The following is a 72,089-nucleotide window of genomic DNA, read 5'->3' on the forward strand; positions in this document are numbered from 1 at the left end:
GCATCTGAAATGGGGCAAGGTGGGGGCTGGAAAGGCACTCTTTTGTAGGACTGATCCTATAACCTGTGGAACCTGATATTATCTCCAGGTAGCATCAGAATTAGTTGAATTGTAGAACACCAAGCTAGCATCAGAGAATTTATTGTTATGGGGAAAAACCCACACATTGGAATTGGTATGAGAATATTATGCACTCTTGTCACCAAAAATCTATGAGATATCACTTACGGTTATAGTTCAATGATCTCTCCATTGATTGACAGGACACAAACTGATCTCAAGCATCTGGGCAACCAGGGCTCTGAAGTCTCAAACTCCCAAACTCTTCTATTCCAACACATGACAGTAGGATATTTTGGGTCAGGCAGAGGTGGCCTGGAATCCTTGGTAGCTAGGTAGTAACTTAAGCACAATGCTTAACTCTTGGGACCTCCGTATAATGGTTCTGGAGTCAGACAACCTGGCTTCAAATCTGAGGTCTGCCACCTACTGTGTAACCACTGATAAATTACGTGAAAGCTCTTTGAGGCTGTTTCCTCACCTGTAAAATGGAGAAGATGATAATTTGATCTGCTTGTTAGAGTGGTAAAGATGAAATTATGTGAGTCACACATTCAACAAATAGTTGCTGAGAACCTTCTATGTGCCAGTCAGATTCAGGTGGTGATAAAACAGACAAGATCCCTGTTGTCATGGAGCTCACAGTGAGATGGTAGGGGAGAGATGATACACATAATGAAAATAACAACATCAAGCAGTGATCAAACTAGAGCTGCTCTGGACACAGAAGGGGAGGTTTGAGCAGAGAGATGAACAACAGTAGAGCAGGGGCAACAGCAAGTCCAAAGACCCTGAGGCAAAATGGAGTTCAGCATGATCATGGAGGAAAATAAAAAGCCAGTGTGTCTGGACATATGATCCAGAGGAAGGGCAGTGCAAGAAGTAGTTGAGAGATGGAACCTGTCATCTACCACCCTTGTTGGTGTTTTGGATTTTACTGTACTTGAGAAGGGAAGGCACTGGCAGAGGTTTTTAAAAAGAAGAGTTCTTACCAGAGTGCTTTCCATTCTAAAATTCATACTCAGGATTTGTTTTAATCAGGTATGCTAAGACACACACACATGGAAATGATAGCCATGAAAGAAGTTATACTCACAGATCTGTAGAAATAGGAGACGTGTCATGCGGGGCCACACAGGGAAGCACAAGGATTGGTCAGGAGGCAGGTGTGGGAGAAAGCAGGAGGCGCCCCAGAGGCTTTGCTGGAGTTCTCAAGGGAAGGAATGGGTGAGGCAGGGTAGGCACACTGAATAACTTTAGGATTGGGTGGTTTGAATAACTGCGACAGGCCCTGGGCTGCAGACGCAGTCTCTAGTTGGCTAGTACCTGGCCCTGGGGTGATTTAGGGCAGGGAGGAACACTGACTTGATTAATGTATGAGATGTGTGCTCAACGAGGGTGATCTGCTCTCTCCAGGAATTAATTAGCCCTGGGATCAAGGCCCCAAATGCCAGAACAAAAGAAAATATAGCCAATAGGCTATCACATAACAAGCTCCCCACAACTGATATCTTTAGTATTACCTCTAAGATGATGGCAATGTTTTCCATCTTAAAAAATTATGAAATAACTATACATGTATGCAAAGAACCAAAAACATAGGAAATCCTCAAAATTTTTATCTTTCCCCTTTGAGCTATAACATATTTTGACATCTTATACTACATTTAGACCAGAAAGTACCCTATAACAGATGGGTTCTGACCTGCATTTTAAACTGAGACCAAATTTCCCATCCATCCTCCACCAACCAAAGCAGCCCTGGCAGCTGATATAAAAAAGTATATTCACCACTGGGGATGTTGCTTCCATGTTTAAACCTTGTGACAGTCACTTAAAAAGCTGTAATGACAAAAGGACAGGGGAAAGTGACCAAGCATGTGTTGCATGTATCCTTTGGGCCAAATACTGTGTAAGGTGCACGCCACTACAATGTTTTGCCAAACACAGTCACAAGAGATGCCACTGTCTCAATGTCGTATCCCCCCAAATTCATATGTTGAAATCCTAGACCCAGGAATTCCACTTGTAGGAATTTACCCTAAGAATGCAGAGCCCAGTTTGAAAAAGACATATGCACCCCTATGTTTATCGTAGCACTATTTACAATAGCCAAGAAATAGAAGCAACCTAAGTGTCCATCAGTAGATGAATGGATAAAGAAGATGTGGCATATATTCACAATGGAATCTTATTCAGCCATAAGAAGAAAACAAATCCTACCATTTGCAACAACATGGATGGAGCTAGAGGGTATTATGCTCAGTGAAATAAGCCAGGTGGAGAAAGATAAGTACCAAATGATTTCACTCATCTGTGGATATACGAACAAAGCAAAAACTGAAGGAACAAAACAGCAGCAGACTCACAGAACCCAAGAATGGACTAACAGTTACCAAAGGGAAAGGGACTGGTGATGGTGGGTGGGAAGGGAGGGATAAGTGGAAAAGGGGGCATGATGATCAGCATACATGATGTAGGGGGTGGGGCACAGGGAAGGCAGTATAGAACACAGAGAAAACAAGTAGTGACTCTACAGCATCTTACTATGTGAATGGACAGTGACTGCAATGGGGTATGTGGTGGGGACTTGATAATGGGGGGAATCTAGTAACAACAATGTTGCTCATGTAGGTGTATATTAATGATACCAAAATGAAAAAAACAGAAATACTAACCCCCAAAGATCATGATCTTAGAAGGTGGGGCCTTTGGGTGGTGATTAGGTCATGAAGGTGGGGCTCTCATGAATGGGATTAACAGATGTATAAAAAGAATCCACACAGAGCTCCCTAGCCCCCTCCACCACGTGACAACACAGTGAGAAGGTGCTAGGTATGAACCAGGAAGCAAGACCTTAGCAGCCACTACACTGAATCTGCTGGCACCATGACCTTGGACTTCTAGCTTCCAGACCTGTGAAGAAACAAATTTTTGTGGTGTATAAGGTACCCACTGTGTGGGATTCTGTTACAGCATTCTGAAAAGACAGACAAGAGACCATAGAGAGTATAATTTTAGGGGTTCCCCAGATCCAATATTAAATAGTACTGAATCACATGGTGAGAGAATTCATCCCTTTCCCCTCATTCCAGTTCCATCAAAGCAAACTCTCAAGTGGGTGCTAGCATGTCTCTAACGCCTCTCTGACACTTGCTAGTCTCCCCTTTCAACAAAGAATAAATAGGCCTTAGACACAGAGCTTTAGCAGGCTACAAAGCTAGCCAGCATTTCAATAACATTGGTTTTACTTCCCGATGATTCTTTAAATGGTTTTCTTCTTAATAGAGCAAGAGAGACTAGTTTGCCTATACATGGCAAAAATTAACTTTAAAATAAATTTCAAACATCTAACTTTAAAAATAGAGGTATTTCTAAGTGAGTCCACTGGAAGACAAATATCATGTTAATAATAGTACACATGGCAAAAATAATGCACATGGTACTCAAATGGTAATTTTCAGGAAACACTGAGTTATTTCTTTTTTCCTATTAGCAACCCAGGGGGGTAAGATGCTGCTTTTCTCTCTTGTTCACATTCAGGAAACTGTGACACAGAGAGACCCAGTCAACGTCACATAGGCCCCTTAAATCCAGTTCCTCCTGGCTCCAGAATTTGAAATCTCACCACAATGACAGACCATGGCATTTGTTTCCAGAGTTAGAAGGTGTCAATTTGGGAAAGCCTCATATGCATTCCTAAGAAGGCTCCAGGGGCCTGAAGGTTTTAGAAATTAGCTGCCAGGTGTATGGCTAGCCTTCACCTGCAGAAGCCTGGATGAAGCACTAAATTCTCTTCAAAACTCCTGCAGCTTCTCTTCCCACAGCATCAGATACAGAGAAGGGCAGAGTGCTACCGGAGGCTGGCATTGCATTGTAAATTGGTCTTTTAGATCAGTAATGCAGAGTCGCCAGTATGACAGTGCTGTTCCTGAGAAGATAGCCTTTGGTGCTCAGGTATCCAGGACATTCTGAAACTTTCCCAAGCAGGACAGCTCATTCCTCTGCCCCCACCCAGCCTGACCCAGCCACTAGATTGCCTGCCTGCTGGTCTCTCTAGCTGCTCTGCTAGTGTCATCATTGCTGCTTGGTGGAACTGGCCTTATCCATACACTGATGAGTCATGCTTTCTGTACATTTCAATGTTTTATCCCTGCAGGGAAGATTCTGGTAAGTACCTTCACTCACTGCTCTTAATACCCTACGCCTCCCTGTTAGGACTATTTCTGAGGCTCTTAAAGAAAATTGAACTTTTTGGCAATTGGAGTGTAGTGGTTGGGGAAAAAACAGGCTCGAGGATAGGGGGATGTTCTTGTAATGAGCTGGCTAGAAAGAATATTCAAATTTTCTCTCATCTTCTAGTTTGACAACTTGAGCACCTCAAATGTTCTAGGTGTGAAACAATGTGTGAGAATTCTTGGCCTCTGAAACTATGTAAATCAAAGAAAACTTTTTATTCACACAACACACACACATGATGTCAACTGTAAGTTACTGTTACTGTCTTTTTTGGAGCCAATGAATGGCACTGGACTTGGGTACTAGAAGTTGCATCTGTGTTCCAGCTCTGACACTAATGCAGTGTGTGACTGTGAACATGTCACTTGACTTCTCTGGACCTCAATCTCTCACCTGTAAACTGAGGAAGTTGGATAGTATCATCTCTCTGGGTCTCAGACACTAGTTAATCCTGGGCACATTGCTTGCTTTTTCTGGGCCATGGATCCCATGTGCCAAATGAGCTAATTAGGCTCTGCCCACTTCACACTGATAATAATGAGGATTAAAATGATAAGATGCACATGGCTATTCTTTGTTAAAAGTAAAGTTTTATCAATTGTGAAATGTTACTGTAATGAAAACAAAGATCACCAGCTGATCAATGCATGTCCTTGAGTTGCTAACAACAGAATCCTTCTGTAACTTAAAAGAAAGGAATTTTTTTTTTCTCTGAGAAGTACACCTCACATCTCTACAGAGCCTTATCTTGACAATCTCTATGGGTTTGGGATTGTTTTCTTTTAATTGTAGTAAAAACATTTAAGATACAATCTACCCTTTCAACAAATTTTTAAGTGTATAATACAGTATTGTTAACTACAGGCACCATGCTGAAGATTTCTAGAACCTATTCATCTTGCCTAATAGAAACTTTATGCCCCTTGAGTAGCAACTCTCCATTTCCTCCTCCCCTCTAGCCCCTAGCAACCACCATTCTCCTCTCTGCTTCTATCAGTTTGGCTATTTCAGGGACTTCCCGTAAGTGGAATCATGAAGTGTCTGTCCTTCTATGACTGGCTTATTTCACTCTGCATCACATCCTCCAGGTTCTTGCATGCTGTCACATATGGCAGGGTTTCCTCCTTTTTTGAGGCTGAGTAATACTTCCTCGTGTATGTACACTACATTTTCTGTATCCATTTATCTATCAATGGATGTTTAGGTTGTGGTCACATCTTGGTGATTGTGAATAATGCTGCTGTACTGGGAGTGAGGAAATTCTGGAAGGCTCACAGGAAAATAGGGAGCCTAGATCTGGGAATGGGCTGAAAATGAGAACCACAGCAATGGCCCCAAGCTGACAAGCCTATATGGTGGTCCCATGGACATGAATGAAACCCAAACTCTTCTGCCCATTTCACTCATTCAAGACACTAAGCGCCAGAAGACTGAATCTAACAGCCAAGTTTAGGACACCTGCCCAACCACCTTTGACTATCCTGAATCAAAGGATGTGGCCCCTTCTGCTTCTGTAAAGAGGTGGCAGGTGCCTGGATTCACTCTCCTGTCGGAACTACATCCAGTGGGAAGGAGCACTCTTCCAAAAGGAAATCAGGATCTGTTAGGAAGTGGAACAAGATTCTGTGTAGCTCCTGGATGCAAAAGTAACTACTGTCCAAACATTGCTTAAATGTGTAAATAATCACAATGTAGCTACCTCAGATATGATTTCTTTTTTTTACTTTCTGCCATTATGTTTTCTTACCTGATAGTACACAGGTACTCTGGTAAGACTGACTGCTTTCCTTCTTTCCTTCCCTCCCTCCCTTCCTTCTGTCCTTCCTTCCATCCATCCGTCTCCTCTCTCCTCTTCTCCCCTCCTCTCTCTTATTTTCCCTTCTTCTCTTCTCCTCTCCCCTCTCCACATCTTTCCTCCTGTCCCTCCCCTCCTCTTCTCTCTGCCCCCGCAACTCACTCCGGTCAGATATCACAACAGGAGCAAAGTGAGTCTGAAAGGATATTGCAGAGTCTCCAGGTCTCTCTGAACTGGAGGAAAGATGGTTTCCTTCATGCCTCAACATCTTGGTCAGTTACACCTCCCTCAGTCTACCAACATGTGTGCTCATGTGCACACACAGGCACAGATCCACATGCACACACACATGTGCATACACACATGTACATGTGTGCATGTGTGCACACAGAGACACACACGAACATATATAAACATGTGCGTGCACATCTGTGTGAACCCACGTGTACATATACATGTGCATAGGCACACATGCATTCACACCTCACCTCACCACCCTCTTCTCAGGCAAAGGCCTCTCCTCACCTACAGTCATTCTTCACCTCCTGGTGAAAACTACCAGGTGCAACTTGGACTCTTGTCTTTCTCCCCCCACCGGACTGCAGGGTAGAGAGAGGCATGCAATTGTGGAAATATTCTCTTCCTGCTCTGTGGCCCCTGACCACCTTAACGGGTCAGTACCAAGCAAAAAAAAGGCTTTCTCCAAGTTCTATGAGTATTGCCATGTGCCTAAAGAACTACAGTGAACCGTCATCATGGGAGTACTGACACGGATGGAGCTTGAGCAGCTCTCCAAGTCATCCTCAACCACAAGCCAAGTTTGTGGAGTAAAACAAACACAGCAGAGAAAAGCAATGCTTCAGTTCTTACTGGAGAGCAAACAACAGCCTGCAGTCAAAGACAAAGTGGTAAAAGCTCTGAGCAGAGCTGGTCAAGGTCAGTGGCAAACTGGGAGCTTCAGGGGAACATCAGATACCATTCTGACAACTTAATAGCAGGGAAGGAATTGTCTCCTGCAATAACTCCAAAGGCTGAATTTGTAAAGAAATGCACCACCACCAGGATATGTTAGTTTCAACAATAGCTTGTAATAACCTATGAAGCTAAGATACATGGCACAAGATATTTTTTCCTCTATTTTACTGTGAGAATATTCAAGGATGAAAGTTGAAAGAATGTTAGTGAAAATTCACATACCCATGACCTAGACTCTACTATTCATATCTCCTTGGCCTAACACATATCTATCCATTCTTCTACCTCCCCAGCAACCCATTTAATTTTTTAATGCTCTTCACAGTTAATGGAATGTAATAGTTTCCTTGACCTCAGAACTTCAGCATGCATGTCACTAACTAGAGTTTATTAATGGTTTTTTAATTTGTTCATGTTCATGGTTCATACACAGATGTTTCTGACAAAAAAAGAAAACACAAGGTTAGGGGGAAGGGAGATGAATGGGTAGAGAATTTTTAGGACAATGAAAATACTCTCTGTGAAGCTACAATGGTGGATATATGTTCTTATATATTTGTCCAAATCCATAGAATGTGCCATACCAAGAGTGAACCCCAATGTAAACTATGGACGGTGGGGTGATAACAACGTGTCAGTGTAGGTTTATCAATTATAATAAATGTACCACTGTGGTGGGGGGTGTTGGTAATAGTGAAGGGTGTGTGTGTGTGTAGAGACAAAGTGTACAGGAAATCTCTGCACCTTCTGATCAATTTTGTTGTGAACCTAAAACTGCTCTAAAAAATAAAGTCTTTTTAAAAAAATAATTTAAGATGAAATTAAACATATGACTTAGCTCTAAGAGAAGACTAGCAAACTGGCATCCAATAGGCTGAACTCAACTTATAGACATGTGTTAGTTTTGCCTGCCTGGCATCTATTTCCATTCCTCCTGTTACATAATTCCAAATTTCCTTTAGATGAATGGTCCACCTCCTCTGACAGCTCACGTGGTTTGGGAACTGACCCCTTTTCTTGGTTCCCTCACTGGACCCATGAGATGAGCTGGGCAATCCGTGTACTTTTGGTTGGTACAGAAATCCAGCTCTGACTAGTCAGTCTGCTTGAGATGGGCAACCGTGAGTCAAGTTGATCCATTGAGAGACTTTCCCAGGATTGTTACTGAAATTCTCTTTCAGCTCAGGTTACTAAACCAATAGGATAAATCCAGGGATGTTGGTGTCCATAGTTTATGATGTAAGAACCTGTTTAAGAATGCAGCTAATCCAAAGTGAAACAGAACCACTGATGAGAAGGGACAGGTACTTCTTGCTCCTGGATCCAACCAGGCCTAACAGCCAGAAACTGCTGTGTTTGTCAGTTACAAAAATCAGTATGTTTCTTTTGAACAATTAAGCTAGTTTGAGCTTTTTTCTATCCATTTCAAAAAAAAAAAGTGTCTGACTAATACCCAGTTAGTAGGAGCTGGGCTGGGATTCACACCCAAGTCTGGGGGCTGGGCCTTGACTGTGAACAGTCGTGCTACACACCCTACAGTTAAGTCCTGCACTGAAGATTCAAAGAGGACGGAAACTGCCCTGCCTGCACGGCATCCTGAATCCAGGAAGTGCAGGAGGCAGGTAACCCCTGAGTGAGGCTCCATGTGGTCAGTGACATAGAGGAGAGAGTGCGTCAGGGGTGCAGTGGGAGGTGCCAGGTAGGAAAGGTTTAGGTGAGGTGAGCCTTAAGAAGAGTCTTGAAAATATGTGGAGAAACTAGAGGACAACTTACCCTCTCATGGAAGGTGGGAGACAGAGTGGGTAAGTAGAGTCATCCTAGGGTGCTCCAAGCCCCCATTTCATCCACCCTCCCATCCAGAACAATCTCAGTCAAAGTCAGTATGTGTGTCTCTCTCCCTATTAATCTGTCTGCTCATCTGTTTCTCTGTGTCCCCCCATGTTTGTCTCTCTTTTTCTTTTCCTCTCATCCTCCGTGTGTTTCTCTCCTTGCTTCTGTGTCTATCATTCTCTCTGTGTCTTTCTGCCACTCTCTCTGACTCTCTCTCTGTACCTCCCTCTCCCCTTCCCCTTCGTTCCCCGCCTCATCCCTTCATGCACTGAGTCTCCATCTTCTGGGATGCAGTCCACCCATCATCAATACAGCCCTGGTCCAAGCCACCATCATTTCTCACCTGTCCAACCTGACAGCCTCATAACTTGTCTTCCTACATCCATTCTTGCCTCCCTTCCATCAATCCTCCACCTCCTCCCCAAGAAAGCAAATGTTTTAAAATGCAAATCTAATCATGACACTACCCTGCTTAAAAACAGGGACAAAAACAAAGCTCCTCTCCACAGCCTACAAGGCTGTTCCCAATCCCCAACCATTCATGCACCGACCCCAAATCCTTGCAGCCCAGCCTCCTTGGTCTTCCAGTTTCTCAAAGAGTCCTCCTCGTTCCCACTCCAGGATCTTTGCTCCTGCTCTTTCCTCCCTCTGAGATGTTGTCCTCACTCCCTGTTATCCTCACTCCCTGCATATCCTTCATTTAATTAACCCTCCTCATTCATGTCTAGGTTCAAGTTCAACCATCGCTCCCTCAGAGAAGACTTCCCTGATTGCCAGACCACACTGGATCTTGTTGGGAACTGCTTTTGCATTCCCTTGACTTTTTCTTTATAGCATTTATACAAATTTATACTTGTGTGTATGTGTGTGATTGATTGATTTGTGCATATCCCTTGCACATAAGACTCAGGAAATCAGAGACCAGGTCAACTTGAAAACAACTGTATACCCAGAACAGTGACTAGCACACTCTTCCAGTTTGTTACAGTCCCCACCACTTTCTATTACCTTCCCAACTCTGAGTTAAGTGTTAGTCATAATTATGTACATTTGTGCTGCTATATTCCTTAAAGAATTATTCCTTCAGAGAAATTCCACTGCATCTATCAAAGAGTAGAGAAATGGACAGTACGCCAAGTCTAAGTGTTTCCAGGAAAAAGGGGGGACAGCACATTTCTTTACATAAGTGAAGAATATACAATAGTCCTGCCTCACTCATTTATTACCTACCTGCCTAGGCTTATAGGCATTTCAGTTTGCAACTCTCTCCCCTAACATTCTCCCTCTATTTCTATTATATTTATTTACTTATTCATTTAAGATTTATTTCTGGATATTACCTGGCATTGTTCTTGGAGCTGGGGATGCAGCAGAAGACAAGGTAGATGAAGTCTCCACCCTTGTGTCACATGGAACCTGCATTACATTGTGTGACAGTTTTCTGTTGTCATCTACCTGTCCTTTCAATAAACTAAGCTTCCCCAGGGCTTATGACACAGCCTCTGGAGCCTGATTGCCTTGGACCTAATCCCAGCAAGTGACCTAGAGCAAATTACAAAACACCTCTGTGCCTTGGTTTCCCCACCTGTGAAATAGGGCTAATAATGGCACCTTTGCTCCAGTGTTATCATGAGGATAAAATGAGTTAAGACATAGCTGTCTCATAATAAGCTGCCAATAAATGTGAACTCTTATTACCCACCTCTGTACCCCTAAGTGGGACCTGCTTTATGGGTGTATGACCTGTGCAATCACACAGGGTTGCACACTTAGAAGGGCTCCATGTTTGGTTTAATGCTCTGCTGCTGTGATCTTGAAATTCTTAATTTTTTAATAAAAGGCTCAGTGTTTTCATTTTTGCATCAGGCCTTGAAATTATGTGACCAATCCTGATCAACACCATTAAAGGTCCATTAAAATCTGTTTAAAGTATGAATAAGTGAATGAATATAGCCAACCACAGTTGTAGGCTCTAGCATGCTCTTGTCTTATAGAGTCAGGCAACTGAGTCAGCGCTTGAGCAAAATTAAACAGACTGTGCTGTTACTCATCCTACCCCTTCCCAGGAACCAAAAGCCTAACCTGGGCCCTTCCAAGTTCTTCTCATCCAACCACCCATTTCCCAGGAAGCATGAACCTTGACAGGCTGCCAAAGTTCCCAGTAGGGCCAACAGAAGACCCCATCCAATTCCTGATTCTCCAGATTGTAGTCTGTACCCACCTGTAGTCTCTCTTTCCCTGTTCAGCATCCCTGGAACAGGGCATACCTTGGTCCTTAATCCCCATTTTACAGATGAGAAAAATGGAGTCTCAGAAACATTAAGGTCTGTCAAGATTTCCCAGGCTGTTCCTCTGCCCACCCAAATTTTATCAAGAATCTCTAACTAGAGCTCCAGAGTGCAAACCACACAAATCATTTTAGAGTGGCTAGGCAGAGATGATACTTACATGCTAAATCTGAAGCTGTGCCCGACTCCAACCCTAACAGCTGAGATCGAACAGCAGAGACAAGCAAACATAAACTCACCTCCCAGTGCCCTGCATACCCTAGGTCACTGGTGCCGGAGTCTTTCATTCTCTCCATATCTACCAAGAGTGTGCAACATGCAAGCACTATGTAGGAGCTGGTGATGGAACTGTGAACAAAACAGATGGAAGGTCCTCCTTCTGTAAGAAGGGAAAGAGACAGGAAACAAACTAAATAAGCTGTGTATGGGGGCAGATGAAGTGAGCATTTTAAAGGGAAGGGGCGGAGATTTCAATTTTATGTAGGATTGTCAGGAAAGCATTAGTGGGAAAGAGACATATAAGCAAAGACCTGAAGAAGGTGAAGAAGCAGATTAATGCAGCTTTCTGGAGAAACAGCACTCTAGGCCAAGGGAATAGCCAGTGTAATAGCCCTGAGGTTTTTATCCCTGACTCACCATGTAGGGAGACCTGAATAGACTGGGAAGCTCAAATTGCATACACCCCTTCCCCAGCTCCAGTTTCACATTTCAGTCTAGTTTTCCTGCAGACAAATCTAATCTATCGGTTTTGAACAATTATTTATTGAGTTCTACAACAGCACTGCTTTATTTATCAATGCAGTGGGGCTTGGGGATGTTTTTTGTTTGGAGTGGTCACATTTAAGCAAGGGAATTCACAACAAAATTTCAGTATCTAACTTGGCTTGAGATTTTCAGACCTGCACTTACTGCACCCACATGACTCTTTGGAATGACCTGTCTCTTTGGGGGGCCACATGTCCCCCTGTTCACCACAGACCCAGCCAGGCCCAGCAGATCCCTCCCTCAGGCAGGCTGCCTAGCCCTAAAGGCCATGGCGTTTGCCCCCAGTCCCACTACCTGCCTGGGGGAGCCCCTAACAGTGATGGAGACTGGACACATCCTCACTGGGCATGAGGCCCAGGGTCCCCTCCATCTCGGAAGACCTGGAAGAGGCTGGGGAAAGCCAGCCAGTTCCTCCTCCCTAGGAATGGATGTTAGAGGAGGGTGGGGGCCGTCAGGGAGCACAGAAGGGTCTTAGGCTTCTCTGAACCCGTCACCTGTTTCTGCATTGGCAGCTGCTAAAGCCCGCCCCTGGAAATGCCTCTCCTTAGTGTTTCTACAGGGTCTTTAGCTCTTTCACACACTGTCCTGAGCCCCAGACACACTTCTTTCCCTTCCCAACTCTTTTGTGGTCCCCAGAAGAGCTGCCTGCAAACTCTCCATCCACCTACCCTGAGGAGGAGGTGGAGTGCCCATTCACCCAGCTCTCCAAGACCGCCCAGATCCCACCTACCTTGCCTCTTCTACACCCATCGTCCAACGCTAGACCCTGCCACCCCTCCCCCAGGTGACTCCCACACGGCCCTGTGGGCATCTGTTTAGAACTGTCATGTGAGTATGGGCTTTGTGCATGCTGAGCAAGCCCCTGCGTTCACGTGTCCAGATGTGAGATGAGAGGGCCGCGTGCCGGCGCGGTGAGTGTGTGCACCCGCAAGCCGGGGTATTGTGTGTCTTTGTGTGAGCGTGGGTGAGTGTGTGTCTGAGTGGCTGCAACAACCGTATTCCTGACTGAGGGCTCCGGGTGGCGGGCTTCTCTTAGCCAGCGTGCATTCCCTTCAAAGGCACTCCAGCCCAGGGGCAGTCACCTCTGGTCCCCGCCCCCCCACCCAGAGAACACAAGCAAGCACTCAGACGCACGCACACTTCCTCTCAAGCCCAGCTCTTCTGGTGGGGGAGAACCCACAACCTTCGAGCATCTTCTCCCCCACAGCCTCCCCTCCCCCAACGCCCTGGGTGGAGAATCCTCCATGTGGAGATGGACTCGAGGCACTGGCGAGGGGGTAGAGAGGTGGCTGGGAGGAGAGGCGAGAAAGGCCACCTGAGGTCACGCTGGAGGAGTAGGAGCCGCTGCGGGGCAGGAGGTCCCATCCACACCACGCCCCTCCAGCGGCGGCTGGTGTGGGGTAACCTGAGCCCACCGCTGTCTTCCTCCGGGGTTCCGGGTCTCGCTCCCTCTCATCTCTGGAAACTGGCACGGAGAGAGGCGGCGGGGACCCCCTCCTCCCTGCCTCCCACCCCCTGCGTCCAGGCAGTTGCTGATTGGCCGCAGGAGCGGTGTCCCAGCCCCCGGCTCCAAGGCGGGAGCCGAGCGGCCCGAGGTGGGAGGCGCGCAAACGGGCTCCGGGAGCCCCTCCCGACTCCCTGCTCCCTGCGCCCTGCGCTGAGCTGCGACTCCGGCCGGGCAGGTGCGGAAGGAGCAGAGGGGACTTCGGCCAAGGGCAGAAGCCAGCCCTGAGGGGAGAGAGGCGCTGCTGCTCCAGCGGCCGCTGCCACCGCCGCCGCCACCAAGCCGGCAGCCAGAGCGGGGCTGGCAGGCCGGGCGCCGAGACGAGGGGAGCGAGGGGCGCGCTCATGGAGCACACGCACGCCCACCTCGTAGCTAACAGCTCCCTGTCCTGGTCCCCCGGCTCGGCCTGCGGCTTGGGCTTCGTGCCCGTGGTCTACTACAGTCTATTGCTGTGCCTCGGTTTACCAGGTGAGGGGCTTGCGGAGAGGGAGGGAAGCCAGGACCCCAAGTGCGGAATGACCCTGACCAGAACCCCCAAGCCTATTCACCGTCTCCGTGCCAACCCCGCCACCGCTTCTGAAAAAGTTTAAGCCTTAAGGGCAACTGCGGGCATTTCCAGACTGGGCGGAAAGGAAGTTGCAGTGGCCTGGCCGGGACTGTGCATGCGTGTGTTTCACGAGTGTGAGCAGCAGCCGATAAGCAATGTGAGTGTGGATTGGTGTGAGTGTGCCCGTGGATTCGAGCGCGTTGCTGTGTATTTGTATGCGCATCTGAAGGGATCCACTCCCATAAGGGGTCCAGTGGGGGTCGTGTGTGTGACCCGACTGCTCCCCCTGAGCAGGGGGCTTCACGGGGTCTTTACTTCTCCTGTGGCCCCCATGTCCACCACAGCCCAAGGGCACCCCTACCCCTCAGAATGTCTCCACCTGATCAGAAATGCAGCTGGAGACCATGACGCTAGGCATTCTTTTGCTGGGGCCGGGGGCGCTGGGATGGAGCAAGTGACGAGGACCTGCTGATCCCGAGCGAGGAACGGCTCTCCTGGGCGAGCTAAAAGGGGCCAGAGGAGACCTGGGACCATGCCCTGGCCAGATCAGGCGTACAGCGACACACAGGGGCTGCTGAGGCCGCCACTTGAGGGGGTCATAGTCTCCTTGAGGACACACCTCGCCCCCTGGCTTTGCCTCCCAGTCCACCCATCCTGGGGAGCTTATACTGCCGCAGATATCTGGCTAGTCCCACATTTTAACATCCTCTAAGTGTGGTTGATACTTGCACTGAATTCCTGAAGAGAGCTGAGCGGCTACCTGCTGGTTGTGGGAGAGGAAAAGGGGGTTTCTTCAGGCTCCAGTTTGAGTTGGCTCCTTCTTCCAGACAGTCTCTCAGACAGTGTCTGTGGCAGAAAGATTCCTAGAGTGATGCAGGTAAACAGGGGAGAGGGACAGAGAAAGAGAAAGAAAAAAATCCAATGTACAGCCTACAATGGTAGCATCGTTTACCCTGGCATTCAGCATCCTGAGATCCTGGGAACTTGGGATCAGAAATTATGGATTTCTGAGAGCCTTACTGAGATTTCCTTTCCAAAACATTCCACTTAGTAGCCAGGGCCACTGGCAAAGTAGTTTAAATACCCACTCCTCCCAAATTTGACAAGTGTGAGAAAGGGTAAGTTTACAAATGCAGTGCCTCTCTCCCAGTGAGTGATGGGGCTTTTATAACTAACTAATCGCTCCAGCTGCCCTGGGAGAGATGCTCAGTGTCTGAGGCGCCTGCTGGGGCAGCAGCACGTGTCCTGTATCACCTAGCTGGAACTGGTTTCAGTCTGGTGCCTACTGCCCCCCGTGCACCTGCCTGACCCTCTCCCAGAGCTCCCTTGCGGGGAGTGAGTTTTTAAGAAGGGGTTATTGGTGACACTTACTGAACCAAAGAAGTGACAGGCCCCCGTGTCCTATCAGCCCTCACATCAAAATGTACTTGACCTCCTCCATCTCCTCTGCTGACTGAAGGAGCCACTCTCTCTGACTTTTCTTCTGAAAACCCTTTAAGGGACAGAGACATAAAGAAAGGGGCAGGCTCCAAAGGTCCAGAGCAGGGACATGAGGATGGAGAGAAGCTCAGACCTTCAAATACCTCAAGGTGGAAGTCAAGGTACCTTACACCTTCATGGCCTCACTCCTGTGCCAGCTGGGGCTTCCCTTACCCATAGCATTGGTTCCTATTGTATGCTAGGCATGGTGCTGGACACAGGCTTTTCAAGGCTGAGCCCAGGACGTGGAGACTTGAAAGACAGAGAGATTGAGATTAGAACTAGGAGGGTGTTAAGGTGTTCATAGGCTCACTAAGAGTCATGGGTACCTACTGTGTGCCAGGTGCTAAGGAGGTACCAGGGGGACCCCAAGACTGTTAGGGTGCAGTGCCTGAGTTCAAGGCGCTCATAGGTGGAGCTTGCAATGGATGCAGAAGAACCAAGCATTGGACAGGACAGGCTTGTAGGAAGATCATGGGCTGCTAATGGTTTTGTTAATGGCTTGCAAGGTGGTTCAAAGGTGAAATCCTTAGGTCATTCTCTTACCACCATGAGGACAGTCATGGCCTAGTGGCTAAGAGTGTGGACTGTAGAATGAAGCAGAGCTGAGTGTTCACATGTGGATCTTTTAAGTCTGTGCCTCAGTTTCCACCTCTGTAAAATGGGCATTTTGAAAGTAGCTACCCCTGGCACTGGGGCGAGAGGTAAAGATGTTGACAAGGTGATGGTCTGCGTTAAGCGCCCAGCTCAGTGCCTGACACACCGCACACTGATTGCTGCTATACTGCCAAAGCTGTGGTCGCCAGGAAGCTGACTGGGTTCTAAGGAGGAGGGGGGCTGCTCAACCCCGCCAGGGAGCCAGAGAAGGGACTGGGAGGCACACGGAGAGAAGCACTTAGCTTAGCACTTACTCTCTTGCTGAGCTCACTACAGTGTCCCCCTCCCCACCCCATCCCCCTTCAGCAGCCAGTATCAGCAAACCCTCATTGCCCTGCCACTGACTGAGCTACCTGGGTGTGAAGTGACAGACCACAGGGCTTGGTAATACTGTTGAAAACTGAGATTTTAATTGAAAAACTTTTCCTGGCAGTGGACTTACCCCCAATTCCAAATTCTTGCCATGGTGGATGGAGACATGGGTGACAACTGAGGGATGGATGGGCAGCAGCTGAGTGTTTGGCAACAGGGGAGCCAGTAGCAAGGGGGAAGCATGCATGTTTCTTCCCACCTTCAGTTTCTAGAGGGAAAGGAAGACCTTGGGAAAAGTCCTGTGCTCCAATCTCCTGCCTCTAGGAATTGCCTCAGACAGCCTAGTTTAACTGATGTGGTGTGGGACCAAGGGGTTCTAATGTGAAGTATGGGCAGAGCTCTGCCACCTATCAATTCTTAACCTTTCTGTACTACACTTTCCCCACCTATAAAATGGGAGTAACAGTAGTACCTACTGTCCGCACAGGTAGTAAACAGTAAAAAAGATGATTATGTAAAAAATGGCTGAGCATAGTGCCTGGACTGTGGAAAGCACTTATCACTCAGTGCCTTCCCCAAGCTTTTCCTGGATCTTCTCCTATATTAAGTGCTTATATCATCCCACTGAATCACCACCATGTCCCCATGACCTGGACATGTCTGTAAGCCGATTTCACTGATGAGCAAACAGATCCAGAGAAGTGGAGCGTCTTGCCCACAGTTACACAGAAACCAGCATGCAAACACCTGCTCTTCCCACTGCATCACAGTGCCTTCATCACAGCCAGGAAATTCTTTTAACTAACCTCAATCCTTCATGCTGTGTGCTCAGTGGAGAAAATTGGTGTCCCAGCTGTTCCTGAAACTCCATCTCTTTCTTCCTACTTTTGAAGTTAGCAAGCTGTTTCTAACTTTTCAAAATGCATACAATAAGCTAGCAGCTAACAAGGTAGCATAGGGGACACTGATTGGGCCAGCTGGGACAAGATAGTACAAAGCAGAAGGCAGTGCAGTAGGACAAGATGAACCTGAATGCCCTGGGGAAAAGTGAGGGGGAGGAGGATGGCTGAACCCGCCTGCTAAGGAAGGAGCAGCCGAAATTAAACTGAGATTTGAAAGGTACTTTTAAAATTTTACCTTCTAAAGATGCAGCAGATTTAGTTAGGGGAAGTGAGGTGAGGAAGATGATAGCCTGAAAGCACATGCCACCCAGCAGCGAGGAGCATGTCTGCAACCAGCAAGGGAGGGTGATGCCCGCCTCAGAGGGCTGGCGCAAGATGAAAGGAGGTGAGGAGTCTAAAGCCTGGCAGGTGGCTTCCACACATGGTAGCTACTGTTCTTTATGACTAGAGGTGGAATAATGGTAACCAGTGAGCTGGACTGAGCCCTCCAGATGTGTTCTCTTTTACCTATAAACACCTTTGGGGAAAATGTAACAATCAGGTAAGAGTACAAAGTCTGGAGTTGGACCTCTGGGTTTTGAGTCCTGCCTTTGATACTTATAAGCTGTGTGACCTTAGGCAATCAACTTTAACTACTCTTTGCCTCAGTTTCCCCATCTGCAAAGTGGGGAAATATATGATAATAATGGTACCTACTTCACTGGGTTGCTGTGAGAATTCAATGGGTTAAGCACTTAACATAATGCCTGGCACACAGTAGGCACTCTGTAGGTCATTTCTTCATCATTTAAAAAATTAGGAAAAATTCCCAACTTGTTTTATGACACCAGCTTTACCCTAATATCAAAACAAAACAAAGACACTGAAAGACAACTACTGACCAACACAAAAATTCTCAATAAAATATCAGTAAATCTCATCCAGGAATATGTAAGAAAGGTAAGACAGCCAAGACTAATTGGATTTTTCCCAGGAATGCAAGGGTGGTTCAATGTTTGAAAATCATTCAGTGTGACTCACCACTGAAAAGGAAATCCATATGATCATCTCAATAGATCCAGAAAAGGTATTTGACAAAATGCAACATCCATTCATGATAAAAATTTATCAGACTAGGAACAGAGAAAGAACTTCTTTAACCTGATGTAAGGCATCTATAAGTAACCTATAATTAACATCACATTTAATGATAAAAGACAGAATGCTTTTCCCCTAAGATCTGGAATAAGGGAAGAATATGTGCTCTCACTACTCCTATTCAACATCATATTGGAAGTTCTAGCCAGTGCAATAAGGCAAGAAAAAGAAAGAAAAATATACAGAAGGAAAGAAATTAAATTGTTTCTATTCACAGATGATATCACTACCTTCATAGAAAATGAGAAATATTCCATAGAAGACCTCCTAAGAACTAGTAAGTGAGTTCAATATGTTTGCAGGACACACTGTTAATATGCAAAAATGTATCTCTATATATTAGCAATGAACAATTTGAAATTAAAAATTGGGATTAAAAAAAATACATTCCCAAGTTCCCTTGAAAACTCAGGAGAACTGACATTAGGCTCATATTCCCAGAAGGTGGCAAGTGGCTAGAGCTGAGGAATAGGCTGTTTTTCCTATGTAGCTGATTGTGTATGTGTGTGCATTAAATAGCTAATGACATTCATATTACTTAAAAACCTAAAAATATAAAAAGGCACATATTACAAAAATCTCCTTTTCACCCCTTTCCCCTGGTGTCCATTTCCCAAATCCACCTCATCATCACCACCACCATATGGGTAACCAGTTCATTACTGTCTTATTTATTCTTTCAGAGTTTTTTTGTGTATACACAAGCAAATATGAATAGAGGATTTCAACTCTTCCCAAAATGAGCACATTATACACACTGTTCTACATTTTGCTCTTTTTCACTTAATATGTTAATCATCCATAACAGTATATATGAAGCTTTTTATTCTTTTATGAAGCTGTATAAGTATTCCAATGTATATTTATACCATAATTTATTTCCTGTCTGCCCTTTCAAAAGCAGCTACATGCTACAATTTGAAACAGTCTCTACATGTTATACCTAATTTTCCTCTGCAACCTGACCAGCCCCTCTTTGTGCACATTTGGCCTTAGGATCCCCATTATAACAGTGGGAGAAGAGCACCATATGAGGAGTCCTGGATTCTCAGTGTGGCTTTGGCAATAGCTCACTGTAGGGGTCTGCCAAAGGCCCAGGAAAGCCTGGCTCTGCTCAGGTAGCCCAGCTGGAGACATGGCCCATAGATGGGACACAAGCACAGACCAGTGAAGTAGCTATGTTGGAGGGTAAGCTCTGGAACAAGGGGTCCAAACAGTAATTTTGTAATCCTCACTCATGGACAGTTTCTGTAGTGATCCCTGATGTCATTTCTGCTTTGTGAGACTGTGTAAAATGCATCGGATTGGAACTGAACAGACATGGATTTGAATCCCGTGCCTTACCTATGTTTGCTGTGTGATCTCAAAGCAAACTCTGAGCCACAGTTTTTATTTGCAAGAAAGTAGCCAAATTCAGCAGTTAAGCAACTGGTCTCTGATGTCAAATTGCTTGGGTTTAAATCCTGGCTTCCCTATACTTACTAGTCTGACCTTGGGCAAATTTCTCACACTCTCTGAGCCTCAGCCTTCCCATCGACGAGATGGAATAATACCAATCTCATAGGGTTGTTCTGAAAATTAAATAAAATTGTAAAAATACTCAGCACCATTCTTAACACTTATTTGCTTTCACATAGAATAAGAGTTTAGTAACTGTTACTAACCTTCTGTGCCCTGCATTATCGTTGTGGCAGTTTGAAATAAAACATGCAAAGGGTTCTCAGAGTCCATCGAACACTGTAAGAGCTCAATAAACCGTAACTGGAATTATCTGTATTGTCTTAACTTGTCAACATGTTCAAGCCTTTTAAATCCCTTGGAGCCACACACTGCTTTACACATTTTTCCATAAATGCATAATTCCACTCAAAGTGCACCCCCCAGAAGTGAAAGTCCATGCCCAGGCAAATGAGGGAAGAATGATCCAATGTACTAGCAATCCAGGCCATCACAAGCCTAAGGAATCTGTACCTCAAAGAGAATTGCCTGGGGTTCAGTGTAACCTCCAGAAACAATATCAGTCCAGACCATGAAATGTTCTTCAGCTAAAGTTGATAAAAAGACTGGCAAGTACCACCAGTAAGATTGCCCTGCATGCCACAGCCAGGATCATGAAGAGAAGCCAAGCAGAGAGGCAAACACAAATCCTGCCACTGAATATCCATGTATATCCTAAATATGTGGGCAATGCCAATACAGATGCCAGCCCTGCAAGGCCACCATGAAATGCTGGGAAAAAGGGAAGGCAGGTGTCTTGAATTTAAAAACCTGCAAGAGGCAGTCAGATAGTGTAAGTTAACAAAGTGGACTAGTTTATATAAAGAAATGCTTCTTACCCAAAGAATCATGCTTCCCTGCAGTTTTTCTGAAAACATGTGGCTCTTTTGGTCTCTCTCATTTTCCCTCAGTGATAGACATATGTACCGAAACCCTTTCACTATCCCTCAATAACTGCTAGCATTTATGTAGTACCTCCTATGTGCTAGGGATTCTTCAAAGAATTTTATGTGCATTAATCATTTAATTCTCACGACACCCCTTTGAAGCACATATTATCATGAGGCCTGTTTTTCGGATGAGAACACTGAGACCCTTACCCAAGGTTACACAGCTAGAGCAATATTCAGTACTACTGCTCAGACTTATTGTAAGGAAATGGCAGCACATACTCAATGACAGCTGACAATCGACACTCAGACTGGGTGGAGAGGTGGGGAGACAGACAGCAGGGAGGACTGGAGACAGGGAAAGTCAGATAGGGCCTCCACCACTCAGCTTTCCAGCCAATCCAGTGTTGCCAAATTCTTCCCAAAAATCTAGGAATCCAGACGTTTATGTGAAATGTCCCGATGTTTCAGTGTTGACAAGAAATTCAAAACTTTAAAGAACACTACGCGAGCTGGCATTGTGTGAGCCAAATCAAACATGTCTGGGGAGGGTGGCACAGCAAGGAAGACATGATTCTGTAACATCTTCCTATGGTGACAGATAGTAACTACACTAGTCGGGGTGAGGATTTAAGAACATGGGTAACTGCTGAACCACTGTGTTGTATACTTGAAACCCATATAAGATTGCATATCAACTATACTTCAATTTTAAAAAATCAGATATGTTCAACTTAAAAGATTGTGTGTTAACAGATAGAACATCATTGAAAATAAACTTATAGGAAAAAATTTAAACTATTAAAAATAATAGATACTTGAATATAGTAGTTTACTGGCATTATTTGTGGCAAAAATAAAACACTTGGCTAAGATCATCTGTTTAGTGTTGTTAAATCCTAAAAAACATGAATAGCCAATATATATTAAGTTTTGTTCAATAAGTAAATATTGTAAGTTCAACTGGAGATGTATTTTAGGGAAATCAATACTTTAAAAGATGTTGTGACAAGATAAGTGACTAAAAAAGTTTCTTCTCTAGTAAAAATTTTGCAGTAAATTAAACATCAACTCAAAACAAACAAACAAACAAACATATCTGTAGCTTGATACAGCCCACCAAGCTGCCAAGTCATAAACTGCAAGGACCAAGAAATGCCAAGGGGGTCATAGTGGGTGGAGAATAATAACAAGACACTAGGAGGAGGAGTGAGGAATAATATAGATGGAGACCCAAAGAAATGTGTGGCTGAATAGGAAAAGCATGTCAACTCTGGACACCAGGGATTCAGCATAAACGGGAAGAAAAAACTCCAAGAAATACCACAAATTTCATGTTGACAAATATCTTGGAACACACATCCACCATTTTTCGGAATGGGAAACACCCTTAGAACCTGAAAGCCTGGTGAATTAGGATGCAGGCTCAGTGGTCCCCGGACCTGGGTTCAAATGCCAGCCTCACAGCTTCCTATTGTGGGGCTCTAACAGGTTGCATGAACTTTTCTGAACCTCAGTGCTCCTCTCTGTAGAGTAACAGTGCCCTTTCTCACAGGGCTTATGCTGTGGACAAAATGAAACAACTCATGGCTAGCACGGGGCCCAGTACCTGCCATTTCACAGCTGCTGTTTTTTGATGAGTCTGAGCACCATCATTTTATAACATGAGATGTCTTATATCTTCTCTCATGAACTGAGACCTTACCCTAAATCAAAGAGCTAGGAATTGCAGAGTCTAAACCAGAACTTAATTTTCCCAACTCTTATTTAGTTCACTTTCTACAGAACTATACCACTAGTAGTCTCTAAAGAGGAAGCAAAGGGGGTGGGGACACGGGGAAGGCAGTATAACACAGAGAAGACAAGTAGTAACTCTATAGCATCTTACTTACTACGCTGATGGACAGTGACTGCAATGGGGTATGTGGTGGGGACTTGATAATGAGGGGACTCTAGTAACCACAATGTTGCTCATGTGAGTGTGTATTAATGATACCAAAATAAACAAAGAAAATATATTTATATAAATAAAAAAAGAGGAATCAAAGGGGTAGATGTAAAGGAGAGGGAGGCTGTGGAATTTAAGAGCTCAGAGTGAGCATATGGGTTTGATGGGGTGGGGGGGTCGTTCTTGTTTTATGTAGGATTTTAGATGGTGCAAGACTGCAGCATTAAATCCCTTTTCAGTTTTCTTAATCCTTCTGATTCCATCAAAGAGAAAGTCTCCTCTTGGTGCTAGTGTGTCTTTAACACCTTTTCAGAGGTGCTACATTTCCCTTTTTAACAGACACAGAGCAAGCCTAGGGCTCAGCACCTTGGCAGGTGGCAGTTCTCACTAGAATTTAATGTAGCCCTTGTATTGCCCTTGCGTTTATCTTTGAGGCAACCTTCTGTGTATCGTAGGGAAGTGGGTTTGTTATCCAGCATTGTTTTATATCCATGCTGTCCAATATAGTAACCACCAGCCATATGTGGCTATTGAGCACTTGACATTTGACTAGAGCAGCTGCAATCTTTTATCTTGTTTCATTCCAATTAATGTACAATTAAAATATGATACTCAATTCAGTTAGTGAAAAGTAACTGTATACTTGGAACAACTTGGGTCTGTGAATCTACTCCTGCACATTTGATGACATCTAAACAGAGAGCAAAGATTTCCAGTGCAAATTTAGCATCCATAGATATGCTCAAAGGATAAAACACACCACCAGATTGTGGACAGTTATATGAAAAACAGTTAAATAGCTCATTAATAACTGATATTGTTTGATTATACTTTAAATAAACATGGCTAAATAAAGTACACTGTTAAAATTAATTTCAACTGTTTCTTACTTTTGTAATGTGGCTGCAAGGAAAAAAATGAGATTCCATATGTGGCTCACATTACATTTATATTGGACAGCAGTATTATATAAAGCACAAATTTAAGAAAAAAAAGACAAATTACCTTAAGACAAAATGTTTAGTAACAGGACAGAGGACTACAGAACATGTCAAGTCATAAAGTTAATTGGCTGATCACTAAAATCTGGGGAACACTGAGCTAATACAATACTCTTGATAAAGAGCTGAGGCCCAGAGAGGACAAGGAAGTTCCCCAAGGTTACACAGCCAATTATGGGGTGGCCTTGGTGCCAAATCCTTCAGATTCCAAATTGAGAGTGTTCTGGCTATTGCAGCAAATAACCCTGCCGTCTCCACCCTGACCAGGGGAATTGTAAAGGAGGTAGGGTCTGGGCATGGGGAGGATCCCAGTAGGATTCAAAGGGAGGGAACTTCTCTGTATGGACATCGCAGGATCTTGACTTTCTATGAAGTGGAAGCAGGATGACTTGGGCATCTCTCAAGTTAAAGTCATGACCAGCTGAACTAAGAGGATGGTAGGGCTTTTAAACCCAGCATACGTTTTGTTTTGCTCCCAGTGGAGAAGGATGAGATGAGAAACCAGAGAGCACAATTAGACCATTGTTTCTGCACTCAGTGATATGTGTATCCATCCATCCATCCATGTGCCAAGATTTGCAAAGCAGCAGGCACCATGCTAAGAGCCAGCCATGCCCCACCTTTGTGCTCATACGTGCACACACTGGCAAGACCAGCATGGTCAGAATCCCGAATAAATGCCATCAGTCACCTGGGATGCAATCAGGAGGGAGAGGCACATGGCAATAGGAGGGCTTCTCAAGGGGGTCTCACCAGGATGTGGAGGCCAAGGATAGCGCCCTCAGGAGGAACAACTGAAACCTGAAGGCTGAGGAAGGGCAGCTGGAAGGAAGAGAGTGAGGGGAGCGAGCAGCACCCGGACCCTGAGGCAGGAGGGTCCTGGGCCTGCAGAGCAGGACAGAAAGAGGGTCATACTCTGGATGCCAGAAGGCAGGGTGGGGGTCAGGGAAAACGTGGTATGAGATGCAAGTAGAGAGACATAAGACATTCCACAGTGTGAGGACTGATGGATACACCGACGACTTCTTTTCCACCCACCTCATTTGCCAGAATGTTCAGCTGTAGGCAGAGCTGCGGCTGATGCTTTTCTGCCACAGACATTTCTTATCATTGTCAGCTAAGTGCCAAGAAAACCATCAGCCATGTCACTTTAACTGAGGTCCTCTACACAGACACGTACACGCACACACAAGCACCCGGCCCACAGTCAAGGATATAGAATAGCCTGGCAATTCTGCTGTGGCTGCAGCCCTTTGCTTTTAGCATTCCTGGCCTCACCATGGTTCCGCTCCAGAGCTGCTGACAAGAACCATCATCTGCCTCTTGAAGGAGAAGCAGCTTCCCTGGCAGGTGGTAGAGTGGAGCACTCCCCAGAGAGAGAACTCGAGAGATGGTGCCATGGGCATGCCTTGAAGGAATCCCAGGGCCCACATTCTTGACCCTCACAGAGCATGGTTCCCTCATCATGTCCAGGACCTTCCAGAGCCCCACTTCTCTGGGCCAGACGGCCTCAGGGAAGTAGGCATACCTGGGTTTGAGTCCCGGCACTGCAGCTTGGCCAGCTGTAAGGCCTTGAGCAGGTGATTACCCTTTCTTTGAGCCCGCTTCCTCATCTGGGAATGGGGTGATAATGACAACTTTATTAACTTAGCACATATATATGGAGCCACCCCTTTCATATGCCAGGCACCCTTGCAGGCACTGGGTGAAAGGCAAAGCTGCATGCAAGGGGGACCCTGCACAGGCATACGAAGGGGATGAGCAGTAAACAAGTCAACAATGCATAAACACCACCAGTTTACATACTGATACACTCTCTCAGGCTAACAAAAGATGGTATAAAGTGATAGGGAGCTACATTAGATGGAGTGGCCAGGAAAGGGCCCTCCAAGAGCTGATGCCTGAGCTGATTCTGGAATGATGAGCAGAAGCCGGTCCCGGAAAGCTCAGGGGAAGGGCATGGCAGGTGGAGGGGCCAGGAGGGCAAAAGCTCAGAGGTGGGAATGAGCTGGCACCAAGGCAGAGCAGTGGCTGGAATATGAGCAAGGGTCGGGTGCTGGTGGCAGGAGACAGAAGTGCACTGGGTGGGCCTTTTGGTCCTCAGTGAGGAATCTGGATTTCACTGAGTGCTGCAAGACACAGGAGCCTTTTAAGCAGGTGACATGACCTAATTTGAGTCAAAGGTCCCTCTGCTTCTGTGAAAAGAACTGTTGGAAGGTGGTCAAAGGAAAAAGAGGAGGTCACTGCCTGTGAGGGATCTCTGGGCTGCGAGGATGGAGTGAGTGGCCTGCGGAGCAATGGATTCAGTGCCTGGCACACGGAAGGAGTGTGGATCAAGGGTCCCATTCTCAGCCTCTCCGCTATGCTCTGTCCCATGCATCATCACTTCCATGTCCAGGTAAAGCAGCCAGAAGAAGGGAGTAAGCCAGTGACGCCCTCAGACATCAGGGACGTCTGGGCCTGGCCCTCTGGGGGACGCGGGAAAGCACCCATGGCCAACCGAGAGCTGTTGTCTCAGCTGTGGCAGTGGGCAAGCCCTGCTGTCGGTCGTGTATCAATTGCAGGAGTCCTGAATTGAAAGCAAGTGCCTGGCAAGGAGAAAGGGGCCACCTTCAGCACTGTCATTTAACACGTGAACACGGTTGAGTTCTGGCCAGCACGGTGGAGGGACACTGTCACCACGGCGGCACTCAGTTCTGAGGACCCAGGGCTCAGCAGGAGGAAGGGAGCAGAGCCCCCAGGGTTGAGGTGGAGACTGCAAGAACACCGTGGACACGGGCAGAGAGCTCATGGAAGAGGGAGGGAAGTGGTTGCCTTTTGGATCTTCTCAAAACACATCTTCTGGGCCAGAAGTGGAAGGCTCTGGGAAAGGAGAGGACTTTTTTTTTCTTACTCACTGTCAGCACCAAAGGCTTCCTTCACACAGCTGGTCAGATGCGAGCTGTCTATCATCCTTCTCAGCTGCCCTCATTTCACTTCCTGAAGAGGCCTGGACATGGGGTCCTCGCCAGCCAACAGCCCACAGCTCACAGGAAACTCAGACCCCTCAAGATGTGAGAGAAGCCTGTTGAAGGTTTTCTTTAAAAAGCAGCACTTCCCTATCAACATTCAGAGGCTGTCTCATAAAAATTCAGATTTCTCATAATTCTTGGGAAATTTTAAAGTCTGTCAAAACTGAGCCCTCCCTGACTGTCAAGGGCCTAGAACTAAGTAACCATGGCCTCCGTTAGGGGGAGCTGTGCCATCCAGCTCATCACAGTCCACATCTCTCCCTATTACATCCCCAATGCAAAGATTATTTTCTTAGACTTGGCCTGCTTCTCTCAGTATGTTCCCTGCCTTGCCCCTTGTAGGTTTTCGAATTTACTGTGTTAATGCCTGAAATCTGACTATGTATACTACACACACACACACACACGGATGCAGTATCGGTTCACACCACCATACTTTTGGCCTCATCTCTTTCCAACCACACTAAATGTTTTCCTCCAGGAAGGGAAGTTGGTAAGACCTGTGTCTGAGATTCACTAGACTTCCTAGCTTTGTGTAGTTAACTTCTCTGAAAGTCTATTTCCATATCTATAAAATGAGGGTAACAGTGCCCCTTGAGGGGAATACATGAGACAATACACATAAAGTGCCTGGCGCACAGTGGGTGCCTAACAAATAAGTTTTTTTCTTAAGACTGATGAGGATTTTTAGTCAGACCCCCACCCACTGGGACTCCTAAGGCTACAATAAGCATCAGGTCCATTTCACGAGGCCCTACTTTGTGCCAGAGGTTCTGGCGCACAGCAATGGAGGTAGACAAAAATGAACATGAAATGGTTCCTGCCTTTAAAGAATGAGCACTCAAGTTAGGTAGAAAGGCAAGTCCATAATCATAAGACAACGTGACAAATTCTGTAAGGGGGAAGGCTGCAGCATTTAAATTCCTGCAGGGTTTTAAACTTCTCTCTGGCTGGGAACATTAAAAAAATGCTGGGTTAGGCTACAAGCCCTTGCCAGTAGGCACGAGTCTGAATCATCTCACTGACTCTGATACCCTCTGGGGGGCCTTGGCACACAGTAAGGGACTTGGCAAGTCCTGGGTGGATGGATAGAGGCACCATCAGATGAACAGAGGAATGCTTTCTTCATCCCATACATGTAATTTCAGTCCCAATCTTGAAGAGACTGAAGGACACATCTTGATCATAACTATCTTCATGAGCATCACCATTTACTGAGTGCTTACTGTGAACTGAGCACCTGCTCAAACACACTGTTTTACACTGCCTCAAGTGATCTGCACAGCAGTGCCCGTGAGGTGGTACTTCTATCATCCCCATTTGGCAGATGGGGAGACTGAGGGTGTGAGCAGTAAAATAACGTGCACAAGGCAGTTGAGCTACTGAGCAGCAGAGCTGAGACGTCACAGCCTGTGTCACTGCCTGTGTTCTGGGCTTGCTGCTAGGTCAGCTGTGACATTGGTATTCAAGGCATCAGAAACAACAAATGGCGTGTCTGCTGACCTCTGTCTTGGTTCACCCCCACAGCCTGGTCTTTGCAGACATTTTGAGGGACTATGTCTTCCTTCCTGATTGAGGACTCTCCTGGTGTCCCCACTGCCCTCTCCCTGAAGCAGATGGTTTAATTATTTGAAATTATTTTGAAGCAAGGACAGGGAGGTGAATTCCCTTCCCACCCCACACCTAACCAACAAAATGGAAATTGAGTTGCCTCATTTTCTTAAAGCAGCATATTGTGATGAAACAATTCTCCTGAAAAATCTGTCCTCTTCCAAATCTTTCCAAGGTTTCCTTCATTAGCCATAAGTGGGCTCAATTTCAGTCAAGTGCTCAGAATTCCAAATCCAGTTCATGATGTAAATGTTTATTGACCACCTATTATGTCCAGGCTCTATTCCTAATGCTTAAAAAGAGTCATCAATAATAGCCATTGATGTTAATATAGTGCTGGCCAATATGCAAAGTGAATAAAAATTTGCAAAGGGCTTTCTCATCCATTATGAAACTGAAACTCAGAGGAGTTAAACAGCTCTCCGAAGTTACTACTGGTGGGCAGCGCTGAAAACCGAAGCTGCATCCTGGGACCTCCAACCTAGGGTCCATGGTTCCACTAACTATACAAAGTTGTGCAAGGTAGGAATGATGCCCAAAAGGGAGCCACTCCTCAGAATCCTGCTAGGACTTTCCATTCTCCGTTCATTTGCAAAGTGTGCGCTAGCTTCTAATGCCACAAAGACAAACAGATCTAGGCTGCTGCCCTCCAGGAAGGCACAGTCTAGCTAGAGAGAGGAAGTGAACTGCATCAATGTGAAGATCAGTGTGACATGCTAGAAGGAAGCTAATGTACTGTGGGACAAATAGGAAGGCATCAATCCCAGTCTTGGGCTGGCGGACAGTGCTGGGAATGCAGTGGGGGCTTTCAGAGCAGACATTTTGCCCCCACTGTCTATTTCTCACCTGCCCTCTTTCTGGGACCAGATATGCAATGGGTCTGTCTGTTCCTCAGACTCATGCACTGAGCATCTGCTTCACAGCAGAACCTTTGCAAAGGGCTAGAAATGAGAGAGATGAATGAACTTTGCCCATGCTTTTGACACATGTACTGTCCAGTGGGCAAAACAAGTAAATTGAACATTATTAGGTTGTACCATGGAAAAGTGTCGATATTTGGTCACTTTTACCTTTTAAAATGTCCATTTTATGTGGTCCAATGTAGTATCCTTTGTGTAACAATCTGCTGTTCTGAAGGAAAGCTCAGGGTGATGTGGGAGCCGCAAACCAGAAGCCAAATACTGCAGTCAAGCCTCTTCCACTACCACGCCCCCACGTAGCAGGATCCCAGAGCTTGGACATCATGATTGCCAAAGCCTTGTTGGTAGAAACTAAATGAATAGCCACTTGACCATGATTATAATTAACAGTCACTGAGTGCATATCTGTTGGGCACTGTTTCAAGCACTTCCCATGAATTAACTAATTTAATCCTTCTGACCCCATGCAGTAGGTGCTATAGTTACCCCATTCTATAGAGGGGGAAACTGAGGCACATGGTCAATTGTTAAGTGACTCAAAGTCATGCAGTTAGTGCTATGGCAAAGCCAGGCTTCTGACCCAGACATTGGAAGCTAGAGACAATGCACCCATCTGCTCACCTGGAGCATGGGGTGCGTAATTCAACAGTGCTTCAGTCAGGACAGCTGCATGGTTCCAAGATCACCCAAAAGGGTGCTTCCACGAAAGCCATGGTCTCTTCCTCTGAAATGGAGATGGGGTTGAGTCACTCACTTTCAGGGGATAGAATTGTCAAAGTTGTCCACGTGAGAGGTAGAGGTGTATCTCCATGAATCAGGTAGAAAGTGTCCTCTGAGACAGGTGTGGGCATGGTAATGGGGTGGCACCTAATTTCTCCAGCAGGCAGGCTGGGCTTGAGCCTTATTTTTTTACACTGTTAAGAGCCAGCACTAACGGAATAGTTCTGTGGGAGACTTTGGGCACAAGCAGGACTGGCTGGGGACCCAGGGAACAAAGAGCAGCCCGGCGCTGGATAGGAGGCCATTCTTTTCACATCTTCTGGGAGTGCAGCCCTCCGACGGTGCTGGCACTTAGGTTGCTATGGATGGAACCTTCTTCCCATGCCATCCTCTAATCAACCGTCACTGTCACACCTGGGCTTTGGTCCTCTTGAGGACTCCTATGCTGGCGCGAGTAACATTTCAGCTCACTCTCTTGAGTTCTCTATGCATACTATTATATTATCTACAAATAATAATAGCAATAGTTATGCCTTCTTGAATAGTTATACTTCTTTTAGTTTCCTACCTTATTGTTTTGGCTAATCTACTGATTTGGATTCTTACTAGTAGCATTAATATTGAATATTAAATTAAGTTAAATTAGGTTACTGACAGTATTTTATGAGAAGGAGGAAAATGGATTAAGTTTTTGAGCAAATGCAGACAGGTAGCTTTGGGAACAGGGGAGCAGGGGCCGAGGCAGAGCGACGACATCCCTGAAGTAACTCAGGCGTACTGTGATGGCATCTAGACTCGGATGCTGCAGAGAACAACTATTTATCAAGTACCTACTACGTGTTGGGTTCTGGGCCAGCAATGAAGAAAATGGCCCCAAATGAGACCCCTCCCAGAGAAACCAATGTCAGGATGACCGAGGAAAGAGAAAAGACAGCATGCATCTAAGAGGTACTTGGACAAAGAATTGGCTGGATGTGGTGTTACAGGCAGACAACAAAAAATTACTGCAAGTCTCAAAATCTGGTAATGTAATTGATAATGACCAGGAAATTGACTGAATTTTTATTAGCTTCTGAAATGTTTTACAATCTAGTCATCTGAAAAAAGAAGATGAGAACAATGAAATGAGAATTTTTTGCTTATGAATGCTTTTGAGAATGTGGATGCAAGAGAAATTAACAGATACTTTAATTTTTGGCTGTCCCACTCCCATACCAATCAGGCTATCTGTGAACTATCTCATGATAATTAACATTTGCCCAATGCTCCTCCAGTTTGCAAAGCCACTTCCCAAGCTTTGTTTCCTTCTGTCCCCACAACAACCTTGGGAGTTTGCAAAACAATTTCACTGAGATTACCGCACCGGACTCTTGAATTCTCATGGCTCATTTCCCTCAGGTCCACCCGCCAGCCAAGCCTGTCATCTTACAGTTCTGCAAACACAGCAGGCTTTTACACTTCCTTGACTCTGCATTTGTGGGTCCCTCTGCCAAGAAAGAAGCCCATCCCTTCCTTGTTTCAACCTAGAAGTGCCCTATTCATTCTGGGAAACCCTGGGCAGGCAGGGAAAGGTCTTTTTCCCTGGGGCAAGGAGGAAGGGCCCGCACCCTGGAGTAGGGAGCCCCCAACCGTGATGCCCATGTCAGAGGTGAGCAGGAGGCCATGGGTACAAGTTTTGTCCTGCAGCCGGCTTAGGTGTCATTGGCAGCAATGGTCACAAGGCCTTGAGCCTTCTTAAAGAATGCAGCAGTTAACACTTTGCAGGTAGACAGACCTGAGTTCAAATCCCTTTGTAACTCATAGCTTTGTAATCTTGGGCAGGTTTGCAAACCTAATCCTACACTCTCTCCACTTTAGAAAGGAGAACCTTTAAAGTGAGAGGAACAGCAGTGACTAATACATTTAAAACACATCGGTTTCTAGCATGTAATAAGGGATTGCTAAGTGGAAGCTATTATTTTTATTATTAAGAAGAGCAAAGGATGCAGTTTGTTTGTACAGCAAACCTGAGGGGCACTGATCTAGAGAGCTGGACAAGTCTGGTTCATGAAGGGTTAAGGACAAGGGTCAACCAGATAGAGTGGATGAGAGAATGTTCTAGGAAGAGGGAACTACACTGGCAAAGGCCCAGAGGCTGGAGAGAGTGTGGCTTGTTTGGGAGATTCAGGTATAGTGGTTCCTCTCAGCTGGCATGCAGGATAGGCAGGAGTGGTGAATGAAATGGGATGGAAAGGGGAGCAGAGGCCACAATTCCAGTGGTGTCTAGTTTGCAGCCCACACTCTTCTAAGCAGTGTTCTATGCATTAACTTATTTAGCTCTCACAAACAGCTCCATTTTGCAGATGAGTAAACGGAGGTGCAGAGAAGTCCGGTAAGTTGCCCAAGGTCACACAGCAAGTACATGTCAGATCTTGATCCAGTACCCATCACCACTTCTGTTCCTCTGTGACATTCTGGCCTGTGTCCTGAAGCCAGAAAAGAAACAAACCCCTCCAAAGTCACAAAGAAGCAAGCTGCCCTTCACCTGCTGAACCCAGCTTGTACAAAGCGGAAGCTACCTTCTCTCTGCTGCCTCCCAGTGAGCAGAGATGGGTTTTAGAGGTTCCCAAACGTTAAATCATTTCCATATAATTATGCCTCCTTGACCTACATGTCATTCGGCTGTGTGCATGGGCTGGAGGCACAAAAACCAATTTCTCCAACCAGAGAAAATTGCTTCCCAAGGCTCCTGGGTAATTGGATGCTGTCTTCTGGACATGGCCTGTTCCCTGTCCGTTCACGTCTCCTGGCACAGGTGCTGCCACCTCAACCTTGCATCTGCAGAGAGAGGCAGTCCCGGGGGTGGATAGGACATCCGCCAGGACAGCAGCCTTGGAAAGCATGCAGCCGGGCAGTGGGCTCAGGTAATTCTCCAATGTTCTTGAACATCCAGATCCCATGGAACCTTCCCCTGCTAACCCAGAGGGGGAAGGTGGGTACACTGTGCAGGAAGATGTTGCCACCACTCAGCATTTCTGCTGGCTCCTGTCAAACTTCATGTATGAGGAAGCTACATCACTAACCCATGTTTGAAAGTTTCAGGGAGGTATGTAAAGGATCCTGTTCTTCACCAGCCCCTGCTCCCCAACCCACCTTATCTCCCCCCAGGGATATCTATGGTTTGGTACAGAAATAATAAACATCTTAGTAAAATCCTTTAATGCTTAAAGCCCTTTGATGACTCTCCATTTCCTCAGGAGGACAAATTCAACTCAAACCCAGCTAGCTGCAAAGCAGCTTGAATCATTAGAAGTGGGTGTGTCACTTCTCTGCTTCTCCAGCCAGGCCTCCCTCCCAGCTCTCTCTCCAGCAAGGGGCAGGCAACAGACATAAATGAGTGAGGCTGGTGGAGAAGGCCTCGCTGAACTGGAGGGCTCTGCAGAAAGGGAATGCAGGCCCAGCCTGGGCCCCCTTCTGACTCAAAAGGAGCGCAAATCCTCAACCAGATGTGAAATACTCCAATTTGGAGACATCTTAAAGATGCATCTACAGCCCAGAATCCACCCCACAAGACTCCAGTCTGTGACCCCCATTCCATGCTGAACTTGCAGCTGCTCCAACAGCCATCCTCTCTCTCCTCTTGGCTTTGCACATCCTGCTCCCTCTTGTTGGCTCACTTTGCTGCCAATCACTCAACTGGCTCCTCCTGCTCCGTATCACTGCACACATGCCACTTCTTCTAAAACACTTCCTGTGACCCTCTAGGTTAGGTTGTTGCCCCTTCTTAAGTGCTCCCACAGGATAGTGTCTTTTGCTCTCATGGCACTTCTCTCTGGGTGTATCTCTGGTTTCTGCCAGGCTGAAAGCTCCAGGAAGGAAGAAACTATTTCTTCTGGAATACTATGATATCCAAAGCTGTACCAAGGTGCCTGAACACTGCAGGGAGTCAGTATCTGTGATAGAAGGTGGGGGAGGCTGGCTTGAATAGTCCTGGTGAATTGAAAATTCTTCCTCACCCCAGAGTCTCTGGGTTTGGGCTGGCGAGCAACAAAAATAACATTTATTGAGCTCTCACTATGTGCCAGGTTCTCTTCTAAGCAACTGATTTAATTCCCACAAGAACTCTGAGACAGGTATTATTGTCCCCGTTTTACAGATGAGGAACATTAAGGCACAGAGTACTTAAGAAACTTAACCAGGATCACAAAGCAAGGAATTGCAAACTTGGGAGTCAACCCCACACAGTTTGCTTTCAGGACCAATGCTCTTAACCTCTCCACTTTTCAACAAGGGAAAGGGGCAGGGCTCTAAGAAAGAAACTATTACATTCAGCAAAGAAATGAATAACATTTGTGAGTACCTACTATATGCAAGGCATGGTACTAATGCTTTTATATATGCTCAGTTACTCAGTCTTCTTAAGCCTGATGGGGAAATGTTATTGTCCCCATTGTACAGATGAGGAAACTAAGTATCATGCATGCCCAGGCAAGTAAATGGGGAATTTGAACTCAGATCCATCAGCCATTATCAGAGGTAACAGGAAAAAGTTCCCAAGATGCTACCTAGAGAATGAGGTTCAGAGAGAAGAATGAAGAGAGAAGGGGTAAGATCAAGTCATCATGCCTATCATAGAAAACCATGAATGTGACAGCAAACGGATGATCCAGAGAGAGTGTCGTGGGGAGTCCATTCATCTGTCCATCCATCCACCCACCCGTCCATCCATCTGTCAATTTTTTATTCCACAAACATTGATGAAGTGCATACTCTTTGACTGACCTGTGATAGGCCCTCAAGGTTCAGAGAAAAGAATACAGTTTCTGAGGCTAGAAGTAAATGGATGATAAAGATTTTTGAAGGAACTCATTACAAAAATGTGTTACATACTCTAGCCAATGAGGTGCTTAACTCAGAAATCAAGATCAGGAAGGCTTTAAAAATAAAAAGTGTGCCTGGCAAATGGCTGTAGGTAGAGAAGGCATCCCAGGCAGAAGAAATAGCACATGCAGTGCTAGAATGTAAGAGAGCGCTGTGCATTCAGGCAACAGCTTGTAACATGAAGAGCAGCATGCATTTGCAGGGGTTGCAGGAGGAAGCTGATAGTGTGGGAGGTATCTGGTTGGCCATGCAAAGACATGGGTTTGGCTACAGAGCAGAGGTCTCAAAACCAGCAACCCACAGACCACACCATGTGTGTGTGTGTGTGTGTGTGTGTGTGTGTACGCACACATGCATATGTGTGTGAGTATGCATGTGTGTGTGTGTGTGTTTCTTGCCAGCCTTTCTTGAAACACTGGAAGAACTAGGCACAGCTGGCTGTCATTCCCTCATGGGAAACCACCAGGTTCCACTAAGTAGTGGGTGCCCTCTTAAAAGGGGGCATGAGCTGTCTACTTCACCAAAGGCCCCACATGCCCACCTGACACACTGATGGTACCTGCCCAGCTCCTGGTGCCATTTGAGTTTACAAACCCTGGCATAGAACCAGAGAAGGGAACAGCAAGTCTGAAATGACTCCTCATGATGTGCTGGCATGTTCTGAGCACCAAGAACCCTAGGAATGGGTCTTACACTACTCCCGAGAGCCTGATCTAGGTTTGGCATGTGGTTGGGCATCATTAAATTTATGTTGAACTGAATTGAATTCATGTGGAAGGTTCTGGCACAAAACTTCTTCTGGGGAAGGTGATAGTCTCAGAAAGATCTCTCTCACACACTGAACACTAAATTAATTTCCAACACTAAATTAATGGTCCCTTGATCACATCACTTGACTCATTTTCTACTGTAAATGCTTAGTAATCTTCTGGCCCTTCTGCATGTCTATGATTCTGTGTTGATCCATATCCATAGTAATTCATTCATTCATTCAACAGATATTTATTGAGCACTTACTATATATGCCGGAAACTGCCTAAAATCTTGGCAATATAATAATAATTATTATTATTATTATCATAAGCAGAGACACTTCCTGCCCTTCTGGATTTCTAACCCGTCTAAAAGTAATGATGGTAAAATGTGTAAAGCATGCAAGGTACCAAGTACTATTCTAGGTATTTCCCCTATATTAATTCATTAAATGCTCACAAAAGCCTGTGACAGGTACCATATCATCATCCTTTTCATAGATGAGGAAACTGAGGCCCAGGGAAGTAAAGTAAATTTCCCATAATCTAGAAAGTGATGCATGGGTTTGAACCCTGGCAGCCTGGCTCCAGAAGCTGTTCTCTTTGCCACTTGTCTTTCTGGGATTAATCATAAGAACATGCTCTAGAACCTTTGCATATACAGGTGAATGTTTGTTTTTTCCTGATACCACATTACAGCTTTTCCTTCTTTTAAGTTGGAGACACTTGATGAAGACCTAACAGTAGAAAGCAGCTGGCAGCTGTGAAGTTGACAGCTGACTGCTGCGGTTCACATGTGGCCTTAGCTGCAGGACCACTAGCTGCTCCCAGGAATGGGCCCCTGGGAAGAGAAGCCTTAAGGCCAGAAAGAGAGCTGTGACACTGGCTGAAGAATTATTCATTTATCTATATGTTGCTAGCTCCCCTCTGCTCATGCTCTTCCTGGGCCCTAGAGTGCCTGTCTCCCCCTTGATGCCCCTGTGCGGCCTCTCCTGGCCCTGATATTGGACCTCATGCTACTTTATCTCCATGGGTCCAAGAAAATGCCTAAGCCCCCCCATCACACCTGCTGCTTGGTCTTTCCCTCTCTGCCTCCCCTGCTAGCAGGGAGAGACCTGCATCCCTTCACCAGCAGGCTCAGCACTGCGAGTCACACACAGCACATGCTTTTTGAATGAAGGAAGGTTCAGAGGAACGTGTGACTTACCCAGGGCCACAGAGCTGTAGGTAGCAGAACAGAGTCCTACTCAATCAAAATAGATCGTAAGCTCCATATAGACTCCATCCCCTTGTGTGTTTGCATACCACTGCATCCCCATGTCTAGCATGGTGTGTGGTGGGCAACTCAGTAGACGTATGTTGAATGAATGAATGCCAGCCTTGTTTAATTCTTCTTTTGTCCTTGCCTGCATGGAAGAAGACAGGCAACAGAAAATGAGGGCTTTATGTTGGCTGCATTTTGTATGCACAATTGATAAGCTATTTGCCCGCAGCTAAAAATACCTACCCCTGGCAGCCATTGGGAGGCAGATGGATGGTGCTTAGTGCAAGATGTTTAATCAAACAGCGACAACCCAAGCAGAGCCACAATTAGCCTCTGACACCCCAGTGAACTCCAAATGAAGAGCCCGGAAGCCTCCGACTTCCTGTTGGTCCCCTGGCACCCAGTGACCATCACCCCGGGCCATAAGACAGCAAAAACAAATGCGCATCCTGGGTACAAGGCAGCCGCCAGCTGGAAGTCAGGGGATGGGCGGGGTGGGCTGAAATTGAACTCCTGGGAAGTATGCGAGGGAGAATTAGCCAGTGGGGAACGTCATTTGATATTGGAAAGAGCAATGGAGAGGGTCCTGGTTGAGTATCCTGGACTTCAAGGAAGCAGTTGGATCCTCAGAGACAAAGATGAACTCTCTGTCTCTTTATCCCCCATTTATTCCCTGGGGCTGGGAGGACTGAGTGTTCTCAAAGGCCCTACAACTTCTCTGAAATGAATTCTTCCCTCAACTCCCTACAGGCTTCATACATATCAGCTGATATGCACTATTTAAAAAAAAACGAAAAAAGAGGAAGACAAAAGGATGGGAGGGAGGGGAGGAGGGAAGGAGGAAGGGAGAGGGAAGGAGGGAAGAGCAAACTGACCATTTCTATATCATGGGCAGTTCCCTCAAGCTAATTATGGAAGCATCTGGACAAGCAGATGTGTCAAACGGGCTCTAGATTCTAAAAAATTGTTTTTGACTCCTGAGTCCATCACACACTCGATGTCTGATCAGGCCAGTCTCTCAGCCCACTGAGCCTCAGTGTTCTCATCTCCATAATGGGAATATTTATTAACTGTATCTATCTGCTAATGTCATATGAGGATTAAATTAATGCAAGTAAAACCTCTAACAAGTGAACCACACATAGTAAGCACATAATAAAGGGAACCATTATTAATAAATGTACCAGTTATTACTAAATGTGCTCAGCTCTCATGTAACAGGCATCTGTGAATGGGAGAACTGGACAAGGCATTTGATACCTTTACATCCAACCTCAGCCAACTTCTTAACCCTTGAGAGTGGCAGTCATTCTCATTTGGAAAAGGGGGATGAAAACAGTACCCACTTTATTAGTAAGTATTAAACACAGGATAATCAATGTTAGATATTATCACATTGGACAATATTCAATATTATAGATATGAAATATGCCTCATATATGGAGAAATGTGTCCAGGACCTGACACACAGTAAGTGCTTGATAACTGTTAGCTGCCTAGAGACATGAGTGTAGGCTCATCCTCTTCCTCTTCCCTGCTTCTTTGCCTTTGCATATACTGTTCACTCTCCTGGAGAGCCCTTCCTTGTCTTATGTGCCTGTTAGAGTCCACTCACCTTCACTAGATGTGAGCTATGCTACTGTCTTTATTATCGTTGTTTCATTATTAACTGGCCAGTTTTGCAGATCTGGAAACTGAGGCCCTGAGAATGGAAATGGCTTGGTTGGAGGCACACAGGGGTCTATGTCAGAACCCAGTCTTACACAAAGGCATCTCCTAACAAAACTGGGAAGCCTAAGGACACCTCCTCTTTTTTTCCAGTTTTATTGAGATATAATTGATGTATATCACAGTATAAATTTTAAATGTACAGCATCATGGTTTGATGTACACATATTGTGAAATGATTACCCCCATGAGTTTGGTTAACATCCATCAGCTCATACAGATACAATAAAAAGAGAAAGAAAAAAAAAGAAAAAAAACCATTTTCCTGGTGATGAGAACTCTTAGGATCTCCCCTAACAGCTTTCCTCTATATTGTACAACAATGTGAAATCAGTGCTCATTGGCCGAGTATGAGAAATGAGTCAGAGGTCTTTTCTAAAGCCAATTCTCCCATTCTCAAGAAATGAGAAGCAGCCCCTGCCTAGATCTGCCATTCCTTTTCCTCCACACTGGGCCTTTGCCTGGTTCAGTTTATCACCTTCCCAGGACTGGTCATCGCACTTACATCATAACACATGCTCCCCTGTGCCAGGCTCTGTGCTAAGAGCTTTGTGTACCTGATTCCCCCTAAGCCTCACAACATCCCTCTGAACCAGAATCCTTCTGTTACCCCCGCTTTACTGATGAGGAATGTGAAGCACCTTGTGTTTATTTGCCCAAGAGTGCCAGCTAGAAATGTGCAGACCTGGGGTGATCACCCAGCTCCTCCCAACTCCAAAATCCATGCTTCTTATTTTAAAGAATCAGTCCTTTCTCGTAACTCTTCCACTCTGTGTTTGTGGGAAAGCCAACTCAAGCCCTGCCCCCATCCATCTGTGTGACAAACCCCCAGAACTGAGAAAACACAGCTGCCTCCATCACTTGGTACAGAACTTGACCCAGGATGGCAGCACTCAGGGCTTTCAAAATGCTTCTTCAGCTTCACAGCTGTGCCATCCTCAGAAGGTGGCATCCTCTCTGAGTATCAGTTTCCTCACTTGAAAATGGAGCCCAGAGCCTGCCTTCTCTTGGCACTGTTATCCCCTTATTGGGGATCCCCTTATTGGCACTGTTTTCTTTAAAGCAACTCATTTTTTAAGTAACCTGAACATATTTTATAGGCAGGCTTTTATCACCACCCTAAATGTAAAAATAACATACCTCTAATACCATTTAAACCAAACATATAACTTTTAAAGTAAAAATTTTCATCAGCAAATTGCATAAAAATGATGTTATTTATCTATACAAACCACCAGCACATCATGGATGCTCAGTATATGGCAGTCATAAGAAAATGAACTTTGGCACTGAGAAGTGTGCTTTGGTTTGGAAGTTTTTGTGTCTGTTGGCCAATCTGAATGTGGTTTCCTGGTTGAGACCTAGCAGTTGTCATGGTTACCCAAAGAAACTGCCCCTGGTCAAAAATCCAGAACCAATTTGGCAGTCAAGGGAAGGCCAACTGATTGGCCTGGATGAATGTGACGACCAGCCCGGATGCTGACTCACTTTTCCCCACTGCCCAGACGGCCTGGATGGCAGCCATCAGAGCTCTTGCAGACTACTCATCTGCAGGGGACAGCCTTGCTAGGTCTCAACTAGTTCTGGCCTGCAATGGAAACCACTGCTTTAAGTTCTGGGAAAAGCCAGGAAGGCTGCCCCATAGCTCCAGGGCCCAAGACCCTCACAGCAAATCCACACCATTTCTTCTCCTGTGGCAGACATCACCAATCCATCACGGCACATGCAGTGCTGAGTAAGCCCGTGCCTGGCTTTAGAATCCTTTTAACATGGTGCCTGACAGCCACTCCCAGTCAACTGAAAATGAACCATTTCTGCTATCCCTGCCTTAGGCTGTACTCTCACCCTTTGCATGAGACCCTAGTAAGGGAGATTCAGAAAAAGGGGGAAATATTGACCCTAGCTTTAAAAAGAAACTACTTAATTGCTAAATGTAGTGACAAACAGGGGTCTTCACAAGAAAAATAATAGTGAAGAACCTAATAGTAAAGATACAAAGAACACTGAAGAGCTATTGAAATAACTAAAATTTAAAGAAACAGAGGCTATTTCAGAGAATGCAAGAGGTAACTGAGTTGTATACTCTTGGCTTTTAAAGGCCACAGATAATGGCCAACATTTTTCTCCACCAAGCAGAGAACCAAAGTGGGGGTAAGGGGTATAATATAGCTGCAGCTAGAGGAATCAGGTTAGAGACAATGAAGAATTTCCTGATAGGGTGATAGGGGTTGCTAGTTAGTGCCTGGAATGATCCATAGAGGGAAACCAGAATCTTCTCTGGGATCCCTTGAGAGCTCAGACTCTTTCCTACTCATCTCTGCTTCTAATACATGGTCTGTTCTGTAGTTATCTGCTGAACTAAACTGGCCAGGTGTAAAAAGTAACAATGGCTAACTTTTACTGAATGGACACTATATGCCAGGAAGGATGTTAAGCAGTTGACACATGTTATTTCATGTACCCTTACAACAACTTCTAAGGGTACTATTTACTATGATGTCCATTTCACAGATGCAGGAACTGAGACTTAGAGAAATTAAGCACCGCACATCACAACCTCTTCCAGCTAGGACATGTTCTCATGTACTTGGATTTTTTGGTGGGAGGTCAGCCTGCAAAGAGCAAAATGACTAAATGGCCCTTGAGAGCCCTCTGGGAACCTAGAAACCATCCCTCAGGGACTGACTTTCCCATGAGCTGGGGACCCACTGCATGACCTCCACCTCACTGACCTACAGTCAGTTCTGTGCCCCTAATAACCAACCACAGGAAAGACAGTCCACATGGGGCAAGTGGAACAATAGGAAACAAGGATGTCCGGGACCAATGGGCACTGCCTGAGGTTGGAACTGCATGGTGGGCCAGCTGCCCTCAGGAAATCCTTTCCTGCTCCTCTCCTGGGAGCCCTCAGGGCAGACCTCCTAGAGCCCTCCTATCCCCTTCCCCAGAGATCAGAAAGACTGAATATCAAGTGTTGTCAGCATCAACTATTTATTTCCCCTTTATTCCCTCCAAGGTACAGAGTGGAACAGGCAACAGCGAGGAGGAGGACAAACTACAAGGGCACTGCCCCACCCCACAGCTTAGGCCCCGCTCCCCAGCCGATGTGCACGAGGACAAGGCTGGCAGGCTCAGCGATTACTTCTCCTACAAATCTGTCCTTGGGGCATCTTCCAAGAACAGTGAAAATACCACCACTGGCACTGCTCACAATGTCAGGAGTCCTTTTGCAGCTCTAGGACAGGAGGGCTGACTCTTCTAGTGCAAAAGATAGGAGACTTAAAGGAGGAGGGAAGGATTTAAGTCTCAGGAGATGGTGGCTGGAAAGGGTGAGTGTCTCTCCTTGGAAATTCATGAAAACACAGTTTAGGATGCAGAGAATAAGAGGATTTGTAGAAGGTAAACCCAGGAATTAATCAGCCCAGATAAGCAGCTCTGTGTCCTTTTCTGAAGACCTGCACGGACAGAACTGTAGCATCAGTGGCCTGTTCTTGTCACCTAACTGCCATTGCAATAAAAAAGTTCTTGGTGTCTAACACAAATCCTTTTGTAGCTCCAACCTGAGCTCTTTTCCTTCTTGGCAATTCTCTTAGCTGCCTTTAGGAAAGAAAGGTAGGGGGGAAAATGTGTTACTCTCTTAACCAACATCTGCACTTTGGGGGATTTATTCTGCAGATATGTACAAAGATGTGTAATGAAACTCTGTAGTGGCCAAAAGATAAAATAAGTCCAGCCATAGGTGAATATTTCATGAATATTATTGACACGGGGGGAAAAAAATCCATGATTCATTTTTAATTGAAAAAAATCAACTTGCACAATAGTATTACTGTATGATCTCATTTTGTGGTGATGGTCATTATTACTAATTATATTTACAATTACGGGCATATAAATATCCTGGAAATATAAACACCAATCCATGAACAAGCCCCTATTCTGATTGGTGCAGCCTAGCAAACCACCCTAAACCTAGAGGCATAGAACAACAATTTATGATTATTTATCATGGCTCCTGCACTGACGGGGATCAGGTGGGTGGTCCTTGCTTGGGGACTGCCATGCAGTTTCAGCCAGCAGACATCTGGGACTGCAGTCGCTTGGGGGTTCCATTGAGCTGGACGTCACCTACTCACTCACGTGGCTGGCCACTGATGTTGAATGTCTGCTCCAAGCTCACGTGAGGCTCCCAACCAGAGTCCCTGCACATGGCCTCTCCATATGGCTTGGACTTCTCACAGCTGGGTTCCAAGATGGAGCATCCCAATAGCAAGTATTCAAAAGACCCACTTATGACCTAGCTATACATTGTCATATCTGCCATCATTGACTGGCCAAATCATGGGACCAGCTCTCATTCATGGGAGGAGACTACCCAAAGGCAATGAATACAAGGAGGTGTGGTTCATGGGGCTACCTATGAAATGAGATATTGTAGTATCTCTGGAAAATGGGATGTGGGCTGATTTCCACTTTCCAGTGTCTAATGTAGAAGCTAACTAATATAACCTCAGGAGACAGAAAGCCTGGTTGAATGTGCTGGCTCACTACTTCCTTGCTGTGTTACCTCAAACAAGTTACTTAACCTCTCTGAGCTCTCATGCTCTCAAATAACAGTTTCAACCTCACAGGGTGGTTGTGACATTTAAGTGAGGTATTGTGTTTAAGATGCTTAGAAGTAAATGCTCAATAAAAGCGAGCTAATAATAACATTATTATACACTGATATAATGTTTAATATTTTACAATATTATATACTGATATAATGTTTTACTTTTGTAATTGAAAAAATGATTTTTTTTCAAAAAAATGGGGGAAAAGGAAATGTAGCAAAACTAAGATATAAACTCAGAATTCCCAATCCATCCAGTGTTCCAGATGCCTCTCCCAAGGAACCTGCAGGGAACTCGCAGTCCTCACAGATGCAGAAAATACCTGTGGAAGACCTTGACAGCCCAACCTGTGTTGCTCTTTCAACCACTCCCCAAATCCTCTCAAGTTTGAGCACAGTAAACTGCAAAGTACAGGAAATGAATTCCCCTAAGAAAATAACCAAGAAGCTTTGCAATCACAAAACACGGGCTTTATATCACCCAGGAACTTAAACCTGTCCAATGGCACCACTGACAGAAAGGATCTGCTTTTTAGAAGCATTGACATTTTGATCATGAAGTTCACTGGGGCTTGCTTGAATGGGGTTGGTTGAGTTTGACAATAGAGTCTTGGGCCAGTTTGAGAGGAAAGCTGAGAAACAGAATCTCAGGCAGCAATGATTTGGGTTTCTTTGTTTTTTCACCCATTATAAACACACACAGACCCTGTCAACACCACTCTTTTTCACTGGGGGGAAAAAATGTGCCACCATGGAAACGAAAGGATTTTTTGATGTAGGGAATTATAGCAAATACAAAACATTAAGAGTTGAAAACTCTACCTTCTTGTTTCTTTTTCAGAAAATCAATGCACAGGCATCGTTCCATTCTCCTCTGGGTCTCTGTGGCTCACACATCTCTCTCATCCCAAGGATCTCCTAAGTGTTCTTGATGTTGCCCTGGGGGAGAATCTACCTGTACAAAAGAAATGGGAAACTCAATGTCTGCGGGTTAGTTTCTCAAGAGAGGCAATTACTAGAAACTTAAGGAAATGTCAAATATGAATACCTAGCAATTTCATTTGGTGTTGATGACTTGCCTGACTTAAAGCACTAATTAGAAGGGGCTGAAATATTTTTAATGAGTTTGGGTATGAAAAATTCTTAGCACCAACTTCAAACAGCATTCAACTGGGAAGTAGAGACAGTGGTGGAGTCACTCTGCAGAATATGTACATTTTCTTCTATGGAGACCTCATCATTTATCCATTCCTGCTTATAGATTAAGGGGTGGAACAGGAACATGACAGAGAAATGACAGTACTTTTCTACGTTAGGGGCAACCTAGGGAACAGGAATCACTTTCCTACAGCTGAGAACCCTTTCCTATGCCTGAAAATAAACAAAACAGAACATGATATATCTTGGAGTCAGACAGAACTAGTGGCTCCTCTACTTATTTTTTTTACCCACTAATCCAAGCCTCAGTTTCCTCATCCATAAAATGGGGATGATAATATGACCGATAAGACACCTTCTTTCTGTTCTATGAATACCAACCTTATTCCCACCACAGAGCCTTTGTACTTGCCATTCCCACTGCCTAGAATTCTTTTCCCACAGATATTTTTCACAGTAGATTCCTTCCCCTCATTCTTAATGGAATCCAAATGTCACTTTCCAATATTAAAAAAACATCAGTTTGTCTCATTCCTTGTTTTTACTCTGCCTAGTATCACTATCTGAGGTTTTCTTGTACATTTTTATATTTATTTATTGTCTCTCTTCTCCACTTTAACTGTAAGCCCCATGATAAGAGGAACATGTCCATTTTGTGTGTTAAAACCTGCATCTCCAGCACCTCATTATAGTGCCTGAAACACAGTAAATGCTCAATTAACATTTATTGAATAAACAGACTCTCAATGAATAACTAACATTCACTGACAACTTAGTACATGCCAGGCACTGCTCTAATCACTTTATTAAAATTATCTTAATCCTCAGAACAACCCTATGAGGCAGATATTCTTATTAACCCCATTTTATAAAGAAGGAAACTGAAATATAGAGAGATTGAATAAATTTGCTCAAAGCCAAAGAGCCAGTAAGCAGTAGAGACAGGGCTAAATCCTCAGCAGCCCAGCCCCAGACTCCACACTCTTAATCTCTGAGCTCTGATGCTCTTGGCTTGAGAGGAGAGCATCAGACCTGACTTCACAGCTTGAGTCCCATGAAGCTCTGGCCATATATTATTAGATCAAGGTAGACTTTTGACCCACACCCTCCTCCAAAGCCTTTGCCCTTCATTCCATATCTGTTCCCCCAGAGCTCTTGTGTGTTCTCATTTCTCTCTTTAATACTTAGCCACTTGAGCATTTTTCTAATCACTCTCTGAGTGATGACTCAGAATGTCTGCAATACCAATTTGTACCCACCATGAGCCCATGCACACAGAAGGTAGATGCTAAAATACTTTTTGAAAAGATTTCTAAATGAATAAAACACTTTGGAACCCTTTTCAATGGAACACAGCAAAGCTGTTTAATAAGAGAAAACTACAAATGCAAAAATGTTTACAAAACAAACAGAAATCAGTATGTGTTCCTTGCCTTAATAAACCTAACTCTTCGTGCTTTCCCCATGATAGAGTCTTTGCACATGCTGTTTCCTTTGTTTGAAATACTTTCTACTCCTAGCCTTTTTGCTTATTTATTTCCTACTCATTTTCCAAATTTCAGCTTGAACATTGCTTCCTCTGCAAAATGTTTCCTGATCACAAATACCACTTACTCTAGCTTCCAGTTACACATTTTCTTCTGTGGTTCTTCAGCTGGTGCTTTTCTTGCCTAGGAGCTTCTAAGCTCCACGAAGGCAAGATGGTCCATGTCTATTTTATTCAACATCTCCTCTCAGGGCACAGCTCATAGTAGGTGCAAGAAAACCCTGCTGAATTCATGAATAAACTTCAGAAATTTCAGGTTTATAAACACAGAGAACTTTGCTTTATTGGGCCTTTTAAGTAGTGACTTGAAGTAGAATTTACTCATTTTTCTCTGCTGCATATAGTGTAACATGCCTGTGTGGTGTCCACACCCCCACTTGGAATTACCAACACTGCAGAGTGGTTTAGAGCCTGGGTATCTGTCCTGGGTTTGAATCCTGGCTAATGAATATAATCAGTACCTTACATTCACCACCACTTCAAACCGTTATTTTTAAATTTTCTGAATAAGAACAAGGACAGCACAAACTTAAAAAACAAACTGACAATACCAAGTACCAAGAGGAAACGGAGCATGGACTCTCATGCTCTGCTGTTGGGAGTGTAAATTAGCAAAGCTACTTTACAGAGCAATGTAGCAGTATCCAGTAAAGACAAAGACGCACATACTCTGAAACATAATAAATACGCTTCTACATATTTACTACCCAAGAGAAATTCACAAGTAACTACTTCTCATGAGTAGTTAATAATAGATTAACAACGGTACTTTGTAACAGCAAAATCCAGGAACCAATTTAAATGTACATTGTTATATATATGTGTATATATATACACATATAGACATATATGTGTGTGTATGTGTATGTGTTTATATAAAAGGTGTGTACACATATAGACATATCTGTGTGTACAAATATGTCTACATATGCACAGACATGAATCAACAAATTACAGTGAGTTTAGATGGTGGAATATTATATAGTTGTTAAAATGAGTGAACTAGAGCTACATGCATAATATTGAGTGAAAAACTCAGCATATACAACAGCAGTTTCAGTACAAAGGGAAGAGTCCATAAACGTGGCCCTGAAGACTGAAGACTCCAGGGAGAGAAGGAAGGAGAGAGGGTAACGAATGGGCCTTGAGGCAATTTCAAAGAAGACTCCAACTGTATCTATAGTTTTATAAAAAAGAAATGAAGCCAATATGGCAAAATGTTAAAATTTGTTTAATCTGAGTGATGAGTGCACCAGGATGTGTTTACATGTGAACTATTGTACACTACTGTAAAAGACAAGATCCAGATCCCAGCTCTGCCACTGGACTTCTTAGACACAACTTCTCTGAAACCCTCATTTGTAAAATGAGATTCATTATGTTGCTTGTGGGAATTAATGATGTTAAATGTGTAGAATGAGTTCTAGATATTATCCATTGGGATATCATTTCAGAATGAGTCCTAATGACTCTCCAGATGTGTCTTATTCAGAGAGACATTTGTTTTTTAAACTGCTCAGAAATTATGTGGATGTATTTTCAAAACAAATCTTACCCCAAGGAAAATAATATACTGCCACTATTTTTGCAAAAACTATATACATGCCTATTATATAGACATATGTAAGTATGGATATTTACTAACTATGATTGTCCTGAAGGAGAGGTTCTTGGGTGGGTAGAAAACAAGAGCAGAGGGAAATTTGCTTTTCTCTGCTATTATTTTTTATTATATACCATGTGTGTAGATCACCTACTCTAACAACAGTGTAATTTATTTTTTAATTAATCTGAAGGTCATGATCTTCTCTGCTTCTTCAATTCTAAACCCACTTGAAGAGGAAAGTTCCTAAAATTCAAGTTCTAAAAAGGTTCTCAAGCGGTCATGTAGCCCAGTGTCCTCCCTGAACACATGAGGCAGGAAAAGCCATCCCTGTCCCACGTTCTCCATGTACTCCAACAAAAGAAAGAGCATGGGATTTGGGGTTAAGGAGTGCGGCTTTGGTTCGTATCGCCATGACCTGCTAACTGCAACTCTAAGCCCCTTCCTTAAGCTCTCTGAGTCCCAGTCTCATTTCGGAAATGAGTGCAGTTGGCGGCACCACCTCTAATGGTTGTGTGAGGAACAAGTAAACTACAATGAGCAAAAAAGTTTGTCAAAATGCTATCCAAGTGTTTGTAGGAGGCGTGATTTGTAGTGCAGAGATTGTCCCTCCAAAGTATTGGCTCAGTCCCTCTGACTCCATGGGAGGGCCCGATAAACACCCACTCGGGCCCCTTTGTAGCCAGCTGATAGTCATCGTGCTTCAGAGATAAACGCAATCTCTTCTCTCCCCAGCCAATATCCTGACGGTGATCATCCTCTCCCAGCTGGTGGCTAGAAGGCAGAAGTCCTCCTACAACTATCTCTTGGCACTTGCTGCTGCTGACATCTTGGTTCTCTTTTTCATTGTGTTCGTGGACTTCCTGTTGGAAGATTTCATCTTGAATATGCAGATGCCTCAGGTACCCAACAAGATTATAGAAGTGCTGGAATTCTCTTCCATCCACACCTCCATTTGGATTACTGTTCCGTTAACCATCGACCGGTATATCGCCGTCTGCCACCCGCTCAAGTACCACACGGTCTCCTACCCAGCCCGGACCCGAAAAGTCATTGTCAGTGTGTACATCACCTGCTTCCTGACCAGCATCCCCTACTACTGGTGGCCCAATATCTGGACTGAAGACTACATCAGCACCTCCATGCATCACGTCCTTATCTGGATTCATTGCTTCACTGTGTACTTGGTGCCCTGCTCCATCTTCTTCATCCTGAACTCAATCATCGTGTACAAGCTCAGAAGGAAGAGCAATTTCCGTCTCCGTGGCTACTCCACAGGGAAAACCACTGCCATCTTGTTCACCATTACCTCCATCTTTGCCACACTGTGGGCCCCCCGCATCATCGTGATTCTCTACCACCTCTATGGGGCGCCCATCCAGAACCGCTGGCTGGTGCACATCATGTCCGACGTTGCCAACATGCTGGCCCTTCTGAACACAGCCATCAACTTCTTCCTCTACTGCTTCATCAGCAAGCGATTCCGCACCATGGCGGCTGCCACGCTCAAGGCCTTCTTCAAGTGCCAGAAGCAACCCGTTCAGTTCTACACCAACCATAACTTTTCCATAACAAGTAGCCCCTGGATCTCACCAGCCAACTCACACTGTATCAAGATGCTGGTATACCAGTATGACAAAAATGGAAAACCTATAAAAGTATCCCCATGACCCCATAGGCTTGGCACCTAGTGCCTCTGTCTAATCCATTTCCAGACAGGAGGTGGCCCATCCTATGGCTGAACAGCTCTCCTTAAGAGTGCCAACCTGATTTCCTGTCTCCAAGGACTGAGCAACTCTCAGACTGGTAGATAAGAAAAGATGGAAGAGAAGAAAGAAAAACATCAATCTTCTTTTCATTTATGCATTTCTGTTCACAAAGTCATGTTGACAGCAACAGTTCCTGCCAGTTTGAAGATGCCATTGGAGATTGTGCCATCATCTTGTCGTAAGGGCACAGAGTAAATAGTCTGTGACTTAGCCCTGGCACCATCCACAGTTACTGGAGACCACTCATTTATGTGACACACTAAAGCCACAATAGCACATAGCTGGCCATGCTCTTCTTTGGAGCTGAGGTCATCCATCACCTCTCTGTGCTGTTGCCAGCAGCTAACATTGCTGACCAATTCGGCATATTTCCAAGGTGCCCTTTGTCTACCGAGGGTTATGGTCTTGAAGTGACCCTGGCACCCCTAGCTACAGAATGACACTGTAGGACAGGGGAATGTTGAGTCCCATCCATACTCTGGCCAGAGCTTCTTCAGAAAGGCTCTAAATCAACGTAACTATGACCTTCAGACCTGGAGTCTAAGATCCAGTCTTTCTACTTGCCATTATGTATAGATTTTATCTATCTCCTCCAAAACAGGCCCTGCCTGGTACAAGGCAGGAAAGGAGGATTTCTTGAGCCCAGAAAAACAAAAAAATAAGTCCACTCTTGCCATTGTTTCAATCCATTCCCGTGTCAGCTGTGTACACTCCCTTTTCTTGAAATAGCTTCTTGTTTCTGTGCCACTCAGGCTTCCTGGAGAAGCCTTTCACGTGTAGAGTTGCCAGCCCTGCCTCCTTGCTTGCTGAAGCCCTCACGAAATTGTTTTATTTTGAAGTGACTTCCAAGCTGGATTTAATTTTCAAGGGTCAGGAACGGTAGCTCTCCAGGTGTGAAGGGAAGCATTCTCAGCTCTGCCCACAATCCAGCTGGCATTGTCATTCAACCACAGATGCAGACGCAGTCTACGTGGAATGGTACCGTGTTGTCTGCATGTCTGCCCTTTCATGCACATGGCTCCAGAGGGCAGCGCCAGATTTTGATGAAGCTACTTAGCTTGGACCCTTTGCAAAATGATAAAATTATTAATTTTCCAAGGCAAGAACAATTCTAGGTTATAAATGATAGGGGCTTCCCTGGGAATTATGGCTCGTGTGTACATGCACAAACATACTTGATTATATTAAGCTCCTATTACCCAGTGGTAAGTTTTGAAAGGGAAATCCACTCTGGGGTTCCTCAGTATTTAGCCATATTTTAAATTTCTCTCCCATATTACCAGTATTTGAAATTATCATTGTTCTAGAAGAAATCTCCCAAAATGATTTTGGAAGTGCATGATATTTTTGGTGACCCAAAAAAAGCAGAATGTCTATCTGAAACACTTGGTTCCTCCAGCTGGATTTTTACTGCATTTTTATTCCTAAACTGGAAGACATGTCTACCCTTTTTAAGAGAATTTTCAAAAACTAAGGGCAGTAGAAAAGGCCTCAGTGTGATACGAGCCCCAAACTTCAGGCAATTTCCTCAGTACTAACTCAATATAATTCTAGGTCATATTAGTCCTGATGATCCCAATTCCTACACTTTTCAAATGATTGCAATAGAGTCTCATCCCACCCAAAGATTAGATTCTAAAGTCTCTCAAGAGAAAAAACTCTAGCAGTTTTTTTCCGCACAGTCCTCAGGAAGAAGCCATGTGGGAGACCATATTCCATTCCATCCCTCTAAAAACTCAGCTAAGTTCTTCTCCAGCAATGGAACAGGTTGCTGTTTCTTCGGTTAAGGACACGACAGGGTTGGCTTGTGTGGTAACCCTCCCTGTTGTGTGACTCTGATGTATCCGAGAACATTAGGATCACCCTGGTGCAAGATGCACCCAGACAAGGGGTTCACAGAAGTTGTCTGACTGAGGCTATAAGCAGATTTGCACCTCCCACGTCACACTCTCCCCAGGGCATATGCACACTGAGTGAAATGGTGGGCAGCCCCCGCACTTCCCTTAAATTGAATTTCTCTTTGTTTCTGTTTTGCCCAAGCACATGTAGTTGAATTCCTGTTCGTTGAGTGTGTATGATGTGATTCCACCACACCCCCGTGTGAATGAACATTCACCAAAGGCTACCTATACTGAATATATATATATATATATTTATTTGTTTGTTTGTTTGTTTGTTTTTAAACACATAGCTCTGAAAAATGCTAGTCTGAGCTATATGTGAATGAATCACAGTGCAATATCTATAAAGATTAAGCAATTCCTCTTTGAGAATGTATGTAAGATGGAAACCATGTATGTGGATCTCAATGCTCCCTGCTTCACATTTTTGACTGTGTGTAAAAATTAATTGTTGGTGTTTAAAAAGTAAAAACTGGGTGTGTTTTTGGAATGTTTTCCTCCTACACTCATGTATTACTTCTCTTAACAATAGAGGCTGTACCAAGTAGTATTGTGATCTTTTTTCCTTCCAATTATATTTTATATTTTGATAAATAATACTTAAAAGAGGTTTGATTCCTGAAGGCACGCCAATGTGTTTGTTGCCTTCTGGCTAAAATGCATACAAGCACCCACGGGGTTAGGTTGACACATATGTCCCAAAATTTATTTCAGATAATCTATGGACTTCTAATTTATTATTATTTATAGTAATAATTGTGGACAATAATGAACAGGTTTAAAAAACAACTTGTAAACCTTTTCTTTCAGGCCAGTTTTGGAAATAAAGCCTTGAATTTGAAGCCTGTCATGTAAACAGGTGCTGTTGATGGCACTTAAGCAATTGCCTTATATCAGGTTTTGTGATGCCTCTTTCAAAGACTGTTAACTTGTATCTCTCTTGTGTGATTTGTGTCCTTAGTTGGACATGCCATGATGCCAACACAGGTACACACTGTGTCTTTTTACTGAACAACTCAAGGACTGAACTGTCTCTTGAGGAAGGAAATGAGGAGGATGACAGACAAACCATAAATGACAGACCATGAGAAGGCATGAACTTCCACTCTGCAAATACTGCAATTGGTAAAGATCACTTTGTGCAGTTGGTGACTGCTGGTCCAACATGGGGGGGGGCCCTAACTGAAGTGATTAAAAAACTAATGTTGACTATTCCAGTTCAAAGAATGGAATAGAATGTTACCATAGAAAAAGAGTAAATGTTCATATTTTCTTAATTAGATAATATATTGTGTTTGGACTTGTTTGTATTATAATAAATTCTAATATGGTACACCCTTGGTGTCCAATATATGCATATATGTTCAAGCATTTGCAGAACTCTGATGAAGAATTTTTAAACCAGCATCTTACATATACTTTGTGCTGATGCCAGACTGAGACCTGAGTCCCATCTGCCTCTTGGTTAGCTGGACATCTCAGAATTGAAGACCACTGAGCTCTGCTTCCTATATTAGTGATTTCCTAATATAATTTACCTGATGCTTAATTAGGTAGCTTACTGGGTATAAATCTGAATTCTCTTCTGACTCCATCCTCGATATGTCTTTGAGACAGTGATGACTGTAATCCTAAGTGGAACTCTAACCTAAAGGCTAAGAGCTTGGGCTTTTCCCCCCATGACTTATTTCTAACTAGAAGTTTATACCTTTGGATTACCTTCACCCATTTTTCCCACCCCTTCACCCCTCATCTTTGGCAACCACCAATCTGTTCTCTGTATCAATGAGCTTGATTTTCTGTTTTGTTTTTTAAATTCCACTTATAAGTGAAATCATGCAGTATTTGTCTCTCTCTGGCTCATTTCACTTAGCATAACTCATTTCACTTAGCATGGACCTCAAGGTCCATCCATGTTGTTGCAAATGGTAAGATTTCATTCTTTTTTATGGCTAAATAGCATTCGTGTGTGTGTGTGTGTGTACCACATCTTTTTCCATTAATCCATCAGTGGACACAGGTTATTCCCGTATCTTGTGAAAGCTTGACTTTAAAATCAGACAGTCCTGGGTTTATGTCCCAGCTCCAACATTTACTAGATGTATGGACGTGAACAAGTCTCTAAAGATATTTCAAAGTCTGTCCTCTGGTAGAAAATTAAACGAAAGTTAATTTTTTCCAGCTGTCTCAAAATAAGTAGAAGCTCTTACAGTCAGGAAACCAAGGTTTTACATCAGGGCAAGCTATACCTTTGCAGACTCTGCCACTTCCTAGTTGTGTGCCCTTCAGAAATGCTCTCAGTCTCTCTGAGTCTCAAGTTCCTCTCCATAAAACAGGGCTAACCATAGTACCAATACATACATTATGGGGTGATTATTAATAGCAGAACTAAAAAGAGCCTCCTATTGTACTTGATTTTACAGGTAAGGATGCTGGGCCAATGAGATTAATGATTTTGTCCAGAGTAGAACCCAGGTCATCAAAGACTGCATCCTTTCCACTCTACCGCATTACCTTCTCTGCAAGATTCTGATTCATCTCCCCCAAAAGATTACATAATTTTTGTGCCCATTTTAGAGTTGAGTATATTGCATAGTTTTCCTACTCTTCAAGCCCAGGTCATCCAAACATGGGATATAACAGAATCATAATAAAAATACTTGGTTTGACCTTTCCCTGTGAGGTAGAATTTTTTTAATCGACTATATCTCAAATCCTAACCACAGCTCTCAAACTAGCTATGCATTTCCCACACAAACCACCATCATTTCTGACAGCCACCCACAAACTCTTGTCATAGTCTATCTTTGCATCAACCTGGAGAATGAAGGTAACTTACAAGTTGGGAGGGAAGTACAGAAAAGCAAAGAATTTGCTGAGAAGGTTGCTGAGAATTTGCAAACACAAGCTGTTAGGCATGGCCACAGCATCCTCGTTAATTTTGTTCACCAACTCAGGGAGGTGGGATAAAAGTGAGTTGATGAAGGCTGAACTGTTAAATAATAATCCTTTTATTAGTGCACTCAGCTAAATGTGGTGGCTCAGCCTCTGTGGAGTGTGTGTGATTAATCCACGCACTTGCCAGACACAACAAGGGGGGTAAGAGGCTTGCGTCTACTGGGATAAAAAGACACTGTGAATTTCCTGGGTTTATTGGGAGAATGTGTCATTGTCATGCCAGAAAAAGAAAAAGAAAACTTTTCTGGTTAAAAAGTTGTACAACAGGGCCAGAGGGAAGAATGATGGCTTCTCATCAATTCTCCGCATGAGGTGTTGCCATGTCTGTGGAGCTCAGCTACCTAGTGATGCCAGTAATGCAGTATTTCTTTCCACTGGAGATAGAACACTTAGCAAGTTAAGACTTAAACTGTAGTGTAAGGGATCCAGACCAAACCCACAGAAAGACTCTTCATAGTGATGTCTCTTAACTCCACATTCAATTTTCTGTGGGAATTCTTAGCATCTGCTTCTCTGGATATATTTCCAAATAGATTGTATATCAGACAGAGTCTTAGAGGGAAGCAAATCTCACTCAAATGGTTTCAGTGAAAAGCCTTTAAACAAGAGAGTGTTAAAAATGGTCTGAGCAAGATTAAGGGAACCAACAAAAGCTCTCAAGGCATCTAGGAACTAGAAATAACAGGAAGCCTCACCTCCCTAGGCCTGAAGGAGTGACAAGAGGAAACAGTGTTACTGCAGCTCAACGTGGGCTGTGCTTTGGAGGAGAGGACTCCCAAAAAGCACAGACATGATGCCAGAGAGGAAGAGGAGGTACCCAGCCTCTCTCTCTCTCTCTTCCTTCCCTCTAACATCATGCTGATGTCCCCACTGGCGAGCTCACATAGAGGTCAGCCAGGAAGAGCATAGGTGGCCAGACCCCAAGGCACAAAACTTTAAGTGAGACAGGAAGCAACTTCAGAATAACCAGCAACGGTTACAATCTGATTTTACTATCATTGAATGCTGGAGAGGATCTCACAGATTATTTTACTCAAATATCATAAAAATAAATTTAAGTCCCAAGAGTTCCCCTTGCTCAAGGTCAGACAACTTCCATGTACATAGATCCTTTCTCCAATGATTTTCTAGCACATTCCCAGAAACATACAGTACAGACCATCACAAGTTTGCTTTCCAAACCTTCCTTGATGGTTAGAAATTTCTTTTATTAATCCCAGTAACAACCAGACTGCCAACTCAAACATGTCTTAACAATAGAAAAGAAGAGGGTTAAGAGAGTGGGCACTCATTTAACAACCACTGTATCACAGGCACTCCGATAGTCATTTGTGTATTTGACGAATACATGTTGAAATATCCTACGTGCCAAGATCTATTCTAAGCATAGTAATTAATTCATCCATGAACAAATCACATAGAGCCCCTGTCCTTGTGGCACTTACATTCTAGTAGGAGAGACAATACAGAAGGAAGAAAATAAGATAATTTCAGGTAGTGGTAAGTGCTAGGAAACAAATAATAGTAAATGACTGGGGTTGGATAGAAAGAACATTAATTCAGTCACTCAGAGAACGTCTTTTTGAGCATGTGACAGTAGAAACTGGAATCCAAATTTTAAAAAGACAGCCATCAAGAGAACTCCAGGCAAAGGAAAGAGAAAGCACAAAGGCCTTTAAGTGGGAATAACCTTGAGTGCTCCTGGAACAAACAGGACTAGTACTGCTGAAGCACGGTGATGCAGGGAAAGGATGGCATGGAAAAAGGCAGGGAGGGGCAGGCAGAAGAAACGTCATGCGGGGCCTGAGAGCCCTGGTGAGGAACTTGGTGGGAGGCCACTGAAGAGTTTTAAGTAAAAAATTGATGTGACCTTCTTACTTCATTTAATCATCACAACAATTCGTGAAAAGGAGTGTTCTTACCTCCATTTTTTCAGATGAGAAAACTTAAGTCCCATGGGGATTAAATTAAGCTTCCTCAAGGTCACTGTGAGTAATTTATGACTTGGTATTTGAGCCCAGTCCTTTCTGGTTCCAAGAGTCACTGCATCAGGCCACCCTGACATGTTTTCCTTGATATCCCACACACTCTCTCCTGAATTAGCAGCTTGTTCCCATTAGCCTTTTCATCATATAAGGTTGATATTTAGGCTAAATCTACTCTGTAGTTCCAGTAATGAGGACTCAGAAATCATCAGGTCATAAAATATGGTTCTACTTCATGCCCTAATTCATGTGTCTGATTAAATGTGGCAGAGTGTCAGCCCCACAAGACTGCAGATGAAATAATTTAGACTCTACTAGCAGGTAAGGCAAAAAGGCATTTACTTTTTAGAACTTTCCTGCACAACTCTCAACAGTAATTCCAATGTTACTGTTCTGCAAATGCTCTTAGACACAGATTTCAGCTACTGGTCTTGCTCCAGCTTAGGTGCTGGCCCTCCAGAACAATTGACTGTGCTTCTGTCCAAGGTGCTGAAACCACTTGGCCACGACTTTGATTTGAGCAAGAAAGCAATTTCTTCATTATTTAAGAAAAATTTTATGTAGCTACATATTCCCCCCTCATTAAAAAGGAATTGGACAGCATTATTTACTTTATGAAACTAACACAGAATTTCTTACAGAAACAAGTTCCACTGGGGCCCTGCTCCCCAAATCATGGTCCACCAATCAGCAGCATCTCATTAGCATCATAAGAGATTTTGTAAATAAAGAATCTCACAGGACACCCTAGCCTGCTGAACAAGAATCTGGACTTTAACAAGATCTCCACGTGATTCATACAGACATTAAAGTGTGAGAAGCACTGTACTGCTGCATTTTAAAACAAAGGTTTCACACCCTTGGAAAGCTTTTGAAAATCCCAACACTCAAGATGAAATCCAGACAGCAGTATTTTTTAAAGTCCTTCAGAAGATTCCAGTGTGCAGCCAAAATGGGAAAACCACTGATTTTTTAAGGAAAACTTTATATCAATACCATAAATGAAAAACCAGTATCAACCTGCCACAAATAGAAACCACTTTTTTAAGAAGACCAAAGATCATCAATAATTCTTGCCTTATACAACTGTCTGATATCTACTCTCTTTCTGTTTAAAAAAAAAAGAAAAAAATAGGGGTTAAGGGCCTACTATCACCCTACTGAGAATTTCTCCTTAACATAATCAGAAGGATTGATAGCAAATTAGAAAAGGAAAAATTTTTTCACAATGTGCTTCAATGTTATCAAAGCTAAGCCTTGTGTCATCTAAAGCCACTCACGTACCTCATGTTACAAGCACTATATTTTGGGAAACATTGATCTATTAAATAGGACGCTTGCAACAGCTTCTTTAGAGATTCCCAACTTTAGTTGCAGTTTAGACTCAGCTGGAATTTTCTAAACTTACATCCCTACTCTACTTCTGTATTAATTAAATCAGAACCTCTGGGAATAGGCACAAAGTATCAGAATTTTCTAAAACATTCCCAGGTGATTCTGATACAGGATTGAGGACCATCTGTCTACTTGGTAACACTTGGTTGGCTGTAGAAACTGAGAAATTACAATACAGTTTTCCCAAATAATTTGTCATTTGCCAATTTCCCTAATTCAGATGCTCCACAATTAGTTGAGTTTCACAGTGAATGAAGGTTTCACTTCTCACTGTTGAAGATTATGGGGCTGACAAATAATACCTATCTATTCCCTCACTCTTGAGTGTGGAACCAGTTGAGAAACAGATTTAAGAAATGGACTGGTGGGGATCAATTATCAGCTCTATTACTGGAAGGGTGGGTTGGATAACCTCCATTGAACAGAAGGCCAACAGACTTCCTACCCAGTAAGTTTAGATCTTGGCTCAAGCACCGATGAGAGAGTCTGCAGTTCCAGACTGGCAGAGAAACAGTTACCCAGAGAGCTGCAAGCAGAATTTCTGTCTGCCAAATAAGAGTCCTATGAGGACAATTAAAGTGGACTTCTAGACCTTCCTTTGGAAGCCATACCTGGACTGCAACCCAGCTAGGGTTCCTGAATGGAAGATGGGAGCATAGGAAGAATTCCTATATTTGGAGGCTTGAGAAATAGAGAGGGATGGGGGCTTTCTCACATATATTGTGTCCCTTCTTCCAGTCCTACAAATCAGTCAAGGCCTTTCTTCTTCATTGGGGGTGGAGTGAAAGAGAAGGGTTGAAAGCAGTTACCTTCCGAATATTTCTGAGAGTAAGATCGAGTTCCTAAATTAGGGACTAAGAGAACAACCAGAAAAAGAGAATGGTTTCCCTACACTCACCTCCTCATGACTTAGGGAATTTTACAAATGTGGCTCTGGGAATTTCACAACCCACAAAGAGACAGTCAGGTGTGCTGTACTGTTAAAATAGAGAAAAGGCAAGAAAAGATCCTCCTGATACTCTTGGGGCCTCAATGTCCTCAAATTAGGGCTACTGAGTGCCTCCAAAGGTATAATTCTATCTTCAGGATCAACCTATCTCTCATAGCTGGCACACAGTTCTCTAAAAGCTCTAATATCAAAAATAATTTTAATCGATTTTAATTAAAATAAGGATACCAAACAGCACTTTTAGGAGTGAACAAAGGTGATGCCAAAATCAGACACCTTCACAGCATTGAAAATCCCAAAGGCAGGTGTCCTATGTGCAGAAATGTAGGTCATGTGGCTCTGGATTCAAATCCTGATGCCACCACCTTCTTGCTGAGTGACATCCCAGTCTCTGAGCTACTGTTGCATCATATGCAAGATGGGGACATCAAAAGTGGGTGGTGGGTAAGTGTCCATCTATAGGTGACTGGATAAAGAAGATGTTGTACATATACACAATGGAGTATTATTCAGCCATAAAAAAAAGAAATCCTGCCATTTGCAACATGGATAGATCTAGAAACTATTATGCTCAGTGAAATAAGCCAGGTAGAGAAAGACAAATACCATGATTTCACTTATTTGTGGAGTATAAAAACAAAGCAAAACAGAAAGAACAAAACAGCTGTAGAGTTACAGACACTAAGAAGGGACTAATGGTTACCAAAGGGGTGGGGTTGGGGCAGGTACAGAGGGAAGGTGAAGGGGATAAGGGGCACAATAATTCATCATCACAATGTAAGTTGGTCACAGGGACAGTAGTACAGCATGGAGAATATAGTCAATGATTCTGTAACATCTTACTACATTGACAGATACTAACTGTTCTAGAGGAGGTGAAGATATAATAATACAGGCAACTGTTGAACCACTGTGTGGTGTCTTTGAAACTAACATAAGATTGTATATCAACAACACTTTAATTTTTAAAATGAGGGGGTGGTGGGAACTATTTATTATATTTTAAAGTTTCTGGAACATATCAGTATTAAAATTTTTATTATCATTCTATAGTTTCCTGCATTATACATCTCAGGACCTCCCTGGGAAACTGGGTTACATTTACAAGGACAAGGCCACTCCCAGGAAGAAATGGTTTAGCTATGTCATATTTCAGATCCCTCTCTTTTCCAAAGTACAGAAAGCATATAATTCATTGCAGTCATTCAATGACAGTTTCTGAAAAAGATAGAGCATCAAGGAATTGCAAGACTAGAGGCAGGCCATCGATCACTCCATAGTCAATTTCAATACCATGAAATGTAGCCTCCAGTTTTAGCCAAATTCTTTCCCTCAGTTTGCATCTACTGTTAATCTCCACAGCAGAACTGCCGCCTTCAGGGTGATAGGATAGCAGCTGCATAAAGGCCACTTGCCCATCTCATTGGGTTGTTATCAGTTGGCTCCAGTGATGAGAAAAATGGAAATAGTCCTACTAGTGGGTGAGGGTTGATACAGGTGACCTATTCCCCAGGATGTTAGGTATGTCTCCAGGGCTCTGAGAGAGGACACCAATATTCCTCAGCTGGAGACAAGGGCCTCTTGTCATTGTAAATTAATCTTGTAAATATCTGATTTTTAAGATGCTGTGAGACTCTTAGTGGATATGACTCCCTATACTATATGTGTGTGCCTCTTAGTGGATCTTATTGCTGGGGCATGGTGATGTGTTCTGACATTGCTGTCCCAGGGAGGTCTGCACGGGGAAGGCCACAACTGTGAGGGGAAAGGACAGGGTCTTCCCCATGAATGAAGTCATCTGTGCATCTGTCAACCAGGGAAGAAGCAGGTCATCAGACAGGGAAAAAGAAATGGGCCTGAGAAGTGAGAGGGTTCAGCTTCTCTTCATCTTGACTTGGACAGTCTAGATGTCTACAGTAGTTTTCCTGGAGAGGAGACGCTAATGGTGGGGCTCAAAGAAGGAAAAGGACTGGGATGAGCCATTTTTCCTGATATCTCTATTAATGAGATAGGTTCTACTTCAAATTTCACTATTTCCTTAAGGCTCTCTTTGCTGATTTCCTCCCACAGTCCCAGACCTTTAGCAAAATCCTATTTAAATATTCCATCTTGTCTTGGTGGAACTGAAATGTTAAATAAGTGTGTACACCCAACCAAGGCCAACATAGTTATAGAAGTGGGAACCCCCTTCCAAACAGAAAGTGGGTTAGGACCAGACCTGTGATGACAGACAGCCTGAGGAGGCAGCAATACCCCTGGGGGATTAACTTCTCCCTTCACTTTTACATATGCTGCTAGGGTTATACAAGGCTCTAGCTGATGCTATATTGTCCCACAGCCCAGAAAAGGCTGAAATGTGTAATAATCCAATTTGCCCCTACCTCACCATCCTGTGGACAAACAGCTACACTGAAAATGTTCTCTTAATCATAATGTCCCCAGAGTTTTGTATCTTGCCTCTGTGTGATCACAGAGATCTCTCTTCAATATTTCAAGCAGTTTCTGCAGTCATTTCCATGTTCTTAGTCTGCCACAACTGTATCCACATGGAGTCCTCCCTGTTCTTCCTCTCTTGTCCCAGGTCCTCCTTGTCGATGTCTAAGAACTTCAGGGATCCTCACTGTTACCACCACTGACAGAGACCACTATGGAAAAGCCAGTGAGGAGCCAGAGCAGGGCCACATTCCAAATAGAAGTGGGGAACAGTTCCTCTCCTAGGTCAAGTCACCTTGGCACACACTTGGAAAAACATCATGAAGGTTCTGATTATGAATGGACAGTTCGTGGAAGAGGAAAAGCAGATGGCTAATAAAAATAAAAACGTATATTCACTGAAAATCGGGAGTGTGAACATTAAAACATCAACGATTTCTGTGCTTATAATTGGCAATAATTAAAAGACATAGACAACCTCAAGTGTTGGGTGGATATGGAAACAGACAAAGACCTTCGATGAAAATGAAAACAGATACAACCAGTTTGAAGAGAAATTGAACAGCATCTAGAAAAATCGGTGATGCATTACCTTACAACCAATTTTACTTCAGGTGTACACTTTAGGAATAAAAAAATCTCACACATGTGCCTGGAGACATGGGCACAATGTTTAGTGACTCACTGTCGCATTAGCAACAACTGAAAGTAACCTCTACATCCATCAACAGGAGAGTGAATAAGTAAATAGAATACTACGTCACTAAGCAAATGAATGAACTAAAGCTACAGGGATCAACAAGGAAAAGCTTCAAAAGGGACTGTTCCAAGCTGACATCTATGTACAACATGATGCCATTTATATAAAATGTGTATACATGCATGCATGCATTAGTAGAAATAGTACCAAATACGAATGGGGATGCTAAATTCCAAAGTTTTGATGGTGAATACTTCTTAGACAAGAGGAAGAAAATAAGAAGGGGACAAACACAAAAGGATCTGCAATGCTACTGACATGTTTCATTACTTCAGGGAACTCTGAAACAAACAAGGCAAATGTCAAAGTATTACATAGATGAGTGTCCTTTTTGCTATTTTGATGACTTTCTGTGCATTTGCTATATTTTTTTAATACTGTGGAAAATGCATTCTAAATTAATCCCCACTGAGGTCCTTACAGTCTCCTCCCTATGAATGTAGGCAGAACCTGTGGCCTGATTCTAACCAATAGAATATGACAACGGTGATAGGATGTCATGTTTGTGATTGCATTTTGTTGTATAAGACTCTGTCTTAGCAGAGTAGAGTGAGAGAGACTTTTCTGGCTTTGACATATAAGTGCCATGTTGTGAGAGAGTCATATGGCAAGGAACCATGGGTGGGCCTCTAGAACCTAAATGCCATCTCCCAGTGACACTCATAAAAAGGATGGCCCTCAGTCATACAGCCACAAGGAAATATTTCTGGCAGCAACTTGACTGGGCTTGAGAATGAAATTTTCCTCAGTTAAGACTCCCAAAGAGAACAATGCCTAGCCAATCCCCTGATTACACCTCAGATCCTAGCAGAGGACACAGGTAAGCTATACCTGCACCCCTGATGCACAGAAACTGAGATCATAAAGGTGTGTTGTTTTAAGCCACTAAATTTGTGGTAACTTGTTAAATGGCAGAAAACTAATGCAAATAAAATACCCATGAAAATAATGTAGGGATTAAAGATGGCAGCATGAGAGGTGAGACAGAGAACTCCTCCTAAAACCACATATAATACAAAAATATAATTAATACAACTAATCCTGAAACAGCAACAGGAAAGAAGGCTGCACCACATGGCATACACCTGGAGAAAAGAAGAGACCTCACGGAACAGGGAAACGTACCAAAGCCATAACCTGGCAGGACTAAAGCCCTTCCCCACCCCAGCTCACCGAGAGGGGGAAGAGAAACAGAGTAGTGAGGGAATGGATGCCTGGACTGCTGAACACCTAGCTCTGGAGATCTGCTCTGGAAGCATGAACCTACATTGCATAGGGCTCTGGTGGTTAGTGGGATTGGAAAGCTAAGACAGGTGGAATACCTGGAGAGACTGAGATTCCAGCTGCTTGTGGAAAACAGGGATTCATATCCAGCTGATCTGGGCAGGCAGTCTGGGAGACTTCCTAAAAGCAAGAGGGCTGCTAAAGGAGAAAGGATTGCACAGAGCTTAATGCTCAGGAGAAAGGACAGGGAGACAAAATTGTCTGGGTGCACTCTGCCCAGCAGGTTGAGAACTTAAATGATCTTCCCCATGGCTGGCTACACAGCTCCAAGGCCCCCCACCATGATACGCAGCCTGCTAACACCTTCCTCAGGGCTGGCCTGCACTTAGCTTGCAAACTGGCAGCCCCTGCCCTGGTGTCACATCAGCCAGAGGGAAGCCCCTCCTATGGCAGCTACAAACACAAAGCATAAAGGCTTACACCTGTGTGTTCAGCCCACTGGTTCTGGCAGTGGAGACAGATATAGAAGCCTGGAAGCAGGAAACACCTCTTTCCTTCCCCCAGGCACCAGCCCTACTCCCCTGTGACACCTCACTCCAGGAGCTGAACAGCCCCAAAGAGTAGAGCTTCTGAGCACTAAAGTGTACCACATACAAATATGAAACATCAGAGGAACCTGACTCAAAGCAAAATCTCAATACCAGAAAAAGGATTGAGTGAGACTGAACTAATAAATTTCCTAAAAGAGATTTCAAAATAAAAAGCATAAACATACTCATGGAGGTACAGAAAAATATTCAAGAACTCAGGAATGAATTTAGGACAGAGATCCAATCATTGAGGAACACAATGGAGGGTACTAAAAGCAAATTCGATATAGTGAAGGAGACAATAAATGAAATAGAAATTAGGGAAGAGGAATACAAAGAAGCTGAGGCACACAGAGAAAAAAGGATCTCTAGGAATGAAAGAATACTGAGAGAACAGTGTGACCAAACCAAACAGAACAATTTTCATGTTATAGGGGTACCAGAAGAAGAAAAGAGAAAAAAAGGGAGAGAAAATGTCTTTGCATGAGTAATTGCTGAGAACTTCCCCAAACTGGGGAAGGAGATAGTCTCTCAGGCCATGGAGGTGCACAGATCTCCTAACACAATGAGGCCAAAGAGGACAACATCAAGATATTATAATAATTAAAATGGCAAAGATCAAGGATAAGGACAGACTATTAAAAGCCACCAGAGAGAGAAATAAGATCACATACAAAGGAAAACCCATCAGGCTATCATCAGACTTCTCAGAAGAAACCTTACAGGCCAGAAGAGAGTAGCATGATGTATTTAATACAAAGAAACAGAAGAGCCTCGAACCAAGAATACTCTGTCTGGAAAGATTACCATTTAAATTTGAAGGAGGGATTAAACAATATCCAGACAAGCAAAAGCTGAGAGAATTTAGCTCCGACAAACCATCTCTAGAGTGTATTTTGGAGGGACTGCTATAGATGGAAGTATTCCTGCAGTTAAATAGCTGTCACCAGAGGTAATAAAAAGGGATAGACAAAGAGTACAGAACATGATACCTAATATATAAAGAATGGAAGAGGAAGAAAAGGAGGGGGGGAAAAAAGAACGTTTAGACTGTGTTTGTAATAGCATACTATGTGAGTTAAGTTAGACTCTTAGATAGTAAGGAACACACACGTGAACCTTTGATAACCATGAATCTAAAGCCTGCAATGGCAATAAGTAAATATCTATCAATAATCACTCTAAATGTAAATGGTCTGAATGCACCAATCAAAAGACATAGAGTCACTGAAAGGATAAAAAAACAAGACCCTACTATATGCTGCCTACAAGAGACTCACTTCAAACCCAAAGACATACACAGACTAAAAGTGAAGGGATGGAAAAGATATTTCATGCAACTAATAAGGAGAAAAAAGCAGGTGTTGCAGTACTAGTATCAGACAAAATAGACTTCAAAACAAAGAAAGTCACAAGAGACAAAGAAGGATATTACATAATGATAACGGGATAAATCCAACAAGAGGATATAACCATTACAAATATCTATGCACCCAACACAGGAGCACCAACATAGATTAAATGAATACTAACAGAATTAAAAGGGGAAATAGAATTTAATGCATTCATGCCAGGAGACTTCAACACTCCACTCACTCCAAAGGACAGATCAACCAGACAGAAATAAGTAAGGAGACAGAGGCATTGAACAACACATTAGAACAGATGGATCTAACAGACATCTATAGAACTCTACACCCAAAAGCAACAGGATACACATTCTTCTCAAGTGCACATGGAACATTTTCCAGAATAGACAACATAGCAAGGCCACAAAAAGAGCCTCAGCAAATTCAAAAAGATTGAAATTGTACCAACCAACTTCTCAGATCACAAGGGTATAAAACTAGAAATAAATTGTACAAAGAAAACAAAAAGGCTCACAAACACATGGAGGCTTAACAACATGCTCCTAAATAACCAATGGATCAATGACCAAATAAAAACAGAGATGAAGCAATATATGGAGACAAATGACAACAATAATTCAACACTGCAAAATCTGTGCAATGCAGCAAAGGCCGTGCCAAAAGGAAAGTATATTGCAATACAGGCCTACATCAGAACAGAAGAACAATCCCATATGAACAGTCTAAACTCACAATTAATGAAACTAGAAAAAGAAAAACAAAGGAGGCCCAGTCAGTAGAAGGAGGGACATAATAAAGATTAGAGCAGAAATAAATAAAATCAAGAAGAAAACAACAGAAAGAATCAATGAAAGCAGGAGCTGGTTCTTCAAGAAAATAAATGAAATAAGATAAATGCCTAACCAGACTTATCAAGAAAAAAAGAGAGTCTACACACATAAACAGAATCAGAAATGAGAAAGGAAAAATCACTACAGACACCACAGAAATACAAAGAATTATTAGAGAATACTATGAAAAATTCTATGCTAACAAACTGGATAACCTAGAAGAAATGGACAACTTTCTAGAAAAATACAACCTTCCAAGGCTGACCCACAAAGAAACAGAAAATCTAAGCAGACCAATTACTAGCAAAGAAATTGAATTGGTAATCAAAAAACTACCTAAGAACAAAATCCTGGACCAGATGGCTTCACCGCTGAATTTTATCAAACATCTAGTGAAGACCTAATACCCTTTCTCCTTAAAGTCTTCCAAAAAGTAGAAGAGAAGGGAATACTTCCAAACTCATTCTAAGAGGCCAGCGTCACCCTAATACCAAACCCAGGCAAAGACACCACAAAAAAAGAAAATTACAGACCAATATCCCTGATGAACAGAGATGTAAAAATACTCAACAAAATATTAGCAAACTGAATTCAAAAATACATCAAAAGGATCGTACACAGTGATCAAGTGGGACTCATCTCAGGAATGCAAGGATGGTACAACATTTGAAAATCCATCAACATCATCCATCACATCAACAAAAAGAAGGACCAAAACCACATGATCATCTCCATAGATGCTGAAAAAGTATTCAATAAAATTCAACATCCATTCATGATAAAAACTCTCAACAAAATGGGTATAGAGGGCAAGTACCTCAACATGATAAAGACCATATATGACAAACCCACAACCAACATCATACTTAACAGCAAAGCTGAAAGCCTTTCCTTTAAGATCACAAACAAGACAAGGATACCCACTCTCTGTACTTCTATTCAACATAGTCTGGAGGTCCTCGCCATAGCAATCAGACCACACAAAGAAATAAAAGGCATCCAAATTGGTAAAGAAGAAGTTAAACTGTCACCGTTTGCAGATGACATGATATTGTACATAAAAAACCCTAAAGAATCCATTCCCAAACTACTAGATCTAATATCTGAATTCCACAAAGTTGGAGGATACAAAATTAATACACAGAAATCTGTTGCATTCCTATACACTAATGATGAACTAGCAGAAAGAGAAATCAGGAAAACAATTCCATTCACAACTGCATCAAAAAAAACAAGATACCTAGGAATAAACCTAATGAAGGAAGTGAAAGACCTATACCCTGAAAATTACAAGACACTCATGAGAGAAGTTAAAGAAGATACCAATAAATGGAAACACATCCTGTGCTCATGGATAGGAAGAATTAATATTGTCACAATGGCCATCCTGCCTAAAACAATCTACAGATTCAATGCAATCCCTATCAAAATACCAACAGCATTCTTCAACGAACTAGAGAAAATACTTCTAAAATTCATATGGAACCACAAAAGACCCCAAATAGCCAAAGCAATCCTGAGAAAGAAGAATAAAGCAGGGGAGATTACACTCCCCGACTTCAAGCTCTACTACAAAGCCACAGTAATCAAGACAATTTGGTACAGGTACAAGAACGGACCCACAGACTAATGACAGACTAAAGAGCCCAGATATAAACCCACCCCTATATGGTCAATATACAATAAAGGAGCCATAGACATACAATGTGGAAATGACAGCCTCTTCAACAGATGGTGTTGGCAAAACTGGACAGCTACATGCAAGACAATGAAACTAGATTATTGTCTATCACCATACACAAAAGTAAACTCAAAATGGATCAAAGACCTGAATGTAAGTCATAAAACCATAAAACTCTTCGAAGATAACACAGGCAAAAAATCTCCTGAATATAAACATGAGCACTTTTTTCTAAATGCACCTCCTTCAGTAAGGGAAACAAAAACAAAAATTAACAAATAGGACTACATCAAACTAAAAATCTACTGTACTGCAAAGGATACCATCAACAGAACAAAAAGGCATCCTACAGTATGGAAGAATATATTTGTAAACAACATATCTGACAAGGGGTTAACATCCAAAACATATAAAGAACTCACACTTCAACACCCAAAAAGCAAATGACCTAATTAAAAAATAGGTGGAGGATATGGACAGACACTTCTCCAAAGAAGAAATTCAGATGGCCAACAGGCACATGAAAAGATGCTCCACATCACTAATTATCAGGGAAATGCAAACAAAAACCACAATGAGGTATCACCTCACACCAGTTAGGATGGACAGTATTGAAAAGACTAACAACAAATGCTAGTGAGGATGTGGAGAAAGGGGAACCCTCCTACTCACTGGTGAGAATGTAAGCTAGTTCAACCACTGTGGAGTAGTTAGGAGTTTTAAATGACACTGGACACATAAAGTGCTCAACTCTGACCCAGCACAGGCTAAGTCCTCGAGACATGTAACTATTATACTGAAGGAGGCAAGACCCACCAGTAGGAATGAAAAATATTAGTTTCCCTCTTCCTAGCAAAGCCCTGTGAATCCTGAAGGGGTTAACCCAAGACATGTGTGCACACACGCACGCACACGCACATCTCCATGCACTGCCCTGTGACTCCTCTCCCAAGGCAGGAATGGAGATGGAGTCTGCCAACTGTGCAGCCCTAATTACATTTTCTTCCTGAAAGAGGGTCTGGTGCAGAACACCTGTGGTCCAGAGCTACGTGACAGCAAGGCTGTCGTGCAGGCTGTGGTGACACAGACAGCATGCAAATTTGAAGACTCTGGGACTTGAGAAAAAGCCAGACCTGGAAGATCCTGGGGCACCCCCCCAACTGCTGCTCTCACCCCAGAAATGGAACTTCCCACACGAGGCTGGGGGCAGTTTGGAATTTGGCAACTAATCTCCTTCTCAAGGGCCCTCAGGATTTGGGGGCAGGGAAAGAGGGGTCCAGACATTTTCCTGATGCCCAGGGAGGCAGAATACTTAGCATGGTGCTGAGGACAGAGGGCTTTAAAAAGCAGGAGCCAGGCCCAAAATCAAGGTCTGACATCACTAGCAGGTGCCACGTCCTCTCTGAGAACCAATTTCCTCAGCTGTAAGCCGAAGATGGTAACATTGGCAAGAGTGGACAAATGATGTATCTAAAGTACTTGGGTAATACCTGATAAACTGTAGCCCTTGTAATTAAAATGATTTGTTCATTTGAGGGCAAACATTTATTGAGTGCTTACCATGTGTCAGGTACAGTCCCAGCTCGGAAGACATGGGTAAACCACTAAAACAAAGTCTCTGCCCTTGCAGAACTTACAGTCTGGTTGAAGAGTAAGAAAGTAAACATGCAAACCAGCCAGATAAATTTAGCACAGGATAAGTGCTCTGCAGGAAATAAAAGGATCACAGGACAGAAGGCTGAGGGTACAGGGCCCTACTTTAAACTCAAGCTGGTCAGGGAAGTCATATTGGCAACTATGGGAAGATGAAGAGTGGCAAAGTTAACAGCAGGTGCAAAGGCCCTGTGATGGCTTCTTAGTCACTGTGCGGACAAGTGGCAAGGAAGGTTTCATAAACCACAACTACCATCATTCATCCAGGTTCAAAAGAACTGGGTCAGGTTTACAGCCGTTCCAAGGCTCCAAAGCCAAGAGCAGAAGGGGTAGATCAACCCTGCATAAAAGGTGGATTAAAACTGCTTCATTCACTCTATATATTTACTGAACATCCTCCATGAACCAGAAAGTAGACTGCCTACTGGGAGATAGACAGGCAAACTGGGATAGCTGTTACCCTTTGTGCCTGTGAGCACCCTGTGCCCCAAGCTCCAAACTCCAAGTCTGGAAGACAGAAAGTGCTCAGACAATATTTGTTGAGAGAGGCAACAAATAATATTTATGAAGCTCTTTCCTGGCTTTTCTACACTATTAACATATTAACTCACAACAAATCTAGCATTAGGTCCTATCACTATCCCCATTTTACAGAAAGGGAAAGTAAAGATCAGAGTGATCAAGTAATTTTCCCAGAATCACACAGCTATTAAGTGGCAGAGCTATTAACAGCCTGGTTCTACATTCCATGCTCTGACCCCCCAGCAGGGTACTGGTTTGCCTGGAACTGTCCCAGTTTTAGAGCTGAAAGTCTCAGGTTCTTGGAAACACCTCAGTTCTGGGAAAACCAAGACAATTTTTTTACCCAGTACTGCCTTTCTAACAGAGCACACTGTCAGGAAGTAACATAAATTCTAACATGATGAGGTAAGTACAATAATAAATACATGTATTTATGCATATGCAATAAATGGACCAGCCTAGTTGGGGACACAGGTAATTCAGCTACCAAACACAATTAACTAAAAAATTTAGAATTGTCAGAAACTATGAAAGAAACCAACAGGGTACTAAGGGAATCAAGGAAAGCCTCCTTGATTTGAACAATGACCAGCAGTTAGCCAGGTAAGTTAGGCAGGTGAGCATTCCAGGTAGAGGGAGTTGTGCAAGCAAGGGCTCTGAGGTAGGAAAATTCTCGGCATGTACCAGGGACTTCCAAAAGATGTAAGTGGCTGGATCAAAGTGATCAAGTCGATGAAAGGCATGAAGGAGAGCTGGCAAGGGGGCAGGAGTCAGATCATTGAGGGCTGTGTAGGCCTTGGCAAAGAACTTGGATTTCATTCTAAGTATAAAGGGAAAAGCCATGGGAGATTTAGTTAGAATACATAGTCAAGGGCTGGATGCAGGATGAACTGGAGATGAGCAACAGTGGCTGCAGGTGTAAAGGCAGCTACAGTGGCCCAGGTAAGAGATGATGTGGGCCTGCACTAGGCTGGTGAGTGTGGACACAGTCAAGTGGGTGCAACAGAGAATTATTTGGGGAAAAGTTGAATCCACCTATTTTTAAAGATTACTTTCAGAGGAAGAACTTTACAAATGACACCACCATCCACACAGTTTCTTAAGCCAGAAACCTAAGACTTATCTTTTTCTTGAGCAGTGGTTCTCCACTAATCAGGAATTAATCACTGCTCACAGTCCCCTATGGCCCTGACTTCGATAGAAAATCAAACCATTTCCTCAAATATTGATTTTCCTTCCCTCCTGTAATGGGTTGAATTATGTCTTCCAAAAAAGATATGTTCAAATCCTAAACCCCAGAACCTGTGAAATGTGACACTGTTTGAAAATATGACCTGTGCAGATGTAATCAGGACATAAATTAGGATGAAGTTATACTGGATTAGGATGGGCCCTAAATCCAGTGACTGGCATCCTTCTAAGAGACACAGACACAGCTGTCTAAGAGCCAATATCATGTGACTATGGACAAGGCAGAGATGTCCTTATAAGCGCAGGAAAGTGCATAACCACCATTAGCCAGAAGAGATTTTCCCTTTCACCCTCTTAGTTTGAAAACTGGCCCCAGAACACAGAGAGCAGGGGGAAACAGAAGAAAGAGGCAGGACACTCCAGATGGGCAGGTGGCAGGGTTAATAAGCAAGGGAACTTACTGACGAGGCTTGTCTTGGGCAACCGAAGATGGATCTTCAAAGTTTATAGGGAAGCCTCAGTGGGGATCCAGTCACATATCCAATCCAGACAGTCTCAGCACCACATTGCTCTCTCAAAGCTGCATCCTTGAAACAGCTCCTACTGTGGGAATAGAGAGCAGAAGGTACCCCACAGGCAGGGGAGGGGTGAGGAGTCTCCAGTTGCCTGGGACCAGCTCTCAGGTCAACCCAAGGTCATATCCCCTCCAGGATCTTCTCCTTCTCTTTCCCAGGATTCCAACTCCCAGCGTCCCAATCAGCTTTATTACAAGCACTGGGACCTTAAATCACGGCAGCTGGCACCCTCCTCATTTGCAAAACTTTTGCAGAAGTCTCCACCTCTCATCCTGCTCTCCCACCTTGTCTGCCAGCCTCGGAGCCAGCAGAGGTGATGACACCCGGTCATCCTTCTCTTCGCTTGGCCCTTCTGCCTAATTTCTAGCTCAGCTGCAGCCTCGAGGGGGCCCTGGGGCCAGGATGCTGCCCTCATGGAGGCCGCTCCTGTGCAGCTCGCTGTCCCTCCTCTGCCTAGGCACGCTCTACACAGCTACTCAGACAGGCACATCAGACCATTCCTCAAACACCAAAAATCAGGAATTTGGAGGGCTCTCCATATTCACACAGCAGTCCATACACATCCAACAGATGGGCCACCCATCCCCACAGAGAAGTCAGGGCCTATGCAACTTGCCCCCAGAAGCCTCTTTCCCAAGGCCTATTTCCTCAGTCTCTTGGCTGGCTCACTAACTGCTTGTTCAAAACCTGGA

At 43.8% G+C, this 72,089-nt stretch overlaps 1 protein-coding gene across 1 annotated transcript; it reads left to right on the forward strand.

The window, feature by feature from the left end:
* The first annotated feature begins 13,635 nt into the window (after positions 1-13,635).
* On the forward strand, positions 13,636-49,281 carry GPR139 (G protein-coupled receptor 139). Its single transcript, XM_017650176.3, has 2 exons — positions 13,636-13,924; positions 48,347-49,281. Exons 1-2 carry the CDS (start codon positions 13,801-13,803, stop codon positions 49,279-49,281), a joined length of 1,059 nt encoding a protein of 352 aa, XP_017505665.1. The 5' UTR covers positions 13,636-13,800.
* Positions 49,282-72,089: the final 22,808 nt, after the last annotated feature.

This window comes from Manis javanica, chromosome 10, assembly GCF_040802235.1.
Source record: "Manis javanica isolate MJ-LG chromosome 10, MJ_LKY, whole genome shotgun sequence".
Lineage (NCBI taxonomy): Eukaryota > Metazoa > Chordata > Mammalia > Pholidota > Manidae > Manis > Manis javanica.

Excerpts from the sequence above, each read along its gene's own strand:
- GPR139 (XM_017650176.3), top strand. The coding sequence starts at position 13,801 with ATGGAGCACACGCACGCCCACCTCGTAGCTAACAGCTCCCTGTCCTGG. Across the intron at positions 13,925-48,346 it reads GCTGTGCCTCGGTTTACCAG|CCAATATCCTGACGGTGATC; the intron begins GTGAGGGGCTTG and ends TTCTCTCCCCAG.